A 71,354-nucleotide genomic window follows, 5' to 3' on the forward strand; every position below is an offset into this window, starting at 1 on the left:
ACTTTTGTGGCTTGCCAAATTATTGAGTAAATATTTGAGTTCAGTGCACAGCACAAAATGTTACTCATCCTGACAAATGTTTGTGCAGAACAACACTGTCACGTTTTCACTCCACAGAAACAGAAGAGAGTGCTATAGTCTAATCTCTCAGTACAGACATCTCTTCCCCTGTCACCATGTTAAGTGTGTTTGTATAGATGTCAACAGCTTTTAAAGCCACTCCAGCAGCTAAAGATACATCTCAGCAAGGTGGCCTCGGTGAAAGATTTAAAGAGTTTTAAATCCTTAAGACCACAAAGACTCCAATCAAAAATGACCACCATCATGACTGCACCAGATAGAAGAATCTAGAAAAATTAAATTGATATACAAATAGATACTTTCTAAATGTCTCTTGCTCTATCTTTCCTCATCCTCCCTCTTTCTCCCCTAGACCTGAATGATGGCTCCCCCAGCCTGAAGCAGATGGTATTTGGTGTGGTAACCGCCATCGACCTGCTCAATTTTGTGACTGTGCGAGAGAAGAGGGAAAGGTCCCAGTCTGAATGCGCAGATGAACTGTGAGACATTGTGTTGTTCTCATTTCCTCTTCCTCATCAGTGGAAGTGGACATTTTTAAGGGCTAGAAAGTACAAGTCCTACCTTGCTCATGCTTCTCTCCATACATTAGGCCAGCAATTATTTTCAGCAAGTCTATCCCCTGAAGCTGATTAGAAAATTCAGTTGCACTGACATATGGAAAGGGAATGGCTGATTCAAGTTGTAGGGAAAATAATACATGACATCCCCTAGAAATATCAGGCTGTATGTTCTTAATGTCACAAGTTAGAGGAAATATAAAGCAGGAGTGTTTGAGTCACTCCCCTCAATGACTGCATGGTTGACTATAGGTGCCCACTGGTTTTGACAAAGTACAAATAGTTCACATCTGTCCTTTGATCATTAACATTACACTGAAGTTATACAGGCCCTGTTATAGTTTTCAGTACTGTAAAAGCCTAATGTATTTATGGAGATTATGTTAATCTAGACTGGGCTAAATTATGGATTATTTTATTTGATGATTCAAAAAGCATAATGGAGAGCCTAATTTATGGAGGCGTTTTAGTGTCATGAACAGACATAAAATATAACCTGAAGTGAAAAAAACTGTGGATTATAGATTAGTTTAAGTGGTTTTGAACTGAAGACTGAATCAAAGTGAAGGGATGTCTGTTTTTCTATAAACCTGTGCATCTTTGTGTTATTTGTTTTAAAATAAATTGTAAAACAATCTTTGAAGATGCACTGCACTTTGTATGATTACAAGCTTATCCAAGGAATTTGTGAACAACAAATATCATGTTCTTTAGTTATCTCATGTTCCCTGAGGTGGGAAAATGCTAATTATGCTTAAATTACAGTATTTGTTCTTTTAGAGACTTTGAATATTTGAAGGGCACAATCTTACGTAACTTGTGAACTGACATAGCCTTTTAACTGCTTTTTAAAGCTTTAACCTTTTTGTAATTGTATTGCTTTCATTCCTTAATAATGAACCCAACCCACATTAAAATGTTAACAACTGGGTCACATTTAAAATATTTGTTGATGGACAGAAGAGAAAATATTGGGTGACACAAGCTGAGACCAGATTTACCATTTAAACACCATCTATTAAGATGTGTTGTTTACATAGAATTATATCACAGGTAGATGAAATCAAGCATCCTGATTGGTTGAGAGTGAGTTACGGGGTGTGCTTTATTCAGCGATAAAGGTACTGTACGACCTGTTTACATTTACCTGAGCGTTCCATATCAGTGCGCACTCAAAAATAACAGTAGATTCGTAATCGAACCAAGATGGCGGCGTGTTAGGAGCCTGTTCGTGGGAAATATTTTATGTGAATTAAGCTATCTACAAGACTTTTTATATGTCTACATTGACTTGGTAAGTTGTTTATGTGCTACACGAATGTTGCAGAGTATTGTGGGTCTTAACTGAAGCTCTCGAATATTATTTGTAGGTTGCTGCCAACGCTTAGACCAAAATCCATTGAAACACATAGTAACTAGCTAGCCTCGCTGCTAATAAGTATAACGTTGCTCTCACACGCCTCCCTCATTGAGGCAGAGTTAGTGGCGATATCCAAATCAATATAAACAAATATTAACAAAGTTGAAAGTGTCCCATTGTCGTTTTTGTTATTTTAATGGCAACTTCATAAAATGAGCAATGTGAATGAATAAAATGGTGCGAGATCAATGTCGATCTCCTAGCTAATCATCAACAAACGTTTGGTTCTAGGCTAACAGACGTGATTTTCCCAATGCTGTTTTTCTGTTGCATAGCAACAGCCACACAAAGGGGGACTATTTCCTCTAGGCTACTGAAATGCGATACACAATGTTTGGTGGCTACAACTTTTTTGTGCTGAAATGCAGCTTACTATTTATAATTTACTTTTACTTAATATTTATAATGTCGCTGGCAACCGTGTTAAAATAAAAGCAATAAGGTACTCGAGTCAGTTGCGAGTTACTCGAGTCAGCTGCGCGTCGGGCCTAACAACACACTCGAACAAGTACATTATTGACGATACAGTACTGCCCCTCGAACCTTATTGCTTAAATGTCCACCAGTCCCACACTGTTCATCCAATGTGGGTGTAAGTAACCCCTGGCAACCTTGTTGTTTGATTTTCAGAAGCATTTTTTACAGTATAGAGCCAATACATCATTGTATGCGCACATTGAGATTGGGACTGTGTGTTGTGTGTTGTGGCATTGTGGTAATGTGTTTTTATACTGTGAGCGAATGCCCTGGGCTGGCTTTATTGTATGATATGGTAGTGCCATGTAGTGTTGTGTAGCCCTGTAAAGTACTGTAATGTCATGAGTGACATTGTGAGTAGAAGCTTTGTCTGGGTTGTCTATTGTAGCGGTGCAGTTAAGTGTTGTGAAGTATGATGGTGTTTTGTTGTTGTTTAGTACAGTTAAGTGTTGTGAAGTATGGTGCTGCTGTGTTGTTGTTAAGTACAGTAAAGTGTTGTGAAGTATGGTGTTGTGTAGTACAGTAAAGTGTTGTGAAGTTTGGTGTTGTGGTGTAGTACAGTTAAGTGTTGTGAAGTATGATGGTGTTTTGTTGTTGTTTAGTACAGTTAAGTGTTGTGAAGTATGGTGCTGCTGTGTTGTTGTTAAGTACAGTAAAGTGTTGTGAAGTATGGTGTTGTGTAGTACAGTAAAGTGTTGTGAAGTTTGGTGTTGTGGTGTAGTACAGTTAAGTGTTGTGAAGTATGGTGGTGTTGTGTTGTTTAGTACAGTAAAGTGTTGTGAAGTTTGGTGTTGTGGTGTGGTACAGTTAAGTGTTGGGAAGTATGGTGGTGTTGTGTTGTTGTTAAGTACAGTAAAGTGTTGTGAAGTATGGTGTTGTTGTGTAGTACATTTAAGTGTTGTGAAGTATGGTGTTGTGGTGTAGTACAGTTACAGTAAGTGTTGTGAAGTATGGTGGTGTTGTGTTGTACAGTTAAGTGTTGTGAAGTTTGGTATTGTAGTGTAGTACAGTTAAGTGTTGTGAAGTATGGTGTTGTGGTGTAGTACAGTTAAGTGTTGTGAAGTATGGTGGTTTAGTGTAGTACAGTTAAGTGTTGTGAAGTATGGTGTTGTTGTGTAGTATTGTTGTGTTACAGTGTGCGCTCAGGCTCTGACTATGTTAAACAGCTTATTGATAAAAAGCTGCAGCTTCTGAAAGCTGCTGAACAAGCAGAACCACCGCCAGTACTGAACACTCTTCATATCCGGCCCCTGAAGCCCATCATTACACACAGAAACACACACACACACACACACACACACACACACACACACACACACACACACACACACACACACACACACACACACACAAACACACACACACAGAGGGACACACTTATACACTCACTGAAATGCATGTGAATATTATAATTAACTATAATAATATTACCTTTAAATGTTATTCATACATTCCTGATACACACCTGATTCAACCACTGTGTGTCTTCAAATCAATTGATATCATTGTGGATGGCCACAAGATAAAATTGTGTGCAGCATAGATTTCACTAATTAGTCTTTTTTTTTTACCACAAAAAAGATATCGATGTATTATTCTGCAGTCGCCCCACCGAGTCAGCGCAAAACAATATTGGAAATATTGGAAAAAAAAGTGTATTTACTTTTATGTAATTACTGTGGTAAAATATCATCTGTATACTTCCTGTTTCCCATGCAAGCTTCAGTGACGTTACAACACCAAGAAACGGGAACGCTGCATCTTTGGAATTTAAGATTATTCCCTTCAACTGAATGATTTTTTTATTTCTTTTTTAATATTTTTTTTTTATTTCCAATGCAAAACAGAATCTTTTGATTTATAAAACATTCTTCAAGAAAATGTGATAGTGGGAAAAAATATGATCTGTATTCTATGAAACAAGTTCAAAAATTCAGCTAAGCATACAGACACCACCATGACCACCTCTGTCATCTTACTGTAGGCCCGGACTGCCTGCCTGGCTCCCTGACCCACGGCGTGTTGTGGTGGCCGGCTCTCCTGGGCTGGAAAAAGGGCCTCGCTGGTGCTTTTCTGATAAGCCTGTGGAGCGGGAGACCCCAAATCCAGCAGGGATTACCCCTAATACACTGCACATAGGGCCAGGGGAAGTCATCAGACCTGGGATCACTGTAGTGGGGATACAGCGAGGGTCAGGGGCTGGCAACTATACTGTAAAACAATACAGTGCAGAACAAATACTGGCAGTGTGTGAGAGTTTTTAGGCTATGTTAGTTTTGACAGTTACTGTAATACACAGCTACTGACCACCTATTTGTAACTACTACGTTTCAAGACTAATGGTTTTAAATGTTTCAATTCCATTTACAAAAGTCTTTCATAGGTTCCTAAAAAATCTGAAGTCTCTTTATACCTTTTCCACAGTAAGAAATATTTTAGCCCTTTTGCACTGAAAACACCATTGAAATACTAAATTGAAGGAACTTGACCTGGGTGAACTACTCCTACTTTCTTTCATGCTAAAATATCCAGCATAGCTTGTAATAAACTCAAGTGAGGAACCAGTTGTGGTAACGTTAGATGGTGCCTATCAGCAATCATTGCTACCACCAGTGAATGGAGACTTGAGCACTTAAAAGCAATGCCTGCTTGCTATTGTTCATTCACTCCCACTCTCTCTGGTATTCAAAATAGTTGCTCATTGGTAGACTTGGGTTTGACCAATTGGGATTGATAATTACTTTGAGTTCCACCAGATACTTCTTTGCAAAAGAATCTACCCTGTCCTACGAGCTAAATGTGTGACCTGGAACTCCCTTTCAGGAACATAATTGGGGCTAGTTCCTGTTCTAATTGGGGCTAGTTCCTGTTGTTGTAGACACATTCACCAGTTATCAGAACAAACATGGTTAGGTTCCCTGACCTTGCAGGGGTTCCTTTTCTTGTCAAAAAAAAGTCCCTCTTACCAAAAATAACACACACACACACACGCACACACACACACACACCCACACGCCCACACCCACACCCACACCCACACCCACACCCACACCCACACACACACACACACACACACACACACACACACACACACACTCACTAGTCTTTCATATATGTTGAGCTTGCTCTGGAGCCAGTGGGACACTGTGATGATAGCCTGTAGAGTTGAGATATTTTAAGATTTGATGTAACACTGAGGAAACAATATTTAGTTGTGAAAAGAACTAATAAATGTCCTTTTGAAAACATTGCTTTTTTCCCTTTCTGGTGATAATTGTAGCCAATCAGGACATACCTTAATAACTGTGTTGACCTGACCATGAACCCGCCCACACGGTAACCTTCAACACCCGGGGTAAGAATATTTTTGATTATCCCTGTTCAGTCGCCTGAAACCTTGCACACTCACATACTTACACACATCTTCAGCCTTTCACACACACACACACACACACACACACACACACACACACACACACACACACACACACATATTCAGTGTCAGAATCTACCTTAAGTGCACAAATATACTCTACCATGCATGCACACTCAAAAAAATACAGGTTTTGTTTTTAACTTGGACCTTATGGTGGTGATTAAAACAACATAACCTAATTCACAGACGTGAAATGGAGGCAAAAAAGGAGAGAAAGAAAACAAAGTCATATAAGACATCAGACAGCATAATGCTGCAGTGACCTCATCACAGGATTACGCACATCAGTAATATTTTGAAAGGATTTTTAAATTATTGCTGAATTACTCAAAACGATTAAGTTCCTAAGAGTTCCTGGAAATGCAAACATGAACTAAATCTCTCGCTCTCGCTTTCTCACTGTGTGTGTGTGTGTGTGTGTTTGTGTGTGTGTAGGTGGTGTTATGGTGATGTGACTGGGGCGCCATTCTAGAGCTAATCCTTAATCTGCCCAATCGGAGTGGAGCATCCTAGGTATTATGCAGTCCTGACTCCTGACTGTTAGACATGGTACATGCTTTGACTGCCCCCCCAGAAACTCAAACATTGCATTGCTCTGATAAATTCTGATGACACTTTCACTTGCACTTTCTTAAGATGTCTCAAGAGCCTCATCAGGCTCAGGATATGAAAAACACCTCAACCTACATTTCAATTAACCCATAGAGGTCTCAGTTAGGCCAGGCCCTGTGACCCTAGCTTGTTCACCTCTCAACACCTCCCAAACCCCCAAACCCATTCTCCCTAATTTCGGTTTGTTTTGGCTCGCTCGTTTTTCCGGCCAGTCACTGGCATAGCCACGCTCTTCCCGCCCGGGATCTACGGGCCGGGGCCAGACTGTCAGCGGCGGGGCCAGAAAGCGCCCCAGCGATTTTGCTGACTCTGACGTTCCCACCATGAGATAATGTCATTCCAGAGGGATCCCGTCTAAAGCCCCTCTTTCTGCCATTCAGGTATATAAAGCAGCAAGGCTCCAGCACAAGAGAACCACAACCGCTGCCCACTCATAGGATCCCTTCTCTCTCAACCCAGCTCTCTCGCGCTCTGTCCCTCAATCTTCTCTTTTGGAAACACTCTCATTTGTTCTGTTTTCTCTGGAAGTTTAACACTCTCTCTCTCACACACACACGCACACACATACGAGCACACACAATTCTTTGGACGCACATACTTGCTCCTTGCTGTCTCCTCGTCCATCGACGCACCAAGCAAGCCCGGGTCAGACGCCTGAGTGAGCTAAGCTGAGCCAAGCCTAAACCAAGACCAGTTGAGTCGAATCGAGTAGCTATGGATATCGCCATCCAGCATCCCTGGTTCAGACGCGCCATGGCCTCCTTCTACCCTGCCCGCCTCTTTGACCAGTTCTTCGGGGAGGGCCTGTTTGACTACGACCTCCTCCCCTACGCTGCCTCCACCATCAGCCCCTTCTACCGCCAGTCTCTCTTCCGTAACTACGGCGATTATGCCAACTCAGGCATCTCTGAGGTAAAGGGATGGGTTTCATTTGGGTGGACAAGATGAGAAATGGGTCATTTGGTGTTATTTATGAAAACTGCAATTGTCTTTATATGGGCTACGACTACCTAGACTACATTTATCATCAGTTTGATGTCTCAATCAAGTCTTTCACCTTGTTATGGTCTTTGTCTTTTGTCATGTAAAAATAATATATATATTTTTTTTTTCAGAAATATTTCAAACTATTTCAAACTATTTATTTTCAGCTTGAATTCATGCTGTTTGCGCCAGGACACCTTTTCCTTTTGTGATGCTGTAGCTCATAGACACACAATAAGAGAAAAGACTACCTCTGTGGTTCTGTTCTGTTCTGTTCTGTTCTGTTCTGTTCGGTTCTGTTCTGTTCTGTTCTGTTCTGTTCTGTTCTGTTCTGTTCTGTTCTGTCTGTTACTGACAGCAAGAGGGAGGCAGAGGGAAAGATAATAAGGAGAGGGGATGGGGAATTGAGGGAAGATGATACAAGGATCATGGTAGAAATAGAAAAAGAAATAGACAGAAACAATTGAACAAGAAGATGAGAAGGGTGGAGGCAAGAAGAAGCCAGAAGTCATGGGAAAGAGACGGACGGAGGTAGAGAAAGAAAGGACAGACGAGAAAGAGAGAGAAAAAGAGGGAGGACGATACTTCACAGATTCACTGCATGCTGTTATTCACATTCCAAAACATACCCCAAAATCTAAAAAAGCAAACATGTACAGCTGACCCTTTTTTCTTGGCTCATGCACTGGTCTCACCAGAGTCAATATATGCGCTTGTATGTTTCCTACCTGTTCTTAAAACCTGCCTTCAATGTGTCTTTTTTCTCAGGTGAGATCTGAAAGGGACAGGTTCTCTATCTACCTGGATGTAAAGCACTTCTGCCCTGAAGAGCTGAATGTGAAGGTGTGCGATGACTACGTGGAAATCTGTGGCAAACACGGAGAGAGACAGGTGAGTCTCTGCTGCTCAGAGTGGTGCTTGGCTGAGCTTTGCTTTGCACTGGTCTTCTGATGTCCTTGAAAAGTTCTTATGTAAATGTTCTGAGATTATTTTGTTCCCCCCTTTCTTTTGCGATACCATGCCTTAATTTTCTCCTAGTTCTGCCATCTTCCCATCACTCATCTTCCGTCCTTTAGAAAAATATTTTACTGGCCCTTTGGGAGCGGAGCTCCTCCTCAGCGCTTTGTTGTTGTTTTTACGTCATTTCTGCGTCAGAGCCAGGCCAGGCATTCCAAAGAGATGTCGTGTGAGTGTGTGTGTGTGTGTGTGTGTGTGTGTGTGTGTGTGTGTGTGTGGGAGTGTTTGGGTTGTTATCTCTGTGCCAGCCATTCACACAGAGCCCAAGATGAACTGAGTTATACTTGATCTTGAAATGATGTGATGGCTAGTCAATGTGATGAACAAACTACCACGTTGATTGCAAATGGAAAGTCAATAGCTAGTTAACAATACATTCTCCAAAATCATTCCTGGTTTGAATAAACAGGTTGAGAGACTTCAGAGTTGAAAGGGTGAAGCATTTTGTGTCCCTCCTGCCTTTCTTTAATGTCTCTCCACTACGTTCAGAAGATTAGAGCAGTCTGCTTGTTCTCATTAATGTTGCCGTCTCTGCTATTCAGAATGCTACTAGGGAGGGTCGAGGCTGGGGAATGGGTTTGTGCCCAAAGCACTTGTCAATATTACCTATGCTAAAGCTGAGCTAAGCTCTGTTGTGCAGGGAAAGGCCCAACTGGACCACTGCTAACTTCGTTCAAATGGTTGGTATGTTGTTTTATGCTACTTTAACCTTTGCTCTACTTTTAGAGAGAGAGATTTCTAAATATGGTGCTAAAAAGACACACCAGATTAGGTCATGATTACTGTGATGAGGACAAATATAATGAACTCATCTTACTTACACTCAGTGGGGATTAGGGTTTGTGTGTGTGTGTGCGTGTGTGTGTGTGTGTGTTTGTGTGTGTGTGTGTGTGTGTGTGTGTGTGTGTGTGTGTGTGTGTGTGTGTGTGTGTGTGTGTAAGTGTGTCTCTGTGAGTGTGTGTGTGTGTGTGCTCAAGAAACCCACTGTCCTTGATCACAGCCACAGCTACATATACATACATTATGTATCGTTTACATAGCTGTTTCACAGCAGAATATCAATTTTGATAGAACATATTAATGGGGGACAACAATATTGATCTTTCTTTAGTCTGTGTACTTTGTATTTCCTTAACCTGTTGTTTGTCTCCTCCATCCCCTCCAGGACGACCATGGCTACATCTCACGCGAGTTCCACCGCCGTTACCGCCTGCCCTCCAACTTGGACCAATCCGCCATCACCTGCACGCTGTCTGCCGATGGCATGCTGACCCTCTGTGGCCCCAAGACCGGGGCCTCTGACGGCACGCGCGCCGACCGCAGCATCCCCGTCATTCGCGAGGAAAAGAGCAACGCCGCGCCCTCCTCTTAGACGGGCACAACAGCAGGGGTGAGGGAGGGGGAGGGGGAGGGGGGGGTGGTGTCGGGCACCTGAGGGAGTTTGGGGGTGATGCCTGGCCTTCTGGAACAGGAGAGGGGTGAGTTGAGTGGTGGCTGGGGACGGGCAGATTTGGTGAGGAGTCCTTTTGTCACGTTTCAAAAGTAACCAGTGGACGAGGGTCATGCTAAACCCCTCGTCCTTTACCCCAAGTCCACCTCCTACTTCCACCCCTGTAGCCTTCCCCTTACCCTCTCACCCCACTCCACCAGGAAGATATCAGTGTACATCTAGCCTAATATTCTCTCTCCTTTCCACTAGACCATGTGCTATAATCACAAACATTAATATTGTTGTCTTACACTACTTCTGAGGATGGATGAAAAAGAGGGGGCTAGGGTGGGCCTGGTGGTCTGGACATGACTGGATTGGTTAGTTTGCCCTAACTCAATTCATCCCACATCCCAGGCCGACTTTAAGGTGTTTTCAGAAAGCCTCACCTGCTTTCCAGCAGAAATTTGACCAGGTCCCTTGACATCTCAAGGACCCATTTTTATGTGAGGTAAAATAGAGGTGTTTGGGGTCATATCTTGCAGAGGAATGGGGTGTTGTTATTGGCGGTTAGAGGGATCATTCAGTTTAACAATTTTAGGAGATTTTCAGTCACTTGGAGCATCCACCCATCCAGGCTTTTTCTCCACTACTTTGTCTTGACTTTTATGATCCCTTCTCTTGTGTCAGAAAGAAAGCTTTCCTGTCCTGTAGCATTAGCCCTGTTGCCCTGCTGATATCTGAAATCACCTGAGAGGTATACACTAAAAAGTCAGTACAATAAAGTTGTATCATTAACCCAGAAATACCTGTGTGTGGCCTATACTTTTTGTCCTCTGTGTCAGTCAGTGTACCACTATGCCTCCATTTTCCCCACCTAGCTGGATATCCAACGACATGTGTGTATTGGTTTAGGTCAGGGGTTTAAATCATGGTTTCAATCTCCTACATTTCCCCCGGGATTAATAAAGTATCCATCTATCTATCTATCTATCTATCTATCTTTCTATCTATCTATATTTCTCGTATCATCAGGTTAGTTGTTAATAATAATGTGATTGGCCAGAACCCAGAACATTCAGAACAGAAATATCCAGAAGGCTTATAATTTTTGCCTTCTCCTGGCACCAAGAGGAAGACATTTGTTGAGTCAATTATGTCTAAACAGTGTTTCATGTCAAAGGTGACCTTTGACCTACCACCATAGGCAATGACAGTATCCATTTAGCCAAGTGTAAGCCACTGATCAGGCTCCAGAGGACAACAAACCATAGAACAGAAATGTAAGTAAAATCGCGAGTCTTCCCCTCTTCACACTTTACACAAAATATATTGGTGGTTTGATAGAAGAATGTAACAGTTCTACCTTGAAACCACAGAACAGCCAGACAGTTTCTAAAGGAAGGGAATGGACAGTCATATAACTGTTAATGGAACCTTTAAAGCTTCTTTCAGTGAACCATTTTCTGTGGGAGAGTGTAAGGCTCTGTCCGTTTTGCACAGTGTACTTTTAGTGAGGATCAGGAGAGATGTGCTGGCAAACAGCATTTGTTGTGTCTACTGTTGTAGAGAGGGAGGGTGAGTGCGTAGAGGGAAGAAACAGAGAGGATTTATGTGTGTGTATTTAAGAGCAAGAGGTAGAGATAATGGGAGAGAGTATTAGTGCGTGTGTGTGTGTGTGTGTGTGTGGTGTGTGTGTAAGAGAGAGAGAGAGAGAGAGAGAGAGAGAGAGAGTCAGAGCATTACCACTCGCCTCACTGGGTCAAAGCTGAGGTGAATGACGCACATTTGTCAGGCTGTGGAATGCTTAACCTATTGAGTCCCACACAGGAGGGCGGCCTGAGGCAGCCCTGAGTGCCGTCACAAAGCATCTCTGGGGGTGATCGTGGGCCTCTTGCCGCTGAACACATCAGGAAAACATTGTCTGGGAATCCCACTATCTACGTGATTGCAGTTACTGAGAGTTGTAAACCTTGAGTCCAGGCTTTGTGGTTGTTTTGTGGTTTTGGTAGATTATGGTTAGCTATATGGAACATGTGGTTTTCCTCAGTGCAGAATAGAGGAAACGCACCCTTACGCACCCTTTTATTCCATTTAAAAACCAGTCGTAGTGTAAATGTGAAATACAAATTTGTAAGATGCATGTACTTGAGAATTATTTTGATTTTGAACAGTTTGATTACAAAAGTTTATTTAGATAACTATTTGCATGCATTTTACTTGCATTTAAAGCACCACTAATTATATACATACATACATACTGTACACACACACACATTTGTTTATATATATATACAGAATACTGTTTGTCACAGGAAAATGCCTCATTATGTCTCATTTGTTTTCATAACTGCATTAAATTGTTCATATGTGCATTAAATGTAAACAAAGTTTTGAAAAACAATCAAGGCAGTGCTTTTATGTTGTTGATGTGGAAGAAAAACTATGTTCATACTTGAAGACAGACCTCCCAAAGATGATCCGTAACACAAAGCACACAGAACACCAGTTGTGGGGAGACATTGATGGCAGAAGATAAGAGGTTAGACACGTGAACACTGTGTTCACATCCTGTGGGACTTCATGCATATTGTTGTTGAGGGTAACTGTAACTACCTTGTGAACACAGGATTTTTTGAATTTTGAAATTACAAGGTAAGAAAAATATTCTTTCCTATTCAGAAACTAATGTAAGCTTACAGTGACTTTAAAAAGTATTCACTTTGTAGAGATCTGTTTTCACTTTGACATACAAAAGCCTAATTAAATTTACCATGATTCAATGGTAACAATAAAAGGTGAAAACCTCCAAGGCATTGAACACTTTTTATAGGCACTGTACCTACTTAATTCAATAAAGTATTGAATCCTTACCAAAAAGTAGTAACAAACTAAAAAAAACACAAACAAGAAATATAAAAATGACAAATATTGCTATAAACACTTTTTCTAATCACATTTTAATTAAGGAGTGCTCTTGTATAAGAAGAGAGAATATTTAATAGCCAGTATAAGAGAAATGATGGGAGAGGTAATAATAATTACTCTTTTAGAGAACACTTTTTTCCCCATTGATAGACATCCCCTGACAACCGTCTCCAGGCTTTAGACTTTCTGTTTGGTGGGGTGTGAGGAAGTTATCAAGTCCTGAGGGAGTGGGGGCTGTGGGACAGTTCGGTGCCTGGGACACTGGACTAATCTGCAGCTTTGTCTCCAGCAGAGCAGCAGTCGAGACCATGTTTGATGAAGATGAGGATGGCGTGAAGAATGAGAAAGAAAAGTCTCCGTTAAGAAGGGGCTGCAGGTGTGGGTCTGGAAGATGGAGTGGTGTTTTTACGTAACTGGAGGACAGTAGGGTCTCTCCTTGCTGGACGTGAGGGGGCGGAGTGAGAAGGCCTTGGCAAGAGAGAGCTGGAGGGGACGGAGGTCCATGGAGGAGCTCAAGGTTAAGGGAGGTTCGGGAGGATGAACCTTGCAAGGGTTTCTGTTGAAACGGTGCTTTGGTCATCTGGAACCCCCTGTGGCAAAAAAGGAAACAAGCTCATGAAAATCATCCTGGCATCAGAATTCCAGCCCCACTACACATAATCACTTACAGCTCCGTTTTTCCGTTTCATGTTTCACCTATGTACTGTATGTGCCCTTGGACAACCGCTTATGTCAACTATGCCAAGAAGTATCAGTGTACACTAGTATGATGCCATTGCTCACAGTTCAAGGGTTTCCTCCCGCTGACGAGGGCCAAACTCCCAGGAGCGAGTTGGAGTGGGAGTGGAAGACAGAGGATGAAGCAGGCGGGCTTGGGCTTCAAGGGAACCAAAATGCCCTACTTGGGGCCACGTGGGACGCAGTAGACCTCGGCATCGGGTCAATCCCATTTGTCCTTTTGTGCGAACGTTCTTCTTCTGTGCCTGTCGCGAAGTTTTAAGACCTACAGAAGTGGAATAAGATGGACGAGACATGGCAAGTTGATAATCTGACAAAAACGTGAACTTGCAATCTTCCTGGTTTTGTCTCCACACTGACAAGCTAATTATACCGATTAGGTCTGTAGCATGGTTCAGGAGTTGATTACAAAACTCAGATGACTGGTAAGTTGTATCTAGCTTGCTAAGATCTTCGTAGCCATGGCTACAGCAGGGCAACACCATGACACACAACTACCTGCTACTGGAAACGAAAGTGCAGGCGATAAGAGAAGAAAAATAAACCAAATAGTGGTTAGTGAGAGCCTGTTAGCCTTCGTTGACTGACAAGGGTTTGATTTTTCTAAGCAGATAAATGGGTTGTCAATTCTAACAACATCTAGCTATCTAATAGGTCTAATTAAATAGTAGTGCGCTATATGTAGCTAGCTGTTTTGTAAGTAGTTTGAAGTATAATGTTTTAATGCAAATATTTGCTTTGTATGGAATATGTTTCTGCTGGTCTGACAGTGTACAAAGCTTTAGCCTTACTTACAATGTAGCCAAGGCCATGGATGAAGAATTAAATGAAGATATTAAAAAAAGGCCTATTGGTGGATGTGAGCTATGCTAGCATAGTTCTTTCCAAACCAATATACATTTTAGTTTAGTTTTAAAAGCTAGCAGATCAGAAGAAGATTACGTTTTATAATGCATCCGATCCCAGTAAGCAGATGTCTTCACAGATAGGCCCAACGAAGGTTTATTCCAATATGAAAATAGCAGTTGCCTTTCAAACTATCTTCTTACATTAAGCATGCGTTTAGATTAGCTACCTGCACACATATGTAAATCAGTGGACAGGATTGAACAGAACAGGCTATTGATAAAACTTAAAACCTTTGTCAAGAACAACATACAAGTATCCATTTGAAGTCATTCAGACTGTGCTTTCCATGGTAACAGACACATAAATGTGAATGTTCCAGGAACGTCCGTGCTTCCTCGACCACTGCAGTGCTAATAAGGGGAAAATCATAAAAGACTGCAAAGTTTCTTCTGTGTAACAGCACCTGGTGACAGTGATGTGTCTGAAGCTCGTCTGCCCTCGTTGAAGCAGGGTACAGCGAGGCAGGCCTGATCACGTATCCCTTCATTAGAGGACTGGCTCCGGTTCTTCTGCAGAGAGGCATGGGGCCTGAGAGTCACCTCGTGGGCTTCAGCAGTTGTGAGTCTACAGATGGCTCCGCTGGAGGCGGAGAGGGGGGTGCCAACCACAGAGCTAGTCGAGGACGCACACTCCTCATGGGTGCTGCTGCTGCTGTCTGAAGGGTCATCGCTAGCCAAATGCACCACTATACCTGAACAGGGAGAGAGTGGGTGTTGTTGGAGTCACAGTGCAAAGATGGAGAGGACATTTGAACCCAACGCATGGGTTCTTTACACTTGTGTTATCAGATTGATAAGGTGCTGTAAAATCAGCCAGAGCTATCCATGCGTATGCTATATACCTTGCTAATAAAGTGAACCCCTTTATCTAATGCTACCATTCCAAACTCAGCAAGAGCTCAACAACCTGACTGCCTTTACAACACAGCCTGTGATCTTCTACATGAAGAAATATACAGAAAAAAAGGGACATAGAGAGGGAGAGCAGAACAGAGAGAGGGAGGGAGAGAGAGAGAGAGGGAGAAGTCAATATGCTCAAAATGTAGGTTAATTACCTCTACATGTGTGAATCAGTGAGGGAATCCAATTAGCTAATTCAACTCTTAAGCAGCCTGGCAGAAATCTACAACGTTTTAAAGTGCAGATTATGCCTAGTCTTGTGTCACTGACGAATATGTGGGGGATTACTATGAGGGGATTACTCAAAATTATTCCCGAGGAGGTGACACAGTCCTGGCTTTTCATACAAGTGTCAAAAGGATTGAGCATGGATTTACTCTGAAGACTGTCCGTAACATGAATAACACTTAGTATTTTTGAAAATGTCTGCCTGCCACCGGATAAAGTCATACAAAATTGCATTCAACACAATCGTAAATCTCTATCCCAATATTAATACAACCAGACATGAATAATTGGGCAGTTTGAACAAAATGACTTTGATGTATGACTATCTAGGCAGATTGCTAATGTTTAATTTCCTTCTCCACACGGCACCTGAGACTCACATGGTAGCTGGTTGCAAAAGGATGGTTTGGCAGATGTGTTAGTCGGCTCCTGCACACCATTCCTGGGTGGATCCAGAGGTGACACAACATGTGTCTTCTCCTCTTTCTCTTCATGTTCCTCTGACTGAAGTGTCCCTGGTTGACCTTTTCTGTCACTGATTCTTGTCTTCAGCAGGGGGATAGGGGCGGGGGGCCGTGACCGAAGCAGGAGTCCGCTCAGGGCGACCTCTCCTGGGGGAAGCGAGTCTTCCAGTGAGGAACCAGAGGAGGCCTGAGCCCCACTCCTTGCCTGCCGACTGTGCTGCTGGGAGAGGTGCTGCCTCATCCGCTCCAGAAGGAGGCAGTATATCGCAGAGAAGTGATTGTAGCTGCCGCTCTGAAGGGACTGGGGGGAAAAGAGGAAAGTTTATCATGAATGACAAGCAGGATTATCTAGTATATTGTCTTCTCCTTTATTTGTTTTCCATGTACCCAGCCTAGATGTTCAGCACAGTGGGAAACATTTAGAATATCCAGACTCATTTGATCATTCTTTATTTGGTCTGTCCATTACCTCTATAGTGCGCTGTCTGTCGATGCCCAGGGTCTGCATGATGCCAAGTATATGCTCGCTGTAGCCACCCAGGCCAATGGTGCTGTCTGAGGGAGGGGGACAGGGGACAGTCTGACAGGCAGCCACTGCAGCTGGGTCAGCCTGCATCCAGCGGTGCTGCTTGATCTGTGCAATGCTGAGGCGCTTTGCTGGGTTAACGGCCAACATCCTCCGGATTAAGTTTTCACATTCTGTGGGAGAAATGATACTGATATCATAAAGTAGCATCGAGATGCTGATCAAGTGAAATCCTGTAAAAGAGTGTGGGGCACTAGTGTGTGTGTGTGTGTGTGCTAGTAGGCTATGTGATGTGAACCACGACCTTTGTGACATAAAGAAATGGGTGTGGGTCACTGGTGTGTGTGTGTGTGTGTGTGTGTGTGTGTGTTTGTGCTAGTAGGCTATGTGTGTGTGTGATAAGAGCTACCTTGTGACATAAAGAAAGGTACTCTGAAACGTCCCTCAGTGACCCTTTGTCTGAGGAGAAAGAGGTTGTCCCCATCGAAAGGCAGCGCTCCACAGACCAGCACATATAAAATCACTCCAAGGCTCTGGGAACAGACAACACATTTCATAATGAAGCACTTTTCTTAAGTGTTTGGTATACTTCTGCGGATACAGTCTTCGCATGGTCTTCACACGGTGCAGATGATGCAAATTTAGAGATCCGTGCAGTCTGTATGGACTGTCCGTGCTACAGCTAAATTTGGTACGCTCAGCTTGTGCACAAAACAGCACAAAAACTAGTATATTTGGGACACACAAATGTGCACGTCCGTACCAGAAAAGCTGTGTCTGCAGAAGTGAACCTCGGCCTTTACTCTTCCTTTAAGTTCAATTATGAACTTAAGTTAATTAAATGTATCTCCATTGTGAAGAAGTATGGTTTCTCCTACTTTTCATTAGAATATGTGGCATGTGGCTCATACCCAGATGTCAAGCTTTGGCCCCTCATACGCTTTCCCCTCAAAGACCTCTGGTGCAGCGTATGGTGGACTGCCACACCACGTGGACAGTGTCTCTCCTGGCTTGTAAAAGTTTCCAAAGCCAAAGTCTGACAAAAAAAAAACAACAAAACAAAATAATCTGTCAATATCCAGTTGAGGGATGCAGAGTTGAGTCTGTCAACTGGCAAACATAGTATATTGCTTACAAGGTCGAAATACAATTCTTGACTTTTTTAAGCACCCCATTACTTTTAGCAGGTGCTCCACATAGTCCTATATCACACATCCTGAATTACCCTCCAGTATTCTCTGGAGTCCTCTACTAGACTACCTGCCATGGCTGCCTTCTTCTAACTCCTACAGTAATAATTGTGGTCAATGGCCAATGTCAATATCTGACGTATGCACTGCAAAGTGCAAAATAAGACAATACAGATCAAATTCATTACACGCTTCATATAAGCAACTTCTAGCCTAAAACCATCCTTGTTTCAGATTTTTTTTTTAAAATCTTGACTTGCACAGTATTTCTTGTTGATGTTCTTTGTAATGATTATCAGCTGCGCTCCAAACCAGCTCATGCTCGTCATACTCAACTCAGGCGTGAACAATCGTTATGCCTGACAATAATCGATTCTGGAAACATGTATTCAGCCATTTAAGATATACGTAAGAAGGTTTCTCTGAAGGGAGCTTCTAAGAGATGGTTTGGGAAACACTCGTAGAAAACTAAGCATCTTTAGTCAGTTATGCCTTTTGAGTCTTTGTAGAACGCCAAGAGATACCTTAACTGAGATACACAAACCAGGGGCCGTATTCACAAAGAATCTTAGGGCTAAAAGTAGGTCATAAGTGGCGAATTTAGGAGAAACTCCTAAAAATAATGGGCGTGTCAGTCTTAAATGTAGGACTCCTAATTTTTTTTACTAAGAGCAATTCACAAAATATTTTATCCCTAAAAGTAGCACCTAAGTCTAGGACAGCTTAAAACTCCTCATGAGGACTCCTAAGTCACTAAGACCTATTCACAAAAAATCGTAAGATGGCTGCAGCCGACTTGGAATTGATAAAAGACATTGCTTAAACCGTGAAGGTATTAATATTGTCGTAGAATTAGCGCGGGATGCAATGACGCCTTTAAACAACGATGTGTCCCGAAGTGAAATGTTTGGAAACATAAATATAGCCTATTTGGCTTCGCGGAAAACGCAAATGACGACACTGGGAATCAGTCAGCCGTTTAATTCATCAAACTATCAACGCACTGTAGACCCCACATCATCCAACAGTTTATCCAGTTGCCTTTGCCCTTTGGACAATCGCCAATTACACAAGATCAAAGTAAATTCCATGGCGATCGCAGGAATGTCCAGTGAATGTCCACACATTACAATAATTGCCCCATCACAAGATGAGGACGTTTTCGACTCGTGCATTTCAACGGAGAGCGGTCTGAAGCAGAACTTACCAGCTGGATGCCGCTGGGGTGACAGTGGCTATTGGTCCTGGGACCAGTAGGCTTTCGCTATACGTTTCACGTTCGTTTCGCTTGAAGGGCCGTATGTGCTGATATTTGAAGTGGTCAAGGGCTGGAAATATAATAGCCTAACAGTTTGCTGGGTGCTTTAATTATTATTGCCTTGATTACATGCAATTGCCATATTTTATATTGATCGTTTTTGATTTCTCTTAACGTGCAAAGTGTCATTCCCGTTGGATGCACAAACTTGTCATCATGCGTGTGCATTCTGCTAACTGCACTGTCCATAACTATTTAATATGACTTAATGTGAAGCCTAGGTTATTCTCTTATTTTCAGTTGATATAGTGGGATTGTTAGAGGGACGTCACGAAAGAGTTTTTAATGAGAGAGCCTGTCAACAACCAATCACCGTCCTCACCCCTTCTAAACTCGTGCATGAGAGTCGACGTCATCCATAGCAACGGTGGTTTTATCTTAAGCTTAGGAGTTGGTATTATCCTTAGTATGAGTAGGTCTCAGAGCCGTTGTGAATCACTTTTAAGAAATTACTCCTACGTAAAAGGTTTTAGCGCGAGTTAGGAGCACTCCTAGTGGTAAGATAAAAGGCTTTGTGAATACGGCCCCAGATCTTTAACAATAGGGCTTTGTAACATGAAACTCCCAACAAGAACAGAATACAGACAGAAACACGGACACACTTGTAGATTCTCCAGCTGTTCCTCCCTTTTACCCCAACGCACATACATACACACCGGAGAGAGACAGTGAGAGTGCCTCAAAGAACAGAAACGTCCTAATCAAATGCGGCGCCTCTCTTGCTCCAGCAGCCCACCTGCCAGTTTAACGTTCATGTTGGTGTCCAGCAGCAGGTTCTCTGCCTTCAGGTCACGGTGGATGATGTGATGTTGGTGACAGTACTCAACAGCATTCACAATCTGCCAGAACTTTCTACGAGCCTCCGACTCCGCAAGGCGGCCAACAGACGTCAGATAGTCTTTGAAGAGGCAAGAGAGGGGTGTCAGGCATGAGATAAGGAGAAAGGGTGAGACAACAGGTTAATAGAATGTCAGTAGGAGTAGGAGGGAAGGTCAACAAAAGAAGAAAAACTACGTTTTTGAAACACTCCCATATCAGTGTCTGTTGGTGCACACTCAACAGGAAATGCTTGAAATTCAGAGATCCAGGCGATGGACTGACTGAGCCTCGTCAGTTTAAGTTTCCGGAGGCTAGACAAAACCATGTAATGCTGTGCAAAGGCGCACGTACACAACATTTATTTTACATGCACTGTTTACTCATAAAGCTGTGACCCCCAACCTACACAAAGACTGAAATAAATGTGAGCAAAAGTGCATTCAAAATGTGCCCTTATGTGTAAAACATCCCTCATACCAGAAATCAGTAAAAATATTTTAAACTTACCAAACATTTCACCATTTTGTGCATATTCTGTCACAATGTACAGCATATCTTTAGTCTCCATGACCTGCAGATCATTAAAAAGGAACCAATTCAATTCAATATCAAAACTCATTCTAACAACATTTACTTTACTTCCTGTGTTACAGTTCAAGGCCCATAAGCTTCATAAAACATGGTTATAATTATGCAATTCAATAACTTATATAAGGCAGTTCAGTTGTCGTCATACAATGGCTTTGGAACTTGCTGATTCTGTGGTTAACTGAAACAGCTATTGGGAAAACAATTTGCTTTTGACCTTTTGCATGCAAAGGTCACAATTTTCCTCTGTGCAATCCTCCAGAGGGCTGAATGAATAGGGCTCAAAAGGGAATGGGACAAGCATGGGAAACAAACACTCTGTCAAGAACTAGATCACCTAAACTCCTTATTTAGGTTCTCTTTACAACTGAGCAGAGCTTTAACATGACACAGCACCTCTTTGTGTAGACATATTTTGGCCTGACCTTGGCAGATACTACTGTTTGTTGTGTAAAACAGATTCATCTTACAATTTCAATGTAATTTATATAAAGCATTAAAAACTGTCACATATCTCTTTATATCTCTCTCACACACAAACCTGGTAGAGTTTGATGATATGAGGGTGGTTCAGTAGTTTCATGATTTGAACCTCTCTGTTGATTTTCTCCAGATCCGAAGAGTCTAATCTAGTTTTGTCAATAATCTTTATTGCAACCTAAGGACAAATAAACATTCGAATAAATATAGGCTGCTTCTTAAAACAACAATTAAACGAAGTAAAATGGTTATGTGGTAGGCTAGCTCACTGACAGAAAATACAGAAATTGCTGCGCAACGAAACCTGCACACCTGAGTTTTGGTGACTTTATGTCTTGCTAGTTTTACCACTGCAAAGGTCCCTTTTCCCAAAGTCTTAAGGATCTCATAGAAGCCAACTTGAAGCGGTCGCTCATGATGAGATTCCGAGTCGCAACGGTCCGAAAGAATCACCATGATTATCCTTCTGTGACTGTACAGTAAACATCTATGTAAGCACGTATTCAATTCATATTGGTTTAAATTATGATGGGGCAATTGTTTTTAACAAAAATAATATTGCCCCAGAAACACCTCCAACGGGACGGGTTTGAAAGTCAGAGCAGTTTACAAACAATTAAAAAACAATGATGTCTAGCTCCTGTTTAAAATCCTGTGCAAAATCTCCTATATACATTCGCAGATTAGTTTTTGAACCTACCTCTTCAAGCATCGGTAGCATCTGTAAGAACTTCTTGGAGAGGCGACATTTAGTCCCTATACATAACATGGGTGGAAAGTCACATGATAAACAGTTTTCAACACGCAGGTAATTCAACAACAGTTTATACATCTGAGCGTGCCTCGCACAAATCCTCACGAGAGCGTTTTTAGCCCATTGAAACTGTCCCAAATTAGTATGAGTCCCGCCCCTTTATGGTAACAAATTGATCCCCCATCCCCATTAACGTCACTCTGGCGTCAGTGTCTCCGTCTCGTGCTGACACTAGCTGTGGGATCGCTAACGGACCACTGACGAGCGGGCAGGGGGTGAAGTCAGGTTACCAGGCAACGTGCATGTGAAGTGAAGTGACGTGAGTAAATAAACAAGTTGAACATGTGTGCACTGTAGTTCCAAACAAATCGAAGTCGTGAAAAAAATCTTTGAATCACTAAAGCATGTAGCCTATGTTGCTCTTTCATGTACACGCATTGCAATGACATTTATATTCATATTCTAAGGCAGGAATGTGCAGGTAAACAGGTTAGGTGAAGGTCATAGTAATCAACCAGGCGCAAGTCAAAACCGATTATCAATTCCGTCCCTGAAGGTCTTATTTACGTGGTCTTTGGTGAGGCTCACCACAATATCTGCGTCATCCCTCGCCCAATCTCTTCCCTCATAGTGTCTCCCCAATTTTGTTCTCATTTTCTAATCATGAAGCAGAAACAATCCAACAGATGTTACATTCAGTTTATTCTGCGCTTGTTGGTCACAACGTTAATGGCTTCTTTGTTTGAATGTACAAGTTATTTAGAACATATTCTTGCAAAGACTGAACGTTTTAGTCGGCCTATTAACCTCTTAAACTCTGTTAGAACCTTGATGTTTTTTGGGAAATTCTACCTAAAATTCCATGCCCAAATTTAAAGGCCTACTTTTGGGTCTTAGGATGTATGGTGGCAAATTTCAATTTGATGTTACAGAGTACCCCTCAAGCTATGATAAAATACCTTTAGAGTACCATATATGTTATCTAAAAATTTAGAAAGATGTTGATAACCTTCCCAAAATGTAGGCGCTCCCTAATATTTCTTTCTTTTAGATCTAGATGACTGTGGATGTAAGTGAGAAAATGAATTGAAATGGCCAGTTTTGTCATATAATTGTGTGCCTCCAAGGGTATGCCATTACCTGAACAAATTTGGAACTGATAACACTTCCCAATCAAAAGTTAGAAAATAAATAATCGGTGACCTCTCCATACTCTTACCGTTCTCCATCTCCATCTCCATACCGCTATCTTCTCTGGACACAGGCAAGCCATTGTACCAAAGGCAACCAGTGGTACAAATCTGAATTTTTTTTAGGAGTAGGAATACATGCACGTTTAAAATGCCACACGTTTAATTGTACACATGTATGCACACGGTGTGTCACCCTCCTGTCTGAAAGTCTGCGCTGACCAGCTGGCCCCCATCTTCACACGGATCTTCAACAGATCTCTGGAGCTGAGTGTAGTCCCATCCTGCTTCAAACGCTCCACCATCATTCCGGTTCCCAAGAAACCCTCCATCACTGGCCTGAATGACTACAGGCCGATCGCTCTGACGTCTGTGGTCATGAAGTCCTTTGAGAGACTGGTGTTGTCCCACCTGAAGGTCATCACAGGCCCCCTGCTGGACACTCTCCAGTTCGCCTACCGGGCTAATAGGTCAGTTGAAGATGCAGTAAACATGGGACTGCACTACATCCTACAACACCTCGACTCCCCAGGGACGTATGCTAGGATGCTGTTTGTGGACTTCAGCTCGGCGTTCAACACCATCATGCCGGAAGCCCTCCTCACCAAACTCACCCAGCTCACTGTGCCCGCCTCCACCTGTCAGTGGATAACAAACTTCCTGACAGACAGGAAGCAGCAGGTAAGGCTGGGAGAAATAACATCCAGCACCAGGTCAGTCAGCACTGGTGCTCCCCAGGGATGTGTGCTCTCCCCGCTGCTCTTTTCCCTGTACACAAATGACTGCACCTCAGGAGACCCGTCTGTTCAGCTCCTGAAATTTGCAGACGACACTACAATCATCGGCCTCATCCGAGATGGAGATGAGTCTGCATACCGGAGGGAAGTTGAACAGCTCGCCCTGTGGTGCAGTCGCTACAACCTGGAGTTGAACTCGCTCAAAACTGTTGAGATGATAGTGGACTTCAGGAGGAGCCCCCCATCACTGCCCCCCCTCACCATACTGAACTGCACTGTGTCTGTCGTGGAATCCTTCAGGTTTCTGGGTTCCACAATCTCCCAGAACCTGAAGTGGGAGCCAAACATTAGATCAGTCACCAAAAAGGCCCAGCAGCGGATGTTCTTCCTGCGCCAGCTCAGGAAGTACAACCTGCCTCAGGAGCTGCTGATCCAGTGTTACACTGCAGTCATTGAGTCTGTTCTCTGCTCATCTATCACTGTCTGGTTTGGATCGGCCACTAAACTGGACAGGAACAGACTACAACGGACAGTCAGATCAGCAGAAATGATCATTGGTGCCGACCTGCCCACCATCCAGGACCTGTACACCACCAGAGCCAGGAAACGGGCAGGGAAAATTATTGCAGACCCCTCACACCCTGGACATAATCTGTTTCAGCTCCTCCCCTCTGGCAGGCGCTACAGATCCCTGCACACCAAAACCACCAGACACAGGAACAGTTTTTTTCCCCTTGCCGTCACCTTAATGAACACTTGACAATGTATTATATTTATATTACATTATATTTATTTATTTGATCCTAAACTGTTGTGATATATTGCACATTTTCAGTTAAAGTACATTGAGAGCCACTAAACACCACAACAAATTCCTTGTATGGAAATGTACTTGGCCAATAAACATGATTCTGATTCTGATGTATTATTCACTAAATATGTATGTAGTTGTTAATATTTATGGCATTATATGTTTTTATTAAATGTAAAAAAGCATAGTGAGGATGTCTCTAACGCCCACCACTGTGATCCACTGGGAGTCACATGAGGGAGGCAGATCATGCCAAAGGTCATAACCTCATGTCACTTTCTTTTACTGGATGGAGGGAAAGGTGATTGTGAAAGCCTGAGTCCCGATATATCCCACAATTCTCATTGAGCTTTCTTCTAGCAGTTTTACCTCAGAAGACTTAAGGCAAACACACAAATACTCACACTGCTGCGTCAAACATTTACTTGGGATTGTTTGTCTTTGATTTTTAATATTCTGTCATAGGCAGAGCCCTTTTTATAACAACAAAAGACTTCATGAAATTTGTCTTAATAAAATCGTTAATTTTATTTATTTAAGTTCCTTTGAGGAACAAGTACCATTTCCATCCAAAGATTTTGGCTCTGTGCAAAACTTAGTCAGTGCAGGGTTGTACAACAGACAGCATGTTGACACAGACAAAGAGATGCTGTATTTCATCTGAATCTGAACACTGCAGTAGGCAACAGGCCAGTGAAGACTAGACTAGGCTTGTGTCCCTGTCCCCCACACTCTTACTCAAAAGTGGTGCTTTAAACATCAAAAAATTAACATAGGCCAGATTGCTTATATATTTGTTGACAGTGACTGAGTACTTTCCAGTGTAATTCAGCCACCGATGATGAATCACAGAGAACATAAAAAGACAAGAATAATGCAAGATTCTCGTTTTATTGGGGTTAAGGCATTTTTATACTTCTACGATTCTCTCCGATTTGGTCGTAGAGGGACACTTTGGCACGCCTTGGCACGCCTTGGTAACACCTTCACCCAGGTGTTGCCGCCCATCCGACCCGTCGGAGAGCCGTCGGAGAGCTGGTCGGAGACAAACGCTTTTTTCTAACTTTTCTTAAAGAGACGGAGAGAGTCGGAGACCCCCTTGGCTGTGATTGGCCAGTTTACGACATCATTTCCAAACAACATCATTTCCGGAATCACACATGTCAGGACCTCACATTTCCTGTTTTCTGTCAAAATGTTTTAGTACGACTTTGGTAAACTACAAAGCTGCAAAGCATGCAGCATTAGGCTACCGTATTTTATATAAACCCTCGAAAAGTACATTTCTCCCGACCACTGTTGGTCTCTTGGCTGGTGGCTCGGTGTTGAAAGTGCCTTCTCCAACCAGCTTCAACTGACATCTAACGTAATTTGCTACGGAGTAATGCTGGCAGCATAATTACTTTGCATCTATTAAATAGGAAATGTATTTCATGTATGTGTAGAACCTATTTAGAATGACTGACTTTACATAAAACGGCAGTGAAAGACATTTGAGTCAAACATTACTTTTGCCTCAATGAGGGTGGCGTGTGAGAGCATAATCGGCACGACAACGTTGTACTTATTAGCAGCACACTTTTGAGAGTTATTGTGAATACGCTAACGCTTGATTTAGCGGAAAATCTAGTAAACGTACGTACCACCTGTCTCCTGTTCTGTTGTTGTTGTAGTTGTCGCTCAAATCGCTACAAGCACGTCCTCTGCTTATAACTCAAACTAGTCCAGCAGCTCCACCATCAACCATTGTCTGTTAGTTGTTAGTTCTCTTGTTGTGTTTCTGATATAACTATAACACCGCATGTGGATTGGTATGAAGACTGCAGTGGGTTTAATTTTCTGCCCCTTACTTCATAGTTCTACGGGTATTTCTGTTCGAAGTGTGCATGCTTTGTTTTATAGTGACGTTTCACGCTAACACTTTTGACAAGGGCAACCGTCTCGTTGCAGATTAAACACATCGGTTTTGTCCTGCCCACAAGCAGCACAAATGCATAGCCTACTTGTCAGTCCACTCTGTCTTAAATTCGAGAGTTTTGGAATCAACTTTTCGTGTGTGAGAGCCTGGCAGATGATCATTAGTAAGTGTGCTAATGTATGTGTTTTTCCAACATATTCATGGTTGAAATCGCAGTCCCACAACTGTATGTTGAGGTATGCATGTTCTTGCTGTGTGTCTGATATAACTATAACACTGCATGATGTATGATGTAAGATGTATGATGAATACCGTGGGTTTATTTTTCTGGCCCTGTCCTCAGAGTTTGGGGGGTAATTTTGTTCGAAGTGTGCATGCTTTGTTTCATAGTGACACATTCACGTTACCACTTTTTGACAAGGGCAACCGTCTCGTGGCCAATGAGTGCATTGTCATAGCGTTGTAGTTATTCAAAGGTTACCCAGCGATCATTGCAGTATGAATGTGACAAAAATACCAAAGAAAATAAGAACGTATTCATTTTATTGGATCGTTTTATAATAGTTTCTGTATTGTATGTAAGATAAGCATATCGTTTTGTTATAAATCGCAATGTTTTTCACAAAAAAATGACCACCACGATGGAGATACATTTGCCTACTCAAGTGAATATATAGCATTAGACATGGTAGTATTGACTGTGCTACATGTCTCCAAGGCCAATGTGACTGCACCTGCCCGACAGGTCTTGAAACAGCATCCGTGTCATGTCAGTGACAGTTGGGAAGAAAAACAATCAATGACTTCCAATATAGAGGTTATGTGGTAGCTACGGGCTCGACAAACAGTAGTTACCCCACCCAGCGGTCTGGCGTTGAATAGGTTGAATAGGCTTTAGGACGCATAGCCGTCGGAGTAGTATATAAGCCCGACCAGTACGTTCAATTTTTTCTGAATCAACCGCCTGCCCCCGCCCGCCCATTTTTTTTTCGAGGACGGAGAGGGATGCAGAAGTATAAATTAGGCTTTAGGTACCATAATTCTTCCATCAAAAGGGCAGAGCATTCCTGTCTTAGAGGTAGGGAACTTTGTATTTATAAATTTCGATGTATTTTAAATCTTCCCATACATGTCATTCAGACCTCGGCGTGACGTAGGCCCATTTCTGTGGGAGTGTTAGAAAGATAGGGATTGTCCGGAAAATTTCTATTTAAATCCAGCTGCTAGAGTGAATGAACTGGATTTACATTTCTTGGAAAAGCTCGTATTTCAGTTCCTGTTTGGGCCAGTATTTTTCCAGGTCGAATGACATGACATGACTTGAATATTACAGCTGCTCTAGTCCTACACCACGTGGGTGTGTCTAAATACCGATACTTCCCAGAATTCTGTCTTGGTCAAAAATAAAAAAAAAATATTAAAAATAATAATTATCCAGACTATAGTGCATAATAAAAAAGGTCAACTAATGTCCAGTTTTTGGGAAAATAGTCCCATTCCACCATGCGAGCTGGCTTTAGCTCATAGTGAATATGTTATAAAATCAGAAAAAACAGACCTTGAGTACAACCGGATACAGAATATCGCTGTGTTGTAATCACGTTCACACTGTGGATTGATTGTCCCTAAGGGAACGTAGCTCCCAGTGGCCCTGCTCCCACACTCTTGGACGCACCAGACCACCCAAGTGCTTTTAAAAAAATACCCTCCCTTGCCCTAATATACATGCTAAAATGCCTGGGAATGCCTGACTGCTTTGATACAAATATGCTGAGGTTGTTCTTGGTAACCACACCAATGTCATTTGTCCAGTGTTTTTTTTTTATTACTTACTTTGGATATAAAAAGAATTAAAACTCACAGCAATTATAACAAACATAGTTGAGGTAGGATTTGATGAGGATTTTCTGGAATGTTTGGCATGAGGTTTCTCATCAAATTTGTGTGCGATGCCATCAGCAAACATACATTGAGTTGTGTCATTGCATCTTGCCATAAAGTGGCTGCATTCGGCTGCACAATTCATCATGTTGGCTTCTAGCTTCTTCTCTGCCAACAGTGGCACAAGAAAACCACTCAACCCAAGTCACCTGCATTTTAAGAAGTAATCCCTGCTTTGAGTTATTGCCTAATGGGTTATTTTGATACAGTTTGTATTTTAGACTTTAGATAATCAGATTGATTAATTTGGGGAATTCAGCATGCATTCATGCACAATTCAAACTGTAAATGATCTAAATTGGAATATCAGAAATTAGATTTACTAGGGTACTCAAAAAATATGCTGGAAACCTAAAGGGACTATAAAATGGTTAATATGCTGAATGAGTTCAAATGTATGGATGGTTTACCTACATTAACGGAAGCAAAGCTCTTGTGAGTTATTGCAAAACTTTGTACCGTCTTTATTCAAACCTAGTATTGATAGGAAACATTACATTAATACTCAACAACTTACAGATCTGGAAAGAACAATATAGTGTGTGAACAAACCATTTTTGTTGGAGTTATCAATCAACAACACACACAAAAAAAAGAAAAACAATATCGGTTTGGGGAAACAATCACAAACTGAGAAGAACTTCTACAGTGCAGCCGCAGGCTGAGCTGGATGTGTCTGGAAGAACCTCTTCGGTTCCCTCTGCTTGGGCTTAACCCATACTGCATCCACACATGCCATTAGTACCTGTGAGAGGAAAAGAGCAGCTGTGCTCAACTGACTTCCAGTAATCATAAACACAATACATACGAGGGGTGATTGATAGGTTCGTGGCCTAAAGTAGCAGCAGATGAGTTATACAGCTGTTGTTACATGCATGCGCAGTTCTCAAGAGTGATTATGCAGAAAGTTTGAAGTTAATAACTTTTAAATGTTTAAATTTTTCTGTTTGAGGCAGCTGAAAATGGCAAGTCTGCACTGTCTGAGAAAATAGTCAACACTGGCCTTGGTACAGTCATCCTCTACCTCAGTCTCAAGGGCTTATCACCAAAGGAGGTCCACGAGGACGTGGTGGCAACACTAGGGGAGGCTGCCCCTTCTTACAGCATGGTGAAGAAGTGGACTGCTGAAATCCAATGTGGTTAAAGAGAGCCTGGAAGATGTGGATTTGACACATGTCAAGGGACAATCTAGCCCTTTTTGAGGCAGTACCGAGAGATTTCTCCAGGAATTTGCAACCGTGGATGAGACCACCTCAAACCGGAGACGAAAGAACAATCGAAACATTGGAAACACCCAGATTCTCATGCTCCCATGAAAGCAGAGATCTGCGAGGTCTGCAGGCAAGGTGATGGCCTGCTTTCTGAGATGCAAAGGGAGTTCTGCTGGTGAACTACCTGGTAAAGGGTCACACTATCACAGGGGCCGATCCCTTGAGACAGCTAGGTGTGTGTAAATGTAGGAGGGGGCTATATTGAAGAATAAATGTGCTAGGTTTTCTATTATAGACTTCTTCTGCTTTAGGCCACGGATCAATCACCCCTCTTAGATAATCCTTTGACAAAACACATTGATCAATTTAACTGCTCACTTATGCAAATGCCAATGATTTTAAGGGAGATGATTTTAAGGAAAGATAAGAGGCTATAATGAAAATACAATGATGCAGTGCTAGACACTGGCTACTTAATTGAAGCCCAATGAATTACTGTGGTTAGAATATGGGACTACGACAGGCCTGGTTTGGGTGATACCGAGCCTATTTCACATACTTTGTTGGCTAAAAGAGCTTTTAGACATTGGTGCATTATTTATTTTGTGGAGCAGAGTACTTTCCTTGTGCTTAGAACTTCATCAGTCACAAATAGCAAAGTTGTTAACAACTTACTGAATTAGCTCACAAAGGTACTTAATTTATGAGCCAAATTAATTAACATTTAAATGTACTGCTAATAACTGCAGGTATGTGCATATCTGATGCATCGAAGCAGGTCGGATGGAGATGCATTCGAGGAGCTGTACAGCAACTAAACAACAAAGAGAGCGAGAATTCCACTGTACTTTGCTACTTGCTGTCTTTTCTTGACCATGACGGGAGTATTGTCTTTGTTGGGAGTCTTCTCAGGTTCCTGAGCAGAGGGGCCAAGGGGCCCCAGGTCCTCCAGCGTCTCCTGAGCGGTCTGGCGCAGGCCCAGGTGGCGGCTGGCAGCGAGCTGGCGGATCCGCCCCAGTGGGAGGGAGGACAGAAGGTTGGAGGCCACGTGGGCAAGCACTTCCTCCTCCAGGAGTAGAGACTGGAGGAGCCGCAGGGCGTGGAGGCATACGTCCGAGTCACTCTCTGGAGAGTGTGTGTGTGTGTGTGTGTGTGTGTGTGTGTGTGTGTGTGTGTGTGTGTGTATGACAGTGTGTACGTGTATGACAGTGTGTATGTGTGTGATGTGCATATGGTTCGTTGCAGGTATACGTACATGGGGGTTAATGGAGTCATGAGTGTTTGTGTAGAGTATGTGAATGTTCGCAAAGAGAGATGAAGATTGAAATTGAGAGTGACATTAGGTGCCCTTTCTGTAATGACATACTGAGGACTAATGAAAAGCACAAAGGGAGACAGAGGCCAGCTGGAAAAGGGCAACTCAGGTAGAGGGAGAGAAAAGACAACACCGACAACAACAAGAAAAAAAAAGGACAGGAGAGGAACAGAGGATGCAGAAAGGGAAAGATACAGATGTGGGAGACAGAGAGAGAGAGAGAGATAGGAAGGACAGAAGAAGCCAGAAAGTGTGACACAAACAGACAGACATGGCCTTAATCCAGCTTTCCCCCACTCTCCAACTACACATGAATTCTGCAGCTTTGACGTCAGAGCAGTGTGCAGGGCCATCTCTGACAAATACACACGCTAACACAGTAATAATATGCAGACTGTTCTAAACCAAGGGCCATTTCTCTTTTTCTAATTGCCCAGTTCGTCCTTACCTTCCAGTAGGGTCCAGATAAGAGGGAGCAGTGCCGGGTTTCCACTGATGTACTTCAGGCCCTTCACACTGATGCTCACGTTATACAGGGCCATCAGCATTAACCTGGATAAAACAGGAGAACATGCAGGTGTTCCATGGAAGAGAAGAATGTGCAAATGTTCCAGGCGAGCAGTAGAACAGAAGGAACTTCTCAAGGTTCAGACCAGAGGCACAAGCCCCTTGAAAACGGGTGGCAGCTTGACTCACGACTGAATCACATTACAGCAAATGACAGTCTCTTATGCATGGGATCTGAACAGCCCAGGCAAACAGATGCATGGATATTAAAGTGGGAGAAGTTCATAATTTTGAGACAGAACAGCCAAGCAAGAGTATCACTTGTGTATGTGTGTGTGTGTGTGTGTGTGTGTTTATGTGTGTGTGTATGTGTGTGTTTGGTGTGTGGGGGGGGGGGGGTGTGTGGGGGTGTGTGTGGGTGTGTGTGGGTGTGTGTGGGTGTGCAGGTGACCTTACACTTTCAGTTTGGGAAACACCCCTGGCTTGATCAGCCCCAGCAACTCCATTAGTGTATCCAGCAAGATATGAGCCGAGCTTGACAGGAAGTCCCGCCCACACGTCACAGCTGCCAAGTCTGATAAGGCAGAGAGATCCTACTCATCAGTGTTCTGGGACCAAACCTGCTATAAGAGGAGCATTTGAGGTAATGTACTCACTGGTGACGACTCCAGCAAGAGCAAGGACAAACTGGTGCTCATGGGAGTTGGAGTCCTGCTGGGGCAGCTTGGAGTCCTGGTCCAGTGACTTCACAAAGCTCTCCAGAGTCTGACCTGCCACACTCAGAAACGGCTCCAGCTTACCCTTTGTTACAGACATACAACCAGACACACACATACATGCACATTCAAATACATAGACACAAATATGCTCACAACCACATGCATGCTCCCATGTACACACACACAAACACACACACACACACACACACACACACACACACACACACACACACACACACACTGTCTGTAATGCTCAATTCAATTCAATTTTATTTATATAGCGCCATAACAATACAATTGTCTCAAATGCTTTCTCCTATATCCTCTTAGAAACTAAACTAAACGTATCAGAATAGGAAATCCCTCTTTAGCTGTTTCCTGGAGCAACGCCACAAAATAAGTTACTAATAAAAGGGATTTGGTTTCAAAATCCAGAGATAATAATAATAATTATTTATATATATATATATATATATATATATATATATATATATATATATATATATATGTGTATTGGGTATATATACTGTTTATATATATTTATATATATTCATATATGTATGTATGTGGCTGCGAGGTGTGCATGTAGACATGCACGTACATTCTAGGTATACAAATAAACAATTGGAATCAGAAATCTCATAGTCATCAGCAAGCCTTTCCTAAGCCAAAACACAAAACAAAACAAAACCAATTACACCCCTCTCATTCTCCCTGCGTGTGTTTGTGCCTTCCTACTTCTCCTCAGTATCCCTAACTGTCTGTGTGTGGGTGAATGTGTGTTTATGCCTACCTATATCTCCTTAGTATCCCTAACTGTGTGTGTGTGTGTGTGTGTGTGTGTGTGTATGTGTGTGTGTGTGTGTGTGTGTGTGTGTGTGTGTGTGTGTGTGTATGTGTGTGTGTGTGTGTGTGTGTGTGAGTGTGTGTGTGTGTGTGTGGGGGGGGGGGGGGGGGGGGTTATGCGTGTGCCTAACTGTCTAACTGCCTAACTGCACTTACATCAGCCAAGATGTCTCTGACAGTTTCCTCCTTGCTGGAGGCGCTCCAGAGTAGGGTGCAGGAGGCAGCACCCAGACCGGTGCAGAACTCGGCCTGCTGCTGCAGCTGCTCTCTGCACTCCCAAAGCTGCTCACGCAACACCAGCTTCTCCTGTGGAAGGCACACACCCGTGAACACACACACACACACACACACACACACCCGTGAACACACGCACAATCACTAAGCCACTCACACACACTCACACAAAAAAAACCATGCACAAACACCATAACTCTCTTTTATCCCTCTCTCTCCTTTTTGTCCCTCTTCCTATCTCACCTCCCTCTCTCTTTGACACTCGCTCTGGGCAATCTCCAGGCGGGAGCGGAGGTGCAGGCAATCCTGTCTCTGCTGCTCCTGTTCCTGCTCCAGCCGTTCCCTCTCTGCGCAGAAAAATCATGCCATGACCAACACACACTTCACATTATGTGCATGTTTGGGAGAGAGCGTGAGAGAGGCCAAGTGGGTCTCTCTGCCCATAAGACACATGGTAGTTGAGGTTAAGAGAGACAAAGACAGGCACAAGAGCTGAAACAGATACAGCCTGATATTACCTAATAAACTGTAATGGATTAGTGGGTTATTATAATGCAAGCCATTTAAACTGCATTGCATAACATGTCTACTCTTGTGTATGGTGTCACTGTTGATGGACTCACCAAGAACCATTGAGAATAACATTTGAAATGTGTTCTTATGCTGATTAGTTTCTACTAAGCACTTACAGTCAATGTTCATTGCCTTGAAGTATAAGTAAATTAGTTAATACAATTTTCATTTGAATCACCAATATAAGTCTGTACGGTCTGTAAATTTCAATTGAGGAATGAGAATGGCAATGTGTGCTCAGCAGTGTAACATCTTACGTGTTTCTATTTGTCGTGCTTTGTGTAGTGTGTCAAGCAGGTCCCCGTTGATTACTTTGGGCAGAAACTCTCGAAGCTGCATGACCTCGGTTGTGAGTTTTTCCATGTCCCTTTTTCGGATTGACACATGCCCATCTCTTCTGAAGTCCTGAAATGGACATACCATTAACAAAGACAAACGCACCATCTAGTGGACAGGAACTGCAACCACTTGCTGTCGTTCTCAAGCACTATTCAAGACGACCAGGGCATGGACCTCAGTGAAACTTCATAAACTCTCGATTTAGGTGAATTTACGATCTTGAAATGTATTAAAGCAAACTATTTGATATTTCTTACCTCATGTTACTAAAATGTTAACTATTTTTTTCAAAAGTGAGTGTTCTGATTATTTTAGCAAACTTGTCACTTTCCAATCAGATGATTAGCTAATGATAAATGAACTAACCAACATTAATTCGAAACAGGTAATGTAACGTTAATGCCATAATTCATTTAATTTACTAAAATGTCAAACGTGTCTAAACAATTCTGCCAATTATCATAAGTCTAATTATAATTCAAAGATGTTACACAAATGTATGGTTGCTGAGTAGCTAACATCAGTGTTGCTATTATTAGCTCACCAGCTACCTTATTTTATCTGGCTTGCCCGAGTTAGTTTAATGTCAACTAGCTAGCAAAGGTACTTATATGCGTAGATTGGACCCATAATGTCAATAAATTAGCATATATTACCTCTGTCTTGGGAAAAACAGTGGATATTTTCGTTTCAGATGCCTTCATTGTCATTCACTGGTGTCCTATTTCGTTAGAGATGCGCTCTTTGAGTTAGCAAGGAACTGTTTTCAGACCTGAGGGCTCATTGAGTTAGCAAGGAACTGTTTTAAGACCTCTAGGCTCAGTGCGCCCTCTAGTGGACCAAATCATCTACATTCTTATATTACATCAATTAGCAAATAGTTTCTACAAATTCTAGCCTGCACTAATTTCAACAAATTATTTCCCTTAACAGAGAAACCTGAACATTCCAGGGGAGTGGAAATAGATTCCCTAAATTAAGACATATATAAAGGGTTAGATGCCTCCAATTTAAGGCTGATGTTAAGGCTGGGTTGCACCAACATGGATTAAATTAATCCTGGTTTAGAGTTAATCTAGGTTTAGTAAATCTAGGTTTAAACTGGTTTATAATTAATCAGGAATGTGTTGCACATGTTAATTTTTACCATGGATTAGTTAAACTAGTTTAAACAAGGGTTAAAACAGGATTATTTTTATGTCCAATGTCCGCCATGATGGATTCCGACGAAATGAAACAAATTGACAAACCTGGTTTAGACCTAGTTTAAAGGCACCCAGTGCAACTTTCGAGGCTTAAAAATAAACATTCAATTTCTAGTCTTTTTTACACGTAGTAAGTTTCAATAACTCCATCTCATTACATACCGACATTCAAGCAGCAAAGATGAGACGTCGTTGTGTGGTGAGAACTGATAGAAATAACATACAACAATCCACAAATAACAACAACAATCGCCGCCATTTTCTTTATTTTTTGTAACCTACAATAAATAAAGCAGGCTTCCAGTCAATGGAAAACTGGCTTCTCCCCACCGGCGATTGTTGTTGTTTACGATTTTCTATGAGTTCTCACCACACAACGACGTCTCATCTTTGCTCCTTGAATGTCGATATGTAATGGTATGGAGTTATTGAAACTTACTACGTGTAAAAAAGACTAGAAATTGAATGTTTATTTTTCATTGAATGTTTACATAAAGTTGCACTGGGTGCCTTTAAGAGTTAATGCTTGTGGGTGCAACCCAGCCGTAAACTCAAAGATGGACCGGCCACCTTATCGTATTGCCTTAGCATTAGACTTTTGTTCCATTGATAGTATGATATTTTTTCCCCTTCTATGAAAGCAGTAGCAAGGAGTTGTGGTCTAAAACTAGTGAGCTCACTTCTTAAAATACTTTTATAAATTCTTAAAAGGCTTATAAAAGACAACCAACACCACAACTGGCATTTCTACAAGCTTGCAAAGACAGATGCTAACACATCTCTTTTTCTGAAAAATGCCTAGCACTGTGAAAGTTTTTCTTTCTTTCTTTTTGCTACTTTGCAGCCTGGATGGCTTGTGAGAACTATGTGTTTATCCATCTCATTGAAGATGATACCAAAACTAGTTTGGTATGGAAACATACCTCAAAAGTGGTATGTTTCCTGAAATTGAAATTATCTGTAATCTGTAATATATTGTAATTATCGTTTAAGTAATAATTACTATTTATGTAGAATATGTAAGTCTACCAATGTAACAACGTTTGAACAAGCATAAACAATATTTTAATCAGCATCTACTTTTTTTTTTAAGTAGCCGCCTACTCGATTAGAGATCCTTGTTTCAAAAGGGCCATCACGGATTTTACATGTTCCCAACCCGTAGCACAAAAGCCATATTTTCAGATACTCCTGTTCGGGTCTTGTCTGTTGCCACTGAAGTTACACTTTGAGGGTGTGCGACCGGTGTGTCTTTGTATGTGTCCATTCTTGTCAAACGGCGGCTGCACATTCGGATTGCTTTCAGGAAAAAGCTCAACGGGGTGTGCTGCCTACAGTTTAGGCACTCTTTATTATTTTCACCCCCCAGAAAAGTTGAGGCAATAAAATAATGTCGGTGGGCATCGAAGCTGGATTTTCAAACGATGAGGTTCTCAACAATCGTTTTCCTCTCCACCGCGCTTGCAGGGATGGGGACGTCGGTGCCTTGTGTTCGCTGCTACAGTGCGCCACAAACCAGGCGGACTTGGTCGCCGAAGACTCTTTTTACGGTTGGACACCCATTCATTGGGCAGCACATTTCGGAAAGGTAAGAAGTCTTTGTTCAAATACCACGCTGATTTACTGCGGACTGATGCCTGAATGGACAAACTGTACCGTTAGCCAAGTTTCAGATAACATTAACTGACATTGCTAACTTGGCTAACGTTTGCTAGCAAGGTATCATGATCGTTTTAAACAACAAAAGAAAGGGCTATGACTTAAGATATGGATACGCAGCGGGTGTTTATTCATGGGAAAGGCGATGCTTGCCAGCAAGCTAAGGCTTTGTACGCCATGATTTGCATAGTCAGCGGAAGATTAGCTTTTAAAACAAGGTAAACATAGTGCCTACGACTTGATGCGGGAAAAATTGTATCTTTCTTTGCTCCATAGTGAATATTTAATCATAAGTTCCATGTGCATGAAAAGGGGACCCTACGAATCCTTGGAATACAATCAGTGCATAATAGTTTATGTCGAAGTCCACGTCTCGGACAGAAAGAGCGATATTGTGGTTGCTGGTTATTATGTGCATTAATTAAGTGTTAATGTAATGTTATATAAAATGGACCAGGTATGGGAGGGTTTGAGTTCATGAATAATTTTGGAAAGTACCCGGCCGTCTGACTCCACCGTGCTGTGCGCAGGCGATACTGGCTCCACGCTCATCACGGCGCTCGCGGTACGCAATTATTTTATTGGCCAAAGGAGAGCCAATGGCATACAACGCGCCAAAGTCGTATTTTAAAAGACAATACAATAAAGTGTACTTTAACCTGTACTGGTCTTCACATTCCCGCTCCATTGAAAAGCCAGGTGAATGTAATACCAGCGTTCAAGGGCACCTCCTGCCGATCCAGATGAAAACAAACCAACTTCTAAAAAACTTCAGGGAATGACTGAAGAAAAATACAACATACTATTTGGCGGAGGGACTACAGCTTACCTTACATTTCGGATTTCTTATCGAAAATCATGTTTTTTTTTTTTTTTAATCTTATGTTACTTATGTTGTCTGTGAACAGTTAAGTATGCTTAATGTGGTAGCTAAAATAACTTAAAAAGAAGTGCAATTTTTCACAGGCTAGTTGGCTGTGTGTTCGTGAAAGGCAATCTGGGTAATTGCTTAAGCTGGTCCCCCATGTTAGTGAGTGGCTGACAAGAACTATTGACCAGAGCCTCTGTGAATTGTAATGCTAACTGACCAACTGAAGTGGATTAATGTCGGTCTTACTTGTCATCTATGAAATAAGTCTTTTTCTTAAATCCTATCCGTTCATCCTTAACACTCAGAATGAGGAAACAAAAAGCCCATAAATGTCTGCCCCTCCTGAATGTGTGACCATCCTCAACAGACTGTACAGAATGTAGCAGAGCGTCAGTGGTTTGGAGAGTAGGAGGGAGTTGGCAGTTGTACTTGCCTTGGTGGTTTATGTCAGAGGAAAGTGTGAGCAAAATCAGGCAGGCAGAGCCTGTTGGGTGGGTATGATTATTTGACCATGCCCATTCATATTCCGATACACATTGGGGAAAGTAGCATCTTGCTGTTTAATGTTAGTGAAGGAAATTCGTTTCTGAGTTTAGAATTTCTGTTGTTGGTATATTGACCATTTAAGTGTAATGGTAGCTGTATGAAAGCAAGGGGGTTGTAATTGGATACTGTACCTTTCAAAATAGGCTATATTTACAAAATGACTTTGGAGACATTTTATGAAGCAGCAAACTATTTCAAAATCTTCGGTAAACATGACCGGTCTGTATGCATGTTAAATATTTATCTAAACAATTGTTGGTTCATGTTAGCCAACCGATTGGTTATTCCGTTTTTTTCATTACTACCTTCCTCTGGCTCTTTCCAATGCACAGCTGGAGTGTGTGTTGCGTCTGGTGCAGGTCGGGTGTGAGGTAAACGCAGTGACGACGCGCTTTGCCCAGACACCCGCGCACATTGCTGCTTTCGGGGGCCACCCTCAGTGCCTGCTGTGGCTCCTGCAGGCTGGAGCTGACATCAACCGACAGGTGACTGGCCTCTTCTGTTTTAAAAAATTATGTGTAGGATAACAAAGTTTACTTCTCGATATCAGAGTAGAGATAGATTTTTTTTTTAACACAGACACATTCTAGACACATGCACACTTGCCTGCAGAAACTTAACAGAAGAGAACAACACCTAACATGCTGATATATAAAATGTTACACCAGTAGTCTAGTGTCAATTTTGTCCCTCATTGTAACAGGATGCTGGTTATTACACTGTGGAACACCTCTTCCGTCAGTATCTGTGTGTGACACTGATTATTGGCGTGACATGTAAGGTCTCTTCTGCTTCCTATGTGTCATGCTATGGATTAGTGACATGCAAAGCAATCTGAACATAGCGACCCTAAGCCCACTCCTCTTAAAATGTAGGTCACCAGGATAAGAGGAAAGGCAGCGCTCACTGGTGGATTTGCATTTGTAACCCGGTCTCTTCAGTGGCCAAGCTCCTAGCTCTCTGTGGACCATGGCTAGGCTAAGCCATGTCTTTACCAGTTCAGTTTTTATATTACAGGCAGGAGCTTGTTCTCTTTTTACTGAAGCATTCTGGATGGTGTCTTCATTTCTGCATATATCAGATATTATTATTGAAACTGAAACGGCTCAAGTTGAAGCAAATTCATTAGTATATATTCATACCTCATTTGACAACAGTGTTTTAAGCTAACCGCCCTTCTGACCTCCCATAATTCATCTAGAGACAGTGGGCAAATACTGAAAGCACTAAAAATCAGATTTTGTAGTCAAAGTGACCTTAATCTTAGGTTCCAAAATTCCAGTGCCACTGCGTTTTGGTCATGCTCAATGCACTGTAATCATAATTCCATAATTGTCTTAAAAGATCCTTCTATAGCAGCAAATCAGCATCACAAAGGTTGCCATTAATTGGAGTGTGCTGATGTCGTTTTAGAAGATGCGGATGGATTACTGAAAAGCAGTTGGAGGGAGGCTGGGAGAGGGGAGACTGCAAGTCAGTCGGCGAGCCAGTATAGGTCAGAGTTTGCTCCACTCAGCTGTGACCCCAGGGCAAATTAAGCGTGGGTAGCTCTGTGACGCAACTCTGTGACTGAGAGCATGGCTGTTGTCTGTGCTCACAAACACACACACACACACACACATAGTGGTACACACACGTCACATCGTGTCTACTGCCTCGCTGATTATGCCTGGACTGTGTTCTTTGACCTACATTCCTGCAGAATGCGCTAGATTTTGGCACAGACAAAGATTTCCTCCTGAATGCTCCATATTGGAACCTTCTCCAGACATCCAGAGAGAGCTGTTGGGTCTTCATGTTTTCTTTTTGGGTGTGTGTGTGTGTAGTGTTTTTCTGCGAGGCAAAGCTAGAAGACGGCGTGAACACAAAGCTCCAAAACAACTAAACATGTCTTTGTTTTCTTGCCTCTCCTCCATCAAGGTATTTGCTATCAAGACCTTCAGTTCGGCGAAACTAGAAAGCCTCCTTTTCCCCCTCAGTCACTAAATCAATCAAATTTAAAAATGATGAATGTGGCACACTACAGAAAGGTCAAAGTCTCAGCACTGGCAGCAATCTTGGCAAGGCCTCCGGGTAGCTATTTCGGGCAAACAAGATCTGGCCCCAGTCTAAATGAATGGGGATGGATCCTAAAACGCCACATAGGATGGTCAAACTGACATTTAAAGTACGTTGTGTGAATTAAATAATGACATAAAACATTTTTTTCACACATTAATCCCACTAAGTGTCTGTTTGCAGGATTACGTGGGTGAGACCCCCATCCATAAGGCAGCTCGGGCAGGTAGTGTGGAGTGCATCACTGCCCTGCTGCTGCAGGGGATCAAGCCAGAGTAAGTACCCACACAGTACATGCTCTCTTACAGCCACTGCTTTGAGTCACACGGTGCTCAGTGGGCGAAGGAACCCCTTTAATGACCCAGGTCATCCCCTAGAGTGGTATACAGGCCATTATATATATCAAATAAATGAGTGAGACGGTTATGTGTCATTAAATGCATTCAACCTACGAGCATTAGGAGGTTGCTTTCAACCTTCTCGTGGTGGATTTTGTTTGTTGTTTTCCACAAACTTGATTACTAAGGTTTCCCCAGCCAGTTTAAATGTAGCCTGACAACGGGGCGATGTAGTGTTGATGTTTAGCAGGTGTATTTGGCTCTTGTCAACCATCCAATGACCTCAGGTGCAACAGTTAAAATTCTGGACATTTTAGGGTTTGGTTAAAGGGGTTCCTTCCTCTACTTTAAGTGATATAATTGTCAGCTTTTATTTTGTGAGCTCTTGTTTTTTTTGTTAATACTTTCTAAATGTCTGTTATTGATATTCCTGTTTTTCTTGTTTGATGTTATTTTACCTGTGTTGAGATGAACCTCTTGTAAGAGTCCAAAAAAAGATTCAAATCGAAAGAAAAGACACATGCACATTTCATCATTGTTTGCCTTGTCAGTCAAACTCTTTGTGCCACAGGCACAATTTAGAGTGACACGGTTGTTTCTTTGTACGTTAGGGAACTTGGATGGATGTTACTTGTTTAATTATAGTCCTTTAATCTCACTTAAGTAGTAACTGGCTAGACATGTTTTTTTCAGGTTTCATTTAAGACAGTGGAGCAGACGCACAAATCCAAATAGCTTTTACCTAAGGGTTGTCCCTTGAAAAGTGAAAAGTAGTCTATGAAAATAGGGATGCAGTTTATTAAAGCGGTCTTAATGAAATCCTTGATTGAGTTTTGTCATCTACAAAAACTATATGTTGCCTGAAAAGGTGCTGCTCGGATGAGACATAGAAAGTAATAGGAAGAGTAGGGTTCAAAAGTGAAAACAAGACTTTGTAAGAATTCCTGTGATAACAATGGCACAATAATTCTGGCAAACCTATCTGATCCTAGAACTGTTTTGACGTTTGGAGGCCTGGAATACATCTGGCTCGTATGCAGTGACATAATTAGATTGTGACATGAAACAAGCCAATCACAATTAGATTCAAATGTATTAAATTAAAACAAATGTGGATGTAGTTGTTTTAATATAAAGGCTTGGGTTGAATTGTAAAAATTCTCTCGCGATTTTAAAAGACGGTAGATTGAGGGCTGTGTCGGGCACAGCATGCCCTGTCAGTAAGAGTCAGGCCCCAGGTGTTAGATTTGGCCTCCATGTTTTATGGCTGTTTAGTTGTCACTCTGCCCTGGCAACAGCAGACGCCATTTACTGTTGGAAATGTAACAGCTTGGTCTGATGAGCCTTGGCTTTTATACATGTTAGATCCTCTAACAGCTGGGTCCGACCAACTGTCAAAGGAGGGCTAGTGGATATAACTGAGCAGTGTTTTGACAGAGTAGTTTATTTAGTACTGGCTAGTTGTATACGCGTTTGAGTCTTATCACATAGTTACTGCTGAATATTCCCCTGAAAAAATATTCTTAGCATTTTTGCTTTAGTGTTTAGTAATACGGTGACGTTAAGTAGGTGTCTTGTAATAGGAGCCGATGCCACAGGCATTACACACGATTGTGTAATTCTTATTACCTTCAAATATCAATGATGAAATGTGCATTTGTCTTAACGCCTTGATGTTGAAATTCCTTATTGCAATAGAAGTAAATGCAAGTATAATCAAATCATGCAAAAAGCTTTCAAAAAAGTGACTGGTTACAACATGACACACTTTTAGGGAGAATCTAGCTAAGACAGCAGAAGCTTACATACTGAGACTAAAGACTTTAAAAGTACTGATTGAGTGAGGGGTGCCAAGCTTTATTTCTCCATGGCCACAGTTAAGTCTCTATAGATACGTGGCATGTTTTGATGGGGACACACAAGTCTCCCATCATTAGACTGAGTTTTGGATAATGAATGTTGATTCAGACTGTGATATTAAAGGAGGGTAGTTTGGCAAAAAAAATAGCAATAGTAGAACTGCAGCTGGAGGAATTTTGAAAGTACAGCTCACGTTTATTGTTTTAGGGGAGGGGGTGGGGTGAGAAGGGGAAAATCACCTCCAACTCTTGTCGAAAAGATAAATCGTCACACTTGCTTTAACAGTGCAACACCTTCAGATGATATTTGGCAGTTATCATTAATAAAATATTAATAATTATGATTATGAAGCACACCAAAGACTTTGGGTGTGATAAGTAAGGGTTAATGGCCACCAAGGTATTCTGAAATATGAAAGTTGGAGGCTTAAACCTTTGACTGAATGTGCTTTGCGGAGTTAAATACAGAGTGCTGTTGTAGTGGAAATGGCAGCAATACTGACCCAAAAATCGCAATATGTGAACTAAAGAAGTAGAGCCTTCTTTGAATTCTGTATCCAGGAAGATCCATCATTAAATCAGTCATGAAATGCTGTTTAAACAGTGGTGTTGACATTGTACAGAATTACAATCCATTAGAACATTTTGATGTGACCATTACATTAAATAACCTGTTGAGGAGCACATTAGATGTGTCAAGGACAACATTTCCATAGGAGTTATACATTTAGATAAATTAGGCCTCTTTAGCTGTATACACACACACACACACACACACACACACACACACACACACACACACACACACACACACACACACACACACTTCATCACTGAATTAAAGATTTAAAAAAAATGCTGTGATCTTCAGCCCCCTCAAATGAAAATCACTCGGTGCAAAACAAGAGTTGGGGGTGTTCCTGAGACTTTTATAAAAATGAGGATTGGATGAAATAGCAAAAATATAATTTCATACAACTGATTGATTCAGGAAGTGTACATTTTCGGCCAAATTGTTGTATCCTCCGCAGTAATGCAGATGCTTAACATTTGTGTGTTTGTGTGTGTCAATTCAATGTTATGTCAAAATCCTGCATCCACTCCTTTACGTGATACAGGATTGTATTGTTTGGTCAGTTCAATTTAGCAAAAGGAAAGCTACATGGTGAGGGTGAAGTGAGGCTCATTATTTGCCTAGTTAGCATTGCCAGCAATCAATAATGCAAAATTAATAGTGTAAAGTTCATTTAAGGACAAATTAAAAACTGAGGATTAGGAATAGGACCAGGTTCCTTGAGAGTAGGGTCTCTGGAACTCTAAATGCTCATACTAACAAATTAGTAATGAAAGTGTCTTGATGTCTTTAGGATCTTTTGTTACATTCTTTTGTTACATTGTTGCCCTAATTGTTTGAAAATGTTTTTTTTCCTGTACCTGAATGTCCAAATATTGAGTTTTGATCTCCCTGCTTTTGAAGTGACCCTTTTTCATGAAAAGCAGCATCTGAAAAGGTCTCACTGAAGATGACCGTTTTGAGTATTTATTGATGAGCATTAACTGCCATGAACCACAAATACCCCTACACATCTTAATGTTTTGCAGCTATTGAATTTGAACATGGCTTGATTTTCTCAAGTAGTCCCAGAAAGGGTGGAGCAATCCAAAAACAACTGAACAATCTGCAGCACGTGCTTCAGCCAGTGCTACTGTTCTGGCTATAGGAGAGTTCTCACTATCGCTACCTTCCCTATCTACACACGGGCAAACAGTGGAGGTATTTTCTTGCGGTGATTGGTTTAAAATTTTAGGAGCTCAGTCATTCATGATGATATATTTTTAGTTGTTTTTAGACCTGCATGCTTTGCTTAAAGCACTTGTAAATCATTGTCTTGAGATTTTTTTGTGTAGTTTAACGTGTTGTTATGTAGGGGATTTTTTTTGTTTTGTTTCTCAACTAACCATTGAATAAACTGAGGCCCAGCACTAATCTTTGCTAGGTTGATGGATTAGAGTTGGCAGATCATGAGGAATGAGACAGGGACCTAGACAGAATGAGGGTAAATTGCAAAGCAAAGCAAAGCATTCCAGGATTTGGGTTAAAAAAATTAAATGCTTCCTCTCTGAACAAAATGGCGATTCTCATTTATATGGACACATAATAAAATGAAATGGAGGAACCTCCTGTGCCTTAATTTCAGTGCCAGATAATAATACTTTTTTGTTTGGTTAGTATTTAGCACTTTATAATCTATATTATAATTTTTCACCTTGCAATATCATTATGAATCAGATGTAGTACTATGCCATTAATATTTGACTCGTATATATTGTAATGAATTTGAACTAGTGAATTAATTCTCAAGTTCCTCCTTCAGTTGAGATTAGTAGATCTCAACAATAAGGTTTGTTTTGCAAGCTTGGGTGACTTAATTATTTAGAAGCTGTTATATATGACACTTATGTAGTTATAACAGCTTTGGATAAAATGTCTGGCTTAAGTAACGTCCCTTAAGACCAAAAAAGAGAGATGTGTTTGGCTTAGTGTCACCAACCAGCAGCATGCAGAATATGGTAGTGCAATTAATTTATTGCATCTTTTGGTTCATTTTAAAAGTAATATTGAAGACCCAAATGTTGATGTCCACTCAAGACTAAATTGTGAAGTCTTCTTCCATGTTATTTGAGCGCTGACAATTTGGATGTGAAAGGGCTCCCACAGATTGTCTGGCATTTAAAGTGGGCATCATTATCCAAATTTGCTAGGACAGAAGTTTTTTTCAGTCATATCTGAATGCAAAATATCCTTTTGTCCTTTTGTAAATCAACTGGAAGCATTTAATTTTTTTTTAAGAAAACTAATGGGTATACAAGCCTGTAATGTCATTTCCTTTGTGTCTGTCTAAAGGGTGCACTGTGTTCGCCAGCTTAGCATCGGATTTTATGTTGTCACTTTGTCCTGTGTAGAATGATTAATTCAGTGCGATGGAGATAAATGCAAGAGGAAAGGGGAAGGAGTGACATTTACTAGGCAGGATGTTGAATTCATGAATGACCAAATCCAACATGGTTTTCAGCAAACCATCTCCAAGACCTTTTTTTTGTTTTTTTTTAATTATAGTTGGGATGGATAAGAGTTGGGAGTGGGCGTTTGGAGTGACTAGGTAACATGGAGGAAGCCTTAAATGGTGTAGGTCCACATGAAGCTCTGTGAATTGGAGCACATTTCCCATCAGTGCTCTCTATGGAAGGATATTTCTCTCCTCATGTGGAAAGAATATTGGGTCTCGGTGCATAATTTTAAATATAATGAATATGCCAGCCATGCTTCTGGTGGGGTTTGGCATTTGGCACGCAGAGAAGGAAATCCTTTGCTATGTGCTTTCCTGCAGAGCAAGTTAGATGTTTGTTGCCATAGAAGGAATTCTTCAGTGGAACACTCAGTGTAGGCAAGGAGGAGGAAGGCAAGAGGGAATTTGCAGTAAATAACAACAGGTTTCATATATGAGGGGGTTTATTTGATCTGGCCTAGTAAATAAAATAAAAAGGGGTTTATACTTAAGTTTTAGGGTGGTATTGCTGAATCCCATGTGTGGTTTCCCATTCATGAATTCCTAGTAGACTGGAGATACTGCAGTGGAAGGTGATGACATCTGGGGAATTTAAAATCCTGAGTGGTCGGTTGGTTTACCTGTGCCACATTAATGTGGCTTTTTAAGATCATGAAAGCACAAAATCTACCTGAAGGGCAACTGACATGGGAAGCAACCAGAATACTATTTCTCTTGAACAAAAGAGACTTCCCTTGTAGTCCATACCTGAGCAGGAAAACGGTTTCATTTGCCTTGCATTGTTGCACCTACTAGAGGTTAAACACTGGTACTGCATTTGTGCAATACTTTCACATCATAATTTGATTTGAAGATTTAATCTCAAATTTAATCATCAAAACTCACCGCAATAACCTGCTTACAAATGTCAGTTTTGCCCAGACTCACTGGCAAGACGGCGAATTTTTTTTAATTACTGTGAATAATCAGAAATCAGTTATTCTGGCACCAAATGTGTGTGGAAGGAGTTTAAAGCCTGACCTGGTTACATTTTAGATTTAGTATAAAATGTATTTTTATATACACACACAAATACACACACATGCACACGTACACGTGTACACACACACACACACACACACACACACACACACACACACACCGTCATTTGAAGAGCTTAGGTGCTTTCTAGTGGTGAAAGCTGTTTCAGTATTCCAAACAGCATAGCCTTGCTGATAGTCCCTTAAGTCTGTGAAATTAAGAACCTACCCACAAACCTGCTCCTAGATAGGCACAAGCTTTTTTAAAGTTAGAAAAAGGTTGGGAAGCATCTCATGTCAGTTGTACTTAACGAATCAAATTGGAGCTTAAATGTGTAAATGTTTAAATGTGTGCAATTTCTTAAAAATGAATGTCATGTTTTATCAGGCATTAAACTTTTAAGATCAAACAGGTACAATCTGGTCCTGCAGTGGTCACCCCCTTCTACTGCAGTAAACATGTACCCAAATTGTGTGTAGCCTTTACTCACGGGACATCTTTGACACTAAATAAAGGGTTATGCTTCAGTTTCAGATCTGAGCACAAGGGTACCAGTGAACTCGACACCTTGTCAGTCACAGTTGATTGATTTTTTGTCTTGTCAGTCACAGTTTTTGGTTGATTCTTGTCTTGTCTTTTTTTTCTCTCTCTCTCTCTGTGTTGCTTGTGCCCAAGCAGCACTGCCTTTGTCGCTAACTGGCTGCTCTCTCCATTTGGCAGTTTAAGGAATGCCAACGGGCAGACGGCAGCGGACCTGGCCCACGCGCAGGGCTTCCAGGAATGCGCCCATCTCCTCTCCAACACCCAAAACCAGCTCAATCAGCTCAACGGCCTCCACACCAATGGCTTGCTGAACGGTGGCCACCACCACCACCAAGGGCTCAATGGCGTAGCCAATAGAAAGAGATTGCTTGACTGCTCTGAGAATAATCACTTCAAGAAGGCAAGGACAGGAGGTGAGGTTCATTCTGAATTCTGTGAGTGATGCACTTCAATTTGAAATTACACCGGTTTGGTTTTTCTTGTGAAAATGATCTATTTAAAACCTTTTAATTAGTCTTATTCCAAAACGTCAATGAACTTTTGCTCCTATCTAATGCATTGAAATAACATTTTTAGCTAATAACTATAAAACCATTGAAAGTGAGGAAGTGGTGGTTTGCACTAAAACTTTAGTGTCTGATAGTATTTTTGATAATTTTTTATTATTAACTTCCTTTTGTTTTACAATCTCACTTTACACAGTGACATTGTGCTGATAACCCATGTTTGCATTCAGACTGCCTCTCTTGTCCCACAGATATGGACCTTCCCCTGAAGATGCCCAATGGTGTGGGAGAGGAGATGGAGAGCATGCACGTGATGCACGTGGAGGAGCCATTGCCACCATCTTGTTCAGGTGGGACTGGGCCCGTAACGGTTACGCTGAGTGGTGATGAGAGCCAGATGGACCAGGTAGCCACAGAGAGCCCCTCTCCGGAGATCAAAAAGCCAGAGCCCAAAACTGAGCCCGCTCGCTGGCCGTGCACGCTCTCGTATGCCTACATGTAACGACCTTTGCCCCCTCCCAGTCCCAGTCTATCAGGCCTTGGTGACTTTACACATGCATAGGAACATTTGTATTTTATATAAGTAGACTAGTATATGGTATAACCACCTTGAACTGTTAGATATTCTGAAGCCTTTTACTGATCAGATCAGATATTGTGGGCTCTGAGTCTGAGGCTAAAACAAATATATTTTGTTCATTCCTATTCAGATTTCCTCTGTTTTTACCCCCTTTGGCTCAAACTTTCTGTTGCAGTTGTTATATTGTACTCTTGCATGACATTCAAATGCGTGTATACCATTATGGATTTTTTTTTAGGTCTATAGTACTTTATACATGATGTGTTTTGCTTGTGAGATATTTTCTCAAAGGCATTTCTTAAGTCAAAATATCTAGTGCTAAGGAATGCCATTGGCCTTCACAAAGACTCTAAAAAAAACGTGAATTTTGTTTTGCACAGTCAAGTTTGTCATTCTATTATGTCAGCCTTCCCAAGAGCGCTTGAGTGATAGTCACGGCATGAAGAGTGCAATTTACAGTTTGATTAAGTCAAGGATGAACCCTATAGAACATAGAGTAGGAAGTTGGAGCTAGTGGAGCTTGAATACCTGTTCTACTCGCAGTTTAGTTTCCTTTGAAGTTAAGTTTTCATTTAAATTCCCAACATCCCCCCCACACAAAGAAAACCACATATAAACACTTTTTTATTTTTGTAGTGTACACCATGTCTATGGTGTTCAACCGTTGGTGGATCCAACTTCGGAAATTTAGATGTTCTTTGTGAAGATGAAAATATTGTATAAATGGCCAGCTTTGAGTATGGATACACCTTTTACTGTTGTAAAAACAGCATTAGACATGATTTGTACTGTATTCCTTAAGGGAGTGTTATTTTGGTGGTTGTCTTTAAGAAATACATTTGTAAACGTTTTTTTAATTTTTAAGAAGTTGTGCCAGGGATGTGTCCCAGGCCATTGTAATCATATATATTTGTCAATATCTTTGGTGATGGGTTGTCAAATGCATTACACCTTTTGTGTAATACTTTGTCGTCAGTCCAATTAAACAACCTGTCATTTGAATCAATAACGACTCTGGTCTTGAGTGTGTAACAGCATTGTCTCAGTTTGGTTTATATGTTGTCGAGGTTACTGGGAAGTTGTCAGAGGCTAGTTAGAGATAGTGTATTGCTGTAATTGCTTGTTTTTCTATATATATATATACAGCCGCGGAAAAAATTAAGAGACCACTTCAAAATTATCAGTTTCTCTGGTTTTACTATGTATTGGTATGTGTTAAAGTAAAATGTACATTTTAGTTGTATTCTATAACCTACTGGCAACATTCCTACCAAATTTCAAATAAAAATATTGTCATTTAGATCATTTATTTGCAGAAAAATGACAATTGGTCAAAATAGCAAAAATGATGCAGTGTCTTCAGATCTCGAATAATGCAAAGAAAACAAGCTCATATTCATTTTTAAACTACACAATACTAATGCTTACACTTAGGAAGAGTTCAGAAATCAATATTTGGTGGAATAACCTTGATTTTTAAATCACAACTTTCATGTGTCTTGGCATGCTCTCCACCAGTCTTTCACATTGCCGTTGGGTGACTTTATGCTACTCCTGGCGCAAGAATTCAAGCAGCTCGGCTTCTTTTCATGGCTTTTGACCATCCATCTTCCTCTTGATCACATTTCAGAGTTTTTTTTATGGAATTCAGGTCTCGAAATTGGGCTGGCCATGACAGGGTCCTGATCTGGTGGTACTCCATCCACACCTTTACTGGCCTGGCTGTGTGGCATGGAGCATTGCCCTGCTGGAAAAAACACTTCTCAGAGTTGGGGAACATTGTCAGAGCAAAAGGAAGCAAGTTTTTCTTCCGGGACAACGTTGTACTTTGCCTGGCTGAGGTTTGTAAAAGACCATAAGGGTTGAAAAAGCGGACTGGAGGTTCTTCTAAGTTCGTCTTCTCTGATGAGTCCGATTTCACAGTAGGTGCAAGACTCTCTGGCTTGTAGGCCTCTCCAGGTCTCCGTCTAACCATCAGACGACCATGTGTTGGGCAAAGCTGAAAATTGGACTCATCAGAGAAGACGAACTAGAAGACCCTCCAGTCCGCTTTTTTCAATCCTTATGGTCTTTTACAAACCTCTGCCAGGCAAAGTACAACGTTGTCCCGGAAGAAAAACTTGCTTCCTTTAGCTCTGACAATGTTCCCCAACTCTGAGAAATGTTTTTTCCAGCAGGGCAATGCTCCATGCCACACAGCCAGGCCAGTAAAGGTGTGGATGGAGTACCACCAGATCAGGACCCTGTCATGGCCAGCCCAATTTCGAGACCTGAATCCCATAAAAAAACCTCTGAAATGTGATCAAGAGGAAGATGGATGGTCACAAGCCATGAAAAGAAGCCGAGCTGCTTGAATTCTTGCGCCAGGAGTAGCATAAAGTCACCCAACGGCAATGTGAAAGACTGGTGGAGAGCATGCCAAGACACATGAACGTTGTGATTTTAAATCAAGGTTATTCCACCAAATATTGATTTCTGAACTCTTCCTAAGTGTAAGCATTAGTATTGTGTAGTTTAAAAATGAATATGAGCTTGTTTTCTTTGCATTATTCGAGATCTGAAGACACTGCATCTTTTTTGCTATTTTGACCAATTGTCATTTTTCTGCAAATAAATGATCTAAATGACAATATTTTTATTTGAAATTTGGTAGGAATGTTGCCAGTAGGTTATAGAATAAAACAAAAATGTACATTTTACTTTAACACATACCAATAAATAGTAAAACCAGAGAAACTGATAATTTTGAAGTGGTCTCTTAATTTTTTCCGCGGCTGTATATACAATTCCATGGATATATGTAAACGGTCTGAGAGAAATCCCCACTTGCATATGTCATGTGAGTATTTCTTGAGTGTTTTTACCTCTTTAGATGTAGGCATTTAGTGAAAATATATCCTTGATGGTATTTTGACTGATTAGCTGTGTGTAGTGGGAGTATTTTCTTAAACTGGTTAAATTGCTACATTAGTAGTGTTGTACTCCCAGATGCTGAGTGAACAACTTTATCTGGTCCTACTTCCCTTGCAGCTATGTTTAGCCTTTCCTTCCTGCAAGATCACCATTTCTGGAACAAACTACATCTTGGAACTGGTATCCATTTTGGGACTGCTGAAAACTAGCAGATGACTCGCAATAATGAGGTTCAACATTTTAAATGAGAGTTGAAGAGATGGTGCCAGATGTTGTTGTGATCTTTGAACCTTCCATGAGATTGAAGTGGTGATGCAAAATTTGAAGCTGTACCTTTTATTGCAGACACAGAAATGCCTTTATTTATCCCTCAGGTTTGCTAAAGGAGACTGCTTAATTATCAGCAATGATAGTAGTAATGACATGATGTGCAAAACAAAACTCAAACAGAATAAGACATGGGTGGTTCACATATGCCTCAGGCTGACATGTTTTTTGACTAATTTATCCTTAGAGTTGCAAAAGTTGACGAGCTGTATTTGTTCATAGTATTGTGTGATGGTGACATTCCACATCATATTCCACTCTCGTTTTGGACAGCAGGTGGCGCCACCATCACTCCGTCCTTGATGAACAGTAACACACAACCCATCCAAAATTCTACCTCCAATGGGGTCCTTGAGAAAAACCTGCCACCCCAGAACGGACACCTGGCTTCGTCCGAGAGCAGCGGCACAACACCACCCCGCCACCCCAACTCGGCAGACATGTGCGGCTCCTTGCACCTCGCTGGCAGCCCAAGCAGCTGTGTCAGCCACCGTCCGTCCTGGGGGAGCCTTAACGGCACCTTCGCCAGCGATTTTGGGGACCACCTGCATTACGGCCACTACCACGGTTTCGGGGACACGGCGGAGGACCTCGAAGACGCCAGCAGCCGCTTAGAACACTCCAGCACCATGAGGGTGGAGCAGAAGTACAACCAAGCGCTCCTGAACACCATGCAGCTCTACCATGGATCGTAGAGGAGGATTAAGAAGAGAGGGCATAGCAGCAGACCATCCATATGTATATATGTATGTATGTGGTGTGGTGTGAGTGTGTGTGTTTCATGTCACAGTAGTGGCCCATCACCATCAGCCTTAATTGCTTTGAATGGTTATGGTCATTATGGTTGGAGTACCTTCCCTGTTCCCCAGCCACACTAAAGCAATTTAAGGGGAAAGTGGTACAATTAATGATAAAACCAAGGGCGAAACATTTTTACTTTAATTGTTTTGGTTTATGTTGGGGCAAATTGCTTAATGTAGACATCTTTGTATTATGATGTAAAACATTTCTTTGTTTCTTTAAAGCGTGTTATCGCTTAACTGGGTTTAATAGGGATCTTGTGGTCAAGCATTAATGTGTAGTTTGTCTGAGGCAATGAGTAAAGTGAAATGTCTTTAAAAAAATCATTTATGTCTATGAGCGGTAATTTAATTTGACCCATTTTGAGGATGTAGTCATTATTGTGCCTATTTTTTTTATGTATTGTGGTTGTAACGTTTAATTTTGTACTGTTGTAAAATTGGTTGAATAGCTGTTACTTGCAGAGTGAAATGAACTGTTAAACAGTTTTTGCGTAGGGATTCTTTGTAAAGAAAAAAAACTGCAACATTCCTTTGTTATAAAATTCAGTATACTTTGTATTAACAAATAACGTCTCTTCTCTTTGTTATAAAAATGTGTTTGTGTCCTGATGTTCCCAGGCAACAGCAAGCTGAATGTATCTTACACTAAAATGGTTTTCAGATGGGGTTGGTCATGGAAACAAAAAAAAGATTGAATATGCACACGTGAATATAAACATGTGTGGCAAGTGAATACAACTTACATTACAAGCACAACAACCTAAATATTAGGTGAGGTTTTGGACTGGCCGAAATCAATGGACATGAAATATGTAGGGTTTTAAATTTCCGCTAGTGGGAGACGTATGTAATGTGGCTGCGGTACATTCAAGAGAATAATTCTGACTTGCTGTGCCAACAGCCAGTCGGAATTTAGCAGCCAATACATGTCTGTGTGAATGTCCAATCTTAACCTGATTAACACATTTTTCCCAGACGTGAAAATATCTAAATTGTGTCATTATAATCCTTTGAAATAATTGTTTTTTTCATGGAGAAGTAGGCGAAAAAGTGTCCCCAGCATTGCCACTAGAATACTTTATCACAAAGTAGTGTGACTATTTCTCATATTGAAAACCCTTATTCACTAACAGCTGTATAGCAGTCATGTGATTAATTAGCATATAACATAAAGGTAACATTTAGAATAAAGGTAGTCTGTAGAATATGCATTTAGGTAGAGGCCTACACTTAACATATATAATAATAATAATAATAATGTATGTCAGTGTATCTTGAATTGACCTTGATCAGAAACATTTCAGCCATTTTGATGGTCTTTCCCCCCTTTTTCCTTAACTTTTCTTTAATTCCTGGAGTCCATTGCACTGCTTCCCCTCACTGACTTTTCTATTCTATTTCTATTTCTTTGGCTTTTTCATTCCCTCTTATTTTATTTTCTACAGTCCATGGTGTATCTTGAAGCACTAAATGGGCAGTGGTGCTTTGCATCTCTTGCATGCATAGGTAGTACGTTTGTCACAGGGATGACATCTCTGGAACCGGTGTATCGTGTTGATTGGACAGTGAGAAGCTTTGTCATATCTTGCCTGATCTTCAACAGTAGTGACTTGTAGAGATCTCCATCTGTGGCTCAGTGGTTTTGTGCGAAACTAGCATAAGAGACGACGCCACTGTCTGTGAGAGGGTGAGCAGTTTGATGGTCCCTTCCATAACATCTTTAACAGCCATGCAAAGAGGGCGCGTCGCTCCTCTTTCCATCTCTTGACAGATCTCACTGTATCTCAGGTTCCCTGGGGTAACTTTGTGAAGTCCTTCTGTGGCTTGAATCGGACATCAAAAAGGCGATTTTGCCTCATCGTTCCAGAGCTCCCATATCTTCTTTTTGTCATTTCATTCATTAAATGCCTTCATTTTATATACAGCTATATTTTTCAAAACTTTGTAAATAAATGCCAAATACAGTTATATAATGATGCTGATATTGCTGCTTATGTATACATGTAAGTTTAACCAAATTTTGCACAAGAATATACTTGTTACAAAGTCGCATTCATCCACAGGTCGCACATCTTACAGGTAGGCATACTGCTTCCCACCCTAGCAGTGAACAACCGCCACATCCACAAACTATAGTTCCACGTTGCACACAGAAAAGGGTATGCAAACAAACCTTTTAGTTTAAAGTTGTGAGAAACGTAATGATTTAAGGATAACACAATTTACTTTATGCGGTGGTCATATCACGCACAGCTATGCAGTACTTTAAGTTTTATAAGCTACGTGCTTGACAGAGTTATTGTACCTATTTCTAGCATGCTTTTTACTCCAAGTTTGTTCTTGGTCACATAAAATACACAGCATTGAAGTGAACGGGTCGTATAAATCCGTTTCCCTGTAATAGCGTGAATTATCGGCCTATAGTGGTGATTAGCAATCAGTTGCAAGAGTAGGGCTACCGGATTTCCCCTCTCACATTTCGGGGGAGCAATGGCACGCTGGTGAGGAAAGCGTATCATACCGCACAGTGCGCCAGCATCCGGAGATGCAGTCTACGGTACGTAGCACACTAGTCTATTATTTTTATGTCAGGAAATACGGGCGAATGCCTTGTGAAAATAACACTGCATTTTCAGTCTGAAAGGAAAGGCTTCCATTGCGGCTATTCGTGTTTCGTTGGCTAACTTAGCCACAGCGTATGGTTACATTTGTAGCAAGAGATGGCTAGTTTAGCCACTGTAGCTAAAAGCTCAGTCAGGTCTGTTTTTATCAAGTAATGGCGTTACACGCACACGGGTAGCCACAACGATGTTTGTAGAAATGCGCTAACATTATTTACTGAATAGAGGTGGTGTTGTTGTTTATTTTTGAGTAGGCCCAAGTTCATAACCAGACCCGGAGATTAACGCTCACTCCTATTTATGTAGAGAGGTTGTACATAACGGAGTCAGTCAGCATGATTTTGAGACTACACAAAATGTACGCGTCACTTATAGAACATAACGGAGCGGCATGTTTAACTATTGCAAATTTGAATGCCATTTGCCGATGAAGGTGTTTTCTTTGGGAAACTATTCAAAACCTATCCAGTTGCAGGAGGAGTACACTGCACCTGTTTCTGGAAATTTTAAGTGACTTGTCTTCAGTTAGAGACACAGGGAGGGGGAGCGATAGATAATGAGAGAGGGATGAAACGCGGCTTGTGGGTGTGTTCGCGCGCGTGCGTCTGTGCCGAGCAGATGGCAGTTATCCAGAAAGGGTAACTGCCTTTGTGAGCCCATTGTGTGGGCGACGGTAGGGCCACACTTTCTACTTTAAATCACTGCCGTCTGCCTACAGGCTATTGTTCTCCTCTCGGTCGCTTTTTAATGATATAGTTGTGCACACTCAAACTGCCCCACTCTTCCCGGCTGGCTATGTGACCTAAAACTATCCCCAGGCCCTTGCAGTGGTTTGCCCAAAGAGCTCTAGGCATTTGCTGTCGACTTTTAAATAAGCCTTAGTTAGATGATTTGCATTGGACCACAGTTTAGGTAGACATTCATAATCAACTAGCTTGACCTCAGTGGACACTTACCTTAGGGCTTGTTTTTAAACAAAAAAAGGCACAGTGAAAAGACTGTTTTCTAGTATTCCTCCAGTATGTAATTTTAGGCAAAGTTTATTTACATAGCACATTTCATACACAGAGGCAATTCAATGCGCTTTGAATATAAGCAAAAGGAATAACTAAAGGGAACATTAAGACAAAACTTAAGAGTGAAAAACAATCAAAGGTAAAAAATGGGCAGAATAAAGAACCATAGAACAATAGCCCTAGCGCAGTAGAACACGATAGAGGTGTTTTCAGAGAAAGGCCCAAGAATAGAGCCTAGAGAGTCTATACGTCTCCATTTAGATGTGTATTTACCTAGAACTGGAGATGTGTAAACAAATGCATTATAAGACCCTCAAGAAATGACAAGTAGAATGCACAGAAACATTGGGTAACTACTTTATCATGAATCAGAATTACTTAATTGTTTGAAGAGTTGCAGTTATCATTTTATTTAATTGTTTTAACATAACGAAAAGTATTTTAAACACTATTTAATATGTAGTTACATGTAATTGGTTGAGCATTTAGGTTTGGTGATGTTTTGTAGCTGTATCGCGACGACCTTTCTACACTTTCCTTTAAGTATGTGTAGCTTCAGCAGAAGTCGACAGGGAAACAGACAGCTATGACCTTTACATGTATACCTAAACACTCCTGCTTTAGGCATCCTACCTTTTAACATTTACGTTAAAAGGTTGTCAGTGACCTTTAAAGGTCTGTACAATTAAATCATAGAATGAGGCAAAATTCAGATAATTTTCCCATGTACGCAGTGAACCCAGTTTGAGATTAATCAGCTGGCCTAAGGTTTTTTAACCTTTTGAATAGATTCCCTTGTGGCTTGGCAAGAACGCCTTTAGTATTGTGACTGTTAACGTTCTTCTTTTCGGGAAACTTGGATTACATGGACCATGTATATTTTCAATTGATCAGACATTGTCATAAACATCCCTAATTAAACCTGGTGAAATATGTAAGCTGGAGAAAACAGGTTGCATGTCTGACAACCGTGATCTCCTTCTCTCTCGCTCACACACACAAACACACATGCACACAAACTTCCCCGCTAAGACGGGACAACAGCAGAGAAGGAGAAAGAATGGGAGTAAATATGTTAAAAGAAGGAAAAAGAGATGTGTGTGTGTGTGAGCGCCTAGTAGTGTGTGTGTGTGGGGGGGGCATGCTGGTCTCCCTCAGACGTGATCATGGCCTGGCAAGCGGAGGTCCGAACAGGAGCGAGCCCATCACAATGGGCCGTGGCGGGCTGGTAGGACGGTGGGCTGTCTGCGCGCAGCCCAACAGCTGGTCTCGTCCCACTGGGGACCCCTCACCCTTTCTTCCGCTGGCCTGCCAGGGACCTCTCCCTGGCCCGGGAGCCCCACACTCCCCTTTGCCTCTCCCCAGAGACCCCCTGCACATGGCAGCGAGTCTGTCATCACACACTTGCACACACACACACATGCACACACACAGAGCCCAGTGAAGAAAGCTGAGGCAGCAGACTGTTGGTGAAGACTGTCACCCCTCCAAAATACCCTTCTGTTTAAACACCCCCTCTACTCCCAATACCCCATGTGTTCGGCACTGTTGAGTCTTGCAGTGTCAACACCAAAATCCTCTGTCTGCTTTTGGCGTCTGGAAGTACACTTGCTGAAACCACAGTAGGGGCTCAGATACACATACGCGTTTTTGTAAAAACGCGACGCTAGGAAATACATTGATTCCTATGGTACGGCGCGCTTTCACGCAAAGCGCCCCGTACCATAGGAATCAATGCATTTCCTAGCGTCGCGTTTTTACAAAAACGCGTATGTGTATCTGAGCCCTAGTCCAGTTAGTTGTTGTCTGTATGTCTCAGGTAGGATGTGTTCTCCTTATGGACCAGCAGATGGGTTTTATAACACCCTCTTGTGAGTGACAAAAACAATGCAGTTTAGTTGTGTTTGTGTCTCAGAACGGGCCAACGGGTATTGCCCAAAAAAGTAGCTGTTTTTTTCCTCCAGAAAATGTAAATCCACCAGGCTGAAGGACAGCATGTAGTCTGAAAGCGTTGAATAACACTAGCCTATTGTCCCCGTTGTTGATATACTACCATGTAATATTTCATTGCATGTATGTAAGACTTATTAAGAAATTAGTTGTGCTGGTAAAATGTGATTGCAACGCAAGTGAATTCAGCATTTAGTCTCTAGGGTTAAATTGATCTCATATGTGCTTCCCTAATGTGTATGTCACAGGAATACAAAAATATTTAAACCTTTGCTCAATGCAATCAGTGGAGGCATACTATTAAAGATTCACAGGAAAAGCATATTGATGTTTTAAACGCTCCTTATGAGGTGTGGGATCAATTCTGTGGTCAGTCCCAGCAGTCAACTGACCAGCAACTGACTCTGGGTCTTAAAACAGTCATCATGGGCCTTCTGCCTGCTGTTAGTGTACTCTCTCTCACATATACACATACACACACACCTGGACCTGGTGTCTCCCTTCAGGCAGGAGGTGGGGCGATCCCCCGGACTGAATGAAAGAGTAAACAGAGGGGTTGAGGAAAAGGCCAGGGAGGCCAGGCAGGACATAAGGCCTCCTTCTGCTCTTCCTTTCACAGCAGAAAGGGCTGCTGCTAAAGCGGGATTAGCAACTTCATCCCCCTGTCTCTCCTCCCACCCCTCCTCCCTGCTTCAGCTGCTCTTTCTGCGGACAGATAGATAGACGGATGAATGTATGGACGTTCCCGTACTGCCTATTAGCTGGGGTTCACCTGGTCTGTGCTTTGGCATCGCATGCCCTGGTGCTTTTGGGTGGTGTTGCTTGTTAAACTGTTCCACTTTTTTGATTGTAGGGAGCAATGAGTCTAGACTCTGCTGCGATGGTTATGTAATATGAGGGCCTGGCTAAAATACAGGGTGTCATTATTGTGTTGCCTTCTATTCAGCATGTTGCACTTACGTTTGCCTGCCTGTGAACATACAGACCAAAAGTTTATCAAAATGTATGAGACAAAAATAACAGAAGGCACAGAAATATTTTGAAGAAAACATTGCTGTTTTGTCTCAGAAATGTATTATTCACTTAGATAATTATTGTAGGCCAAGAATAAAACTTGTCCTCACTAGTTGTATTCCTGCTTGCTCTTACTTGGTTGTTTTTCTTGGAAAGCGTCAAATGAGCATATATGTGTCATCAACATATATCATGATTTTGGCTGGCCTTTTCTTCTCTGAAGATGGATTTTCACATGGAAAGGAGGAGACATATTGGCATAGAACGAACTTCAAGTCATAACATAATCCTGGTTAACTGGGAAAAGGCCTTGAAGGCCCTAACCATTGGCAAAAACTTGTCTCGGTCTGAGACTTCCACAGACAAAAAAATGATTTGTATGAAGCATAGAGGGTGGTGATTAAAGCTCTTCTTACTAGCGCTTGTTGAATTTATGTTAGGAACAGTGTAGTTTGCTACAGTCCTTATCCTTATTTAACCAAGGAGGTGTTTTAAATATTACGCTTTGGTGGTGGAGGCACTTTGGGTCTGAGGTGGCCTGCAGCGTTTGGTGTAAAAACACCTGTTTACTTTCAGGCCACCCAGCAGATGGTGGCCAGTGCTCTGGACCCTCAGGGGACCGTCCAGCTGATGCTCAATTAGAGAGTCACCACAAGTCAACCAGCATGCCCTCACTGCCCCTGATCCAGTGTCAGCCAGCTCCACAATGCACTTAGTCCTCCCGGTGCAGCGGTCCACCCAGTGGCTCGCTATGAATGGGTTGAGTTATGGCTCTGCTCCCGTAGTCTGTTTCATCTGTCTTGTGTTCCAGTTCAGAACAAGCTTAAGCTGAACCTGCCCTTTCATGTGTTTGGTTTTAGAATTCTGGAGGTGAGAGAGCCTGAATTTAGTCTCAGACGTTAATGCATTTTTTGGAAGTTGAAGTTTTGTTGGACAAATGGCGCAATCACTGTTTCTTTGATGGCCCCTCTGGTTTACAAAGTCTCACAGGGTAGTTCTACATAAAGTGTTTAAAATATAGTTAGCACATAGATTTGATAGCTTTACTACTGGCGCCTTTACTAACATCCTCAATGGGATGACAACTATGAACAAAATAAACAAATATGTACCATTACAGTTCATCTGACATTGTGAAGGAAGTTACATTCCTTCATTTTGTATTGAATCTTAAGTTTCTATGGCCATGCTACACGCTGCATGGAAGAGCACAAACTGTACACATCGTTCAACATAGTTTAATCCCATGCCTAAACCTAGCCATTAAAGTCATGCCCAGCCAAACTCCTCAGTTTTTAGATTTCAGTCATTTGCTGCGAGGTTGGTGTCCTAGGCATGTGCAAGCATCACTTCCAGACACTGTAATGCAATGCCTGATTGCTGTGTCTGAGGCTTTCCTTGTCTCTTTCAGTCTGGATCAGACCTTCTTGCATGACAGCCACTATGGAAAATTGCATTGAGCCGCAGGAAGCTTGCACTACAAAGGACAGCAGGCCAGACAAAAGCAGACGACCATACCAACTTTATATGCATTCAAGATGGCGGAGGCCAGAGTTTATGCCTGCTCAGACAGACACAGAATATAATCATAATGACATTTACATTTTTTTTCAGTCAAAATTTTTTTTTTTTGATAATGGTTAGGGCCTTCAAGGCCTTCATGGCCTTTCCCCAGTTTACCAGGCTTATGTTACAACTTGAAGTTGGTTCTATGCAAATATATGGTACACCACCTCCTTTCAAAAGGTGCTGCATTAAGCAGGAAATAAAGTCTCTGAACTCTTTGCTGCTCAGAATTACCTTCAATTGAGGTTATGAAATGAAAGGTCTACTTGCAGAAGTCTGACATTTAACACAGGCTTGTCAAGACAGGGCTGTCCCTCTATCTTCAAACCCCCTCCCCACCCCAAGAAGGTGCCATTTTAGTCGAAGTGTGTCTCAACAATGAAGATATCTTTTTCCCTATAACTGCTGAGAGACGTGCATTGTTTGACTCAAATAAAGCTTTTGCTCTACATCCCTCTGCACTGTCACCCCAACCCCCCCCACACACACACACACACACTCGCACCCCTTACCCTTTGCCCCGGCACCCCCAACACACACTCGCACCCCGTACCCTTTGCCCCCGCACACTCTCCCCATTCTCCCTATTCTTCCGCCACTCTCTCCATCTCTTCTCTCCTTTTTTCAGAGAACATGCAATGCTTTTAACATAATTCAGCTCATTGTTTACGCACTACCCCGCAACCACTACCCCCTCCCCAAACACCACCCACCCCCCAGCCGCAGACAAAGGGGGCCGAGCCAGCACAGTCCCTCAGCAAGCCAGGTGTTTCCCACTGCAGGCCACCACTCTAATGGCTAAGGCCTCGTGCTGCAGCTGCCTACTGACGTCCCCTTTGTGTCAGCCTATTGTTGGGCCACGCACCCCTCGTTGATTCATGGGCCAGTCAGGGAAGACCCCCTTTGGAATGACGTGTGGTAGCTTATCTGTGGATCCCTCTGTGTGTGTGTGTGTGTGTGTGTGTGTGTGTGTGTGTGTGTGTGTGTGTGTGGTGTGTGTGTGGTTTGAGTTCCATTGTGAGGTCACTGCGCTCCCATTGGTTCAGGAGCAGGCCCTCTCTAATGGGGGAATGGTAGACATTGAAGCTCCATCTGTTCTATCGGTCATTGTTCAGCCGGCTTGCCTGCAGCACCAACAGTCCTTTTAGGTTGGCTTAGACTTAGGTGGCCCATGCCCTGCAAGCTTGTGTGCTTGTGTCTGGTGGTGAAAAGCTACATTTCTTTTCAGTTTTTGGGTGGAATTCAAGGAAGAACCTGGATCAGTCTGTGGATATAATATTGTTTTTTTTTTTGGTGACAATCTGTGAACTTACCAATCACTTCTGTAGAGGCTGGATTTGGTATTTTGTTTTGTTTTTAACAAGAGCACTTACAGAGGACTTTATTCCTCAACAATATTCCACGTGTTCAAAGGTGGGTTGTTTTTTTATCATATGAGCTCTGTTCCAAAGAAAATGAAATTTGTTCTTACAATTTGTATATAACATTTCAACTTCTTCATCTTTTTAACCATTTGACAATGGTGTTTGCATTTTTCAGATTGTCTGATCGGTAGTTTTCTGTATTGATGTGTCATTACTTTAATTCATATGGTTTGCTTTACAAGTACAAAGTTATCAAAGCAACATTTCATCTTTCATTTGTTGTCGGTGCATTTGTTGATGGTAAGTTCTAGTGCCAACAGCAGTCTGCTGTGTGCATGTGTAAGGGCCTCGTATCACAGCAGCCTCTGGTCTGGCCACAGATACTCTGTAGTTTCATGAAGTTTCCACTTAAGTGTAGTTTCAGCTTGAAGCCTTGTGATAGTTTCATATTTTGAGGGTATTCAGTTGTGCTTCATCAACCCATTCTATGGGTGATATTGATGGGGTTGGTGTTTATTTGCACTGTTGGTTGAAGGCAAGGTTTCCCTTTTTGCATACGTGACTGTCAGGCAGGACATATGTGCTGGGCCTACTGGGCACGCTCAGAGGAACAGGAAGAGGGTGAGAGAGAGAGAGAACACCAGTTGCTGGGTCTCCCGTAGCCACAGTAGACATCTGTTGCCTTCCCGACAGCGTCACCCCCCCCCCCCCCCTCTCCAAGCGGGCGCACACACACACACACACACACACACACACACACTCTTGTCTCCACGCACGGATGTCCGTCCCCTTTGTGTTTTTGGGCTGGGGGGTAGGCATCAGACCTCCCTCTCCTCAGTTCACAATGGCCTGGCCCCAGAGGACCCCTCCCCTCCCCTTTCATTCTCCCTCCTTCTCTTTCTCTACGTGCCTTCCTCTCAATCCCCCTCTCTATTTCTTTCCATCTTTCTTCCACACTCTCTCTCTCTCTTTCTCTCCCCCCCCCCCCCCCCCCCAGCTTTCCCCCTTCATCTACATGTATGTTACAGAGACTTTTGCAGTTTGAAAAATGCCACACTTCTGCATTTGCCATTGGTGAGCTGTAAATGTCATGTAGTTGCCTATGGTTATGCCGAAACCCCAAATGATTTGCATATTAGGAACAAAGGCTGTGCTTACAGGCCTGAATGTACTTTTGTGCAATTCTGATATTTTGTTAGTTCTGTGGGAGTGTTGCAGGTAAGGTTTCCATGGGCGTAGCCTGGCGAAACAAATTCATGACTATATATATATCTTTTAGTTAGTTAGTGCGAGGGAAATTTCCACCCTAAAATGAATTTCACATGTTAACCAATACAATGTTTATTTGTCAGTGTCTGAGCCATCCAATAGAATGCCCTTGACCAATAATAACTGCCCCCACTTCATTACATGTAGATGAAGAGCCCTAGAATAAATATTTAGAGAAACTGCTATCTAAGTCCTAATGTTACACCGAAAAACGTATGTAGTTCAGGACTGATTAATGGCATCCTTGAAATAAGGAAATGTGTCCAATAATGATGACAATCATTTGACAATGTATGATGTCATGGGATTTTAAACTTGTTTAGACAGAAATGAAATTCATTAGTAGGTCAAATCTCTGGTAAAGGTCATGTGTGATTAAAGTCAAAGCAAAAATCAATTTCTGAGTAGTTATACTTTGAGATGTTATCAAATTAAATGTCTCAATGAAACACTTCACAGCAGTGTTGGCCAGTTTTACTGTATGTACTAAAATAACTAACAAATCTTGATATGTATACCAAGATTTATTTAAAAATAAGCTGATAGTCATGAATGTAAAGACCACAATTGTAGCTATAGACTGACCTGTTTTACAACAAGTAACTTTTCCTTTTAATTTAAGTATTTAGTGTTGATTTAATTTCAGTGGGCCAAGATGGCTTGATCAGTTGTAGATGTTTAGTTTGAATCTTTGTGGTGCTCTCACTTCAGACTTACTATTGGAAATGAATGGGAGATGATATTAAATATGTAATACAGAAAATGTACAAAAAAAGGCAAAATACTGTTCTTGACATAAAAACCTGTCCTCTTATTGCAATACAGCAGTCAAAATTATCACATAAATCTACCAAGGGAAAATATGATCAGACGTTTAGTGAAAACACTCATAAGCATCCAGGCCCGTTAGGAGTTAAGGAGGGCATCTGTAACTGTCGAAGTAGAGAAATAGCATTAATTAAGTCCTCATACCTTCTGGACACAAAAAGAAAACGTAACCCTACAAATAAAAGTAAACAAGATTCTGGCTAAAATTAAACTGACAGTATGCATTGCAAGAAACTCTCCCATTATGTAAAGTTGGACTTGAGTTTATGACCTATGGATAGGAAGTTGTTTCCTAAAAACAGTAAGCAAAACTTGATGCAGATAACAGTTAAACGACTGCTCATGCATTTGATTATTTTACACTAATTTGCAATTCAAACCAGAGGCCTTTGTTCTGCTGGATCATAACATCACATGCAACATTTGGTTCACCTAACAATTTACTCCTATGCAAACAGTTTTTTTTGTTTGTTTAGGTGCAATCACAGGGTAGGTGTTGTGGCAGAGAAATTGGTAATAACTAACTTTGCCTATTCCCATTCTATGACATTTTACGCCTGCATTATGAAAGCACTTTCTATCCCTCCGGCTAATTTTCTTGTTATGGTTGAATATTTGAATATTACAGTTTTTATGACACAGTGCTTCACAATAGAAGATATGCAAGATTTTATCTGAAGTTTAATGTCGTCATGCAGAAAATCTCCTGAATCTCTTTACCACATGCACACTCGTGTGTGTGTGTGTGTGTGTGTGTGTGTGTGTGTGTGTGCGTGCGCACGCACGCGTCTGTGCACAAGCACCAGTGATGCTGGAGGCAAGCCATACTGTCCAGATTGGCCTATCACACAGAGTCCTGGTGGAGCGAATAAGACCCACTCCAGCACCCATCTTGTCACTCCCTGCACCCTCTTTTTGTGCGGGGGGTATAAATTATTCTGGTTCTGTTAAGGCATTTGAAAGGGGCATGCCTCGGAGCAGCTGCAGCCTAGCAACAGCTGAATCAGATGCCAGACAGTCGCCTTTCATGATGTAATGATATTCCTGCACCCTGTAGTCCCCCCCCCACCACTACCACCCCACCATCCCTTGCCTTTGTCCTTTCTCTCCAATCTGCATTGATGTTGGTGTCCTTCTTACGCTGATGGTTATGGTTTCCTTTAACCAAAGTGATGGCTGTAAAACTCAAACAAAGTCAAAATAGTTTGATTTTAGTATCTGTTACTCCCTAGAATGAAAGTTCTAGTTCAGTATTTCCCCAGAAGGTTAGTCTATGGCAGTGTTTTTACCAAACTTTTTACAGCCCCGTACCCCTTCAGTCATTCAATCTCTAGCTACCTACCCCCCTCCCCCCTCTCATATATATAATATATATATATATATATATATTCATATTTTTGAGGGCCCCCCCAAAACACACACACCACCGGTTAATGAGTAGGGTGTGTTTGAGAGGATGCACGTAACTCTGCAATACCTGGCTACATTTGAGAAAGTCTTAAATCGTTTCCCACAAAGTCTCTGCCAGTATTTTGTGTTAATGCTCGTCCGAGCTGAGAACTGACTTCCGCAAAGGGCATCAAAGTCTTTTCACTGAGGTGCGTTGTTATGTCTCTTTTCACAATGTCTGTCACACTGAGTTGACTTGCGCACAAAAAAAAATCGAGTAGCCTGGCTAGCAACAACTGTACTGCTGCTAACATCCTGATCCGAGGTAGACTTGTAAGAGCAACCTGGGTTGCTGTCGCCAGATGGTGCATCTTTGATTGTAGGCCTTCTACTAGTAGTAGCAGTTGGTGTCTCTCTGGACCGGGGATTGACTCTTTTTAATCATTTATCCATTTTCGTGCAGAAACCAGAAAGAGCTTCCACTTTCTACACAGGGCATCAGCGAGTGGAATTCTGACGAGGGAGCTAACCGTTGTGCCTATGTTTTGACCAACCTACCTGTTGTGTATGCATGATGCTATTCAGACTATTTAAGATGTCATGTCTATTTATAAGTCAGTTTGAAAATATAATGGGCTGTTTCATTTGAAAATGCAAATCACATTTCCCCCCCGTGTACCCCCTGGGTCCCTTTGCGTAGCCCATTTTGGGAAACACTGGTCTATGGTAATGTACTTTGACATTTCATGCCTGTGTTCAAACTTGTTATGTCAGCGTGTGGGTGTGTCAGCTGCTGTATATGTGCAGACTAGATTTGACACATTCGGCAGACTCTTGGTGTAACAGGAGAGGCTGCATATTCAAGAACAGTGAGCTGGTTAGGGCACTTTGTGAATTTTGTAAAGTTAAGAAAAAGGTCACTGACACTCTAAGTGTGATTATCCTTAGGTTCTCATGCTCAGGTTGGCCTGAGAGAAGTGCAACCGAGGTGGCTGGAAGAGCAGCATCAGCAGGGAGGTCTCTGGTGGGGTGGCGCTGGATGTATTCGACAGCTTCATGGGCCTGAAGGACCATCTAGATGATGGAACAGGCCACATCCTTGACCTCAGACTGGATCTGGACTACCTGCACGTAAAGGCTGCTGCCACTGACCGGCCACCCTCTGGAGCGGATGTCCATGCCAAAATGGAGCCTGGCCCGTCGGAAGAGGCCGAGGGCAGGCTACCTGTCAGGGCAAGTCTGGACAGCAGCAGTGGCATTGGATCCACATCCGCCGATTCCGAGGAGAGCACTGACAGTGAGACGGAGCAGATCAGTGTCCGACCGGGCTTTCCCGACCTCCCACCCCGCTCTGCCCATCCTCAACTCTGCCGTTCCCCCTGTCTGGACCTCGAGTCCACCTCGCCTCCAGACGATTCCGTCCCGGAAAACCAAGACCCCGAGGAAGCCCTGCGCGCCTATCAGAACAAGATGGAGTTTGCATTGAAGCTGGGCTACCAGGAGGAGCTCATTCGACTGGTGCTTAACAAACTGGGACCAGAGGCACTTATTAACGATATTCTTGGCGAGCTTGTGAAACTTGGGAGCAAGTCAGACGGTGAGCAGGGAGGTGGTCTAGGAGCCTCTCAATCCAGGTCTTCATCCATGGCGCCCTCCTCCTCCTCATGCTCCTCCGCTGGATCTACCACGTCTTCCTCAGGGTGTGGCTTCTCAGACTCCACAGAGTCCTGTCAGTCAGAGTCTCCCTCACAGATGGACACTCTGGACGACAAGGACAATCTGAGGCCCGTTGTGATTGACGGCAGTAACGTCGCCATGAGGTAAGTTCAGACCAATTTAATATCAGCTTTGTAGGGTTGCCTCAAGGGCTTACATTTTGGCACAAGATAAAATCCGTACCAGTCTGACTGCCTTTTAGTTTAGTTAACATCACACGTAGCGTGATGCCTTGAGGACTATTGTTTATAAGAGTGCAAATGTTCATGTGATTCATGTTCATAGGCACTCTCTCTCTTTAAGCACGGCTCATGGAGTTTTCATCAGTAAAAGTGCATAATCATTACGCCATGTCAGAGTTGGACACTGGAATGGCTGGCGGAGACAGCTGTCCCCTCAAAACGTTTTGTGTTTCAATGCATGCCTGTGGAATCAGGGGTACATGGTTTGGTGACCTCCCAAGTAGTGCCAGGGGAATGTGGTCCTTTGAAACACCTGCCAAGTCCTTGACTGATGGGTGACTCTCCATTGTGCTCTTTTGAGTGGAGTGCAACAATATGTCTGAAAAGATCCCCCAAAAAGGGGCCCCCGTCTGGAAAGTGGAATAATTAAGGAACATGTAAAAGCTAATATTGAAAACAAATTGAAATGGACATTCCAAAGCACAATTTTATATATGATATAGGACTTAGCACAAGTTTATAATTATAAGAGAGATGACAGAACAGAGTTTTATGAGTTTTTGTATTTGTGTAAAGTTGATTTCCCCTTAATTTTCAGGCATACCTATGTGAATTGGAGACTCAAAGAGCCATGTTTTAGCACCTTACTTCCAGACCTTTTTTCTAGGATTTATACAGTTCAAACCCTATTTTACCACATACAATGGAGCACATTAGGTCTTGGAAAAGTGTCTTTAAATTCTAATTCAAACATTGATTTGTTTAGGAAAACTAAAAGCTCTAGAACGGTAGATCTCTAAAGAGAGGGTTGGGTATGCAAAAATCGAATGATCAGTCTGAGTACGAAACAGTATCTTTTTTGTGTACCTCTTAAAGCCATGGCAACAAGGAGGTCTTCTCATGCCAAGGCATCCAGCTAGCAGTTGATTGGTTCCTGGAGCGAGGGCACCGTGACATCACTGTGTTTGTACCTGCCTGGAGGAAGGAACAGTCCCGCCCAGATGCTCTCATCTCAGGTGTGTGAACATTTCTGATGCACTTTTGAAAAATTATTTCTGATACACGCGACGCAATCCATGTGGTTGTTTGGTAACAAGGATCATTTCAGTTCACAATATTGCATTCTGTGTGGTTTCAAACAATGCCTGACTACTACAATTTTATTTTGGTGTGTAGAGAAAATAGCATCTTAAATTTAAATTCTTTGGTTAAATTCGTCTTCTAAAAGATGCTGTGAATGATGTTGCTATTTCTTACTAATTTCCTTTTTCTTAGAGCTTTATTGTTTATTTTATCTTTCACCCAATCTAACAAAGGGCATATGAAACAGGGGCACCTAGTAAAACTGACACTTTATTGAAGCAGTCAAAACATTCAAGTTGCCCTTTAATGAGCTATACCATAGAAGAAAACAGCAAAAGTTAACCACTTGCACAATGGTTCCTGTTCTCTTGATAAATATCATTATATATATCCTTCTCCGCTCTGCAGACCAGGATTTTCTACGGCGTCTGGAGAAGGACAAAATCCTTGTGTTCACTCCGTCTCGGCGGGTGCAGGGAAGGAGGGTGGTCTGCTACGATGACCGCTTCATCGTCAAGTTGGCCTACGAGTCTGACGGCATCATAGTGTCCAACGACAACTACCGGGACTTGGCCAATGAGAAGCCAGAGTGGAAGAAGTTTATCGACGAGCGACTGCTAATGTATTCATTCGTCAATGACAAGTAAGAGCCCCGGGCAGGACTTAACACTGCATTCTGATGTATGGGTGTGTTACATACCCTAATAGGCCATCACTCTTCATATCCCACAGAACACCTTTAGAACACTTTTAGAACACCTTTATTTTCATTTCTTTATGTTTTTTTTCCCGTCTTTCTTTCTTCTCTCGCAGGTTCATGCCTCCTGATGATCCTTTGGGTCGACACGGCCCCAGTTTGGAGAACTTTCTGCGGAAGCGACCAATCATCCCAGAACACAAGAAGCAGCCCTGCCCTTATGGTGAGTCCTCATCTCCCAGTGGCCTTATGCTGGTTTAGGCCCATCCTCAAAGTCTATATGAGAACCATATTCCCTCATTTTGCCTTCTGAGACACACATTCTCTAGTGTGTCTTTGTATTCCCATTACTTCTCTGTGTTCTAATGTTCTCTTGCCCTCTACATCAAGAAGATAGCAAATATCAGCTTATCAGTTGTCCTGACATTCCCATATTCACTAGATTTTGTACACACACTTGTAGGTTGCCTTGTGAACTTCACATTGATGGCAGCATAATCAGATAGAATTTTGTATTGACAAAAGCATTCTACTTTTGTAAACATCACTGAGATACCATCACGGATATACCTGAGGTCAAAATCGTGTTTTTGCACATTTACTTTGATTTGCATATTTCATATGTGTATCTTGAACAGAGGAAAGCCCTTAGAGAAAAAAACTCTTTCAGAGGAAAAAACTTAGGTGTTTTGCATTTAATAGACTGGAAATACATGTTTGGTAATCTGAGCATATCATGCTTCCTCTCTCTGCCCGGCAGGCAAGAAGTGTACCTACGGGCACAAGTGTAAATTTTATCATCCTGAGCGTGGCACACAGCCTCAGCGCTCGGTGGCAGACGAGCTCCGCGCCAGCGCCAAGAGTTGCTCAGCCAAGGCGCAGGTCGAGTCGGGCCTAGTGAAGAGTCACAGCGTGCCAGCCAACCAGAGGCCCGCCGAGGCCAAGCGCACGCAGGCCAAGCGCCAGTCCGACCCAAGTGTCCGAGCCCTGTCTTACAGCGATGTGGAGGACCGGCTGACCAGCCGCTCCCCAAAACTGGACCCGTCCCACAGTAAAGGGAGCATGATCCTACCACCTGCTCCCGGTGGGCCTCCTATGTGCCACGGTCATGGCCAGGACCTGACCCGGGAGTACCCCCACCTCCACGCCTTGGGGAAGCCTCACTCTGGCGCTGGGCTGACATCGCATTACCCCACGTGCGAATCCCCGGACCTGAACTACTGCTCGCTGGTGCGGGCCTACTCGGGCCTCAGGATCACAGTGCCCCCGCGCAGCCCCGAGCGTCGCATGCTACCGGACTCGCTGACGTCGGACTGCAGCAGCGATGGCAGCGCCAGCTGCGGCAGCAGCACGGACTCCTACGGAGTGATGGGCCCAGGAGGCGAGCGGTCGTGCATGAGCTCACCCGACCTGCTGCTGGACGATGGAAGCCTCCGGTGCTCCCACCACCTCCTCAGTCAGCAGCAGCAGCAGCACCACCACCATCACCACCACCATCGAGGCAGTACCCAGTACCCGTCCCCTCTCCCACCTCCTCAGACGCCCCCCCAGCACCACCTGCACCAGGGCCATGTGCTTAGCCCAGTCACTGTGCCAGGCTACCACCAACACCACCACCATCACCAGCCACAGCAGCAAAGCCTAACACCACATAGGTACAGCTTCAGCCATGATGAGCGTTCCGACTCCCCAGTCTTCAGCAATCACTCACGACCATACCTGTCGCCACAGCTCCAGCACCAAACAGTGGGGGCTCGGTCCAGCTGTCCTGGGGACTGTCCCCCCTTACAGAGCAGCTCGCACCCCCAGAGCTCTCCCCTGGGCCGGGGACTGGCCTCCACACGGGCCGACAGTGTTTCTGACTCCCGACTGTACGAGAGTTCGCCTCATCTGCCCCGCAAGGCCCTCTACATGGGCCAGGAGCGTCTGGGTGGATGGGACCCGTACTACCTTCAGCCGCAGCCCCCTCCTCCACAGCCCTGCTACGAGCCCTTCACCTTCCAGGGGCTCCTGGAGAACCGTGAGCAGGCCTGGAGGGCACCGTGGGGCCGTGGCACCGGCCAGCCACCCCCTCCTCACCCTAACCACGTCCCTCTCCCTCCCCCTCTGGGCTCCCAGTCTCCCGAGCCTCCTCCTGTCAGTCGCCACCAGGAGGTACGGCAGAAGGT

General features: G+C 42.4%; 6 protein-coding genes across 6 annotated transcripts in view; 4 read left to right on the forward strand and 2 right to left on the reverse strand.

Moving 5' to 3' along the window:
- cbsa (cystathionine beta-synthase a) overlaps positions 1-1,226 on the forward strand; it is a 9,560-nt gene extending 8,334 nt beyond the window's left edge. Inside the window, exon 15 of the mRNA XM_080833794.1 lies at positions 434-1,226. Within this exon, the coding sequence (XP_080689920.1) occupies positions 434-564 (131 nt within the window). The 3' untranslated portion in view covers positions 565-1,226. The remainder of the gene's footprint in view (positions 1-433) is intronic.
- A 6,071-nt stretch (positions 1,227-7,297) lies between these two features.
- cryaa (crystallin, alpha A) lies at positions 7,298-9,956 on the forward strand (the record flags this gene model as incomplete). The annotated part of the gene is made up of 3 exons (XM_080833851.1): positions 7,298-7,495; positions 8,336-8,458; positions 9,750-9,956. 3 exons carry the CDS (start codon positions 7,298-7,300, stop codon positions 9,954-9,956), a joined length of 528 nt encoding a protein of 175 aa, XP_080689977.1.
- Positions 9,957-12,630: 2,674 nt separating this feature from the next.
- Positions 12,631-21,986, reverse strand: LOC308361487 (serine/threonine-protein kinase SIK1-like). The gene is made up of 12 exons (XM_080833850.1): positions 21,801-21,986; positions 21,413-21,572; positions 21,162-21,278; positions 20,540-20,603; positions 19,950-20,111; positions 17,617-17,741; positions 17,115-17,238; positions 16,649-16,878; positions 16,096-16,480; positions 14,992-15,279; positions 13,725-13,944; positions 12,631-13,531 (listed from the first exon to the last, which is right to left on the reverse strand). Exons 2-12 carry the CDS (start codon positions 21,554-21,556, stop codon positions 13,063-13,065), a joined length of 2,328 nt encoding a protein of 775 aa, XP_080689976.1. The 5' UTR covers positions 21,557-21,572; positions 21,801-21,986; the 3' UTR covers positions 12,631-13,062.
- Positions 21,987-29,066: 7,080 nt separating this feature from the next.
- Positions 29,067-34,905, reverse strand: hsf2bp (heat shock transcription factor 2 binding protein; the record flags this gene model as incomplete). Its single annotated transcript, XM_080835942.1, is given in 11 exon segments — positions 29,067-29,196; positions 30,511-30,785; positions 31,242-31,288; positions 31,291-31,332; positions 31,426-31,529; positions 31,941-32,058; positions 32,141-32,285; positions 33,206-33,355; positions 33,527-33,630; positions 34,114-34,261; positions 34,852-34,905. Coding segments are annotated over 11 exon segments (1,194 nt in total). The 3' UTR covers positions 29,067-29,189.
- Positions 34,906-36,790: 1,885 nt separating this feature from the next.
- On the forward strand, positions 36,791-52,383 carry ankrd10a (ankyrin repeat domain 10a; the record flags this gene model as incomplete). The annotated part of the gene is made up of 6 exons (XM_080835283.1): positions 36,791-36,988; positions 38,809-38,961; positions 40,718-40,809; positions 47,540-47,775; positions 48,120-48,218; positions 51,962-52,383. The coding sequence occupies 6 exons, from the start codon at positions 36,791-36,793 to the stop codon at positions 52,381-52,383; spliced, it is 1,200 nt and encodes a 399-aa protein (XP_080691409.1).
- A 14,181-nt stretch (positions 52,384-66,564) lies between these two features.
- Positions 66,565-71,354, forward strand: part of LOC308361925 (putative ribonuclease ZC3H12C) — a gene marked incomplete at both ends in the record, with an annotated part of 4,923 nt that continues 133 nt past the window's right edge. Inside the window, 5 exons of the mRNA XM_080834410.1 lie at positions 66,565-67,328; positions 68,283-68,422; positions 68,898-69,132; positions 69,303-69,409; positions 69,947-71,354. The exon at positions 69,947-71,354 is cut by the window's right edge and continues 133 nt beyond it. Coding sequence (XP_080690536.1) covers positions 66,565-67,328; positions 68,283-68,422; positions 68,898-69,132; positions 69,303-69,409; positions 69,947-71,354 — 2,654 coding nt within the window. The remainder of the gene's footprint in view (positions 67,329-68,282; positions 68,423-68,897; positions 69,133-69,302; positions 69,410-69,946) is intronic.

The sequence above is a fragment of the Sprattus sprattus genome, assembly GCF_963457725.1.
Source record: "Sprattus sprattus genome assembly, chromosome: 3".
NCBI classification, from domain to species: domain Eukaryota; kingdom Metazoa; phylum Chordata; class Actinopteri; order Clupeiformes; family Clupeidae; genus Sprattus; species Sprattus sprattus.

Bases quoted from the DNA above. Each gene is read 5' to 3' on its own strand.
- LOC308361487 (XM_080833850.1), bottom strand. From the start codon at position 21,556: ATGGTGATTCTTTCGGACCGTTGCGACTCGGAATCTCATCATGAGCGA. The intron at 20,112-20,539 runs GTAAGTTTAAAA...GCCTCTTCAAAG, and splicing joins ACAAAATGGTGAAATGTTTG to ACTATCTGACGTCTGTTGGC. The intron at 17,742-19,949 runs GTGGGCTGCTGG...TTTTTTTGTCAG, and splicing joins CATGAACGTTAAACTGGCAG to ACTTTGGCTTTGGAAACTTT.